At 43.2% G+C, this 72,089-nt stretch overlaps 3 protein-coding genes and 2 long non-coding RNA genes across 5 annotated transcripts; 2 read left to right on the top strand and 3 right to left on the bottom strand.

Annotated features, from left to right (window-relative positions):
* Positions 1-9,553: 9,553 nt before the first annotated feature.
* LOC309703637 (nuclear factor 7, ovary-like) lies at positions 9,554-11,248 on the bottom strand. Its single transcript, XM_082528565.1, has one exon. It carries the CDS (start codon positions 11,229-11,231, stop codon positions 9,846-9,848), a length of 1,386 nt encoding a protein of 461 aa, XP_082384691.1. The 5' UTR covers positions 11,232-11,248; the 3' UTR covers positions 9,554-9,845.
* Positions 11,249-29,755: 18,507 nt separating this feature from the next.
* On the bottom strand, positions 29,756-32,198 carry LOC309703553 (nuclear factor 7, brain-like). The gene is made up of 2 exons (XM_082528461.1): positions 32,103-32,198; positions 29,756-32,001 (listed from the first exon to the last, which is right to left on the bottom strand). Exon 2 carries the CDS (start codon positions 31,982-31,984, stop codon positions 30,563-30,565), a length of 1,422 nt encoding a protein of 473 aa, XP_082384587.1. The 5' UTR covers positions 31,985-32,001; positions 32,103-32,198; the 3' UTR covers positions 29,756-30,562.
* Positions 32,199-34,377: 2,179 nt separating this feature from the next.
* LOC309703727 lies at positions 34,378-46,221 on the top strand. Its single transcript, XR_014275992.1, has 3 exons — positions 34,378-34,818; positions 36,285-36,388; positions 45,547-46,221. It is a non-coding gene; the product is annotated as an uncharacterized lncRNA (long non-coding RNA).
* Positions 46,222-50,950: 4,729 nt separating this feature from the next.
* On the top strand, positions 50,951-55,674 carry LOC309703730. Its single transcript, XR_014275995.1, has 3 exons — positions 50,951-51,098; positions 51,181-51,750; positions 55,509-55,674. It is a non-coding gene; the product is annotated as an uncharacterized lncRNA (long non-coding RNA).
* Positions 55,675-68,421: 12,747 nt separating this feature from the next.
* Positions 68,422-71,345, bottom strand: LOC309703563 (nuclear factor 7, ovary-like). The gene has a single exon (XM_082528476.1). It carries the CDS (start codon positions 70,361-70,363, stop codon positions 68,975-68,977), a length of 1,389 nt encoding a protein of 462 aa, XP_082384602.1. The 5' UTR covers positions 70,364-71,345; the 3' UTR covers positions 68,422-68,974.
* Positions 71,346-72,089: the final 744 nt, after the last annotated feature.

A 72,089-nucleotide genomic window follows, 5' to 3' on the forward strand; every position in this document is an offset into this window, starting at 1 on the left:
ACTTTGCACTAAGATTTGTAGCACTGCCATATGCCAATGAGAAACACACCAATACCATTGATGTAAAAATACTGAAATTGTTACTTTACAGAATTGCTAGATGACCAGATGCTGGGGCAGAGGAAGCATGTTCACTGCAGACCAAGTAACCCATATAGTCATTATGGCGATTGCAAATAATCCTATACTTGGAAATAAACACTTGTGTTTGTTTTGATGTGTTTGAATAAACACCAGTACTTGAAGTTTGGATCCCTCTATGCTTATGGATCTATGACAGAAGTATGAGCTCAAACTGACATAGCCTACCTTGTGCACAGAGAAAGCAAAAGCCAGATGTGTTTTGTATTCATACCATCAGTGTGCAGTTGGTGCATTGTGTGCTTAGTAGATGATGGCTTGTGTGTACTGTTTGATACGGAAACACCATTTTTACGAAGGTGTGAAGAGTTAATCTAGCTGTGTTTGCTTTTGCAAGAGAACTACAATGTTTTGATGATTGGGTGACAGGTTTTCTTATTTGTGTGAAGAGTTTTGCAAAATTAGCCAATAGTTACAAAAAATGTGCTTAAGCAATCAGAAAAAACTGTAAATACACAGAGGGAGCAATTGGGGAATGGGTAACAGGAGGGAAATACAGCTGGGACAAATCAGAACTGACGAGACCAAAGAAGCGTAAACTGAACACACTGAGATAAGACACAGACCTTCAAAGTAAAATAGGAAACGCATAACACAGACTGAACAAAGACACAGGCTCATAAGCAGGCACTACAAAGGGAACAGAGACGTGGGAACAGGGCAGACACAAACACTGACTGAACACGGGGATATAGGAACTTAAGATACACATAGACGCGAACTAGACAAGGGGATGCAGGTGATAGGGGAGACAGAGCAACTAAAGAAGACAGAGACCTAAGCCATAAGACAGAACTCAAAGAAACCAAAAACTAGACAGTATAAATAATATCATAAACTCAAAAAACCCTGGGTCGACGACCCAGGCATCCTAACAATTTGATCACGAACCATAGAATCTTTCAGCTCTCCAAAATCACATGACTGTGCCTTTAGCTTCAAATCAGTCACAAAGCAATCAAAAGTCTATTCTGGTTGCTGCATCCGAGATCGGAAAACATACCTTTCATATACTGTGTTCTTCTGTGGTGAACAGTGTGCATCAAACTTTTCAATCACTCTGTCATACGTACTCCTGTCACCAACTTCCTCAAACTCAAACGTGTTGAAGACTTCAATGGCCTGAGGACCAGTTACCGTGAGCAGCAATGCAATCTTCCTGGCATCGGGTTTAGAGTCCAGTCCCATGGCAGCCATGTACAGCTCAAACTGCTGCTTAAAACACCGCCAGTTGCTGTCCACATTCCCCACCAATTTTAGTCCATCCAGAGGCTTCAAACTTTCCATCTCAAACAGAACTTTGAGCTGCTATTGCTTCCGCTCTCCCACTTTTACTCCTGGTACCATGTGTTGTCTTCGTATAGCTTTGAATAATTACACAGCATCCACTTGTGTTTTGCGAGCGTCTGCTCCAAACATTTTATTATCATTCACAAGTCAGTCTTCTTTTATAGAGGCATTCATGAGCCCTCTCAAATACAGCGCCCCCTACTGGCAAAACCCCATTAGCACATGAACACCCACACATTACCGCCACCACTTTGCAGTTTGCCAAATTTTGCCAAGTGATGACACATTAGACTTCAAGAACCTTAAAGCATGGACATTTAACAGATTTGCCTGTGCTTTAAGGTCTTAAATCTCTTGATTAAGCATAATATTCAACTACTGCCTAGCCCTAATATCTGCTCCTTTCAATACAAACTTTCAACTTCGATCTCATCCAGTGATTTCCTCTGGATCTGGGAAAGATGTCCTTTCTCCAGTGATAAAAGCAGTTTGGAAATCTTGGCCAGCTGTGTTGCGGGAACTGGTAATCTGTAGAACTTGATATCATGGATATCATAACCCAGGAAATCTGCAGCCTGATCAAGTTCATTGTTTTTCTAATAAAGGACTTGTGAGAGTGTGGCAACATGTTTACTGAGCTGTGTCGATCTGAGATGTTCAGGGTGCTTTACTCCACACTGGTTTGCATGAACACGCAAAGAATCCATTACTCTGTAATGACCAGTCTTGGGAGTAACGCGTTATTAAGTAACACGTTACAGTAACTACGTTATTATTGTGGTAACGAGCACGGTAACTAGTTATTATGCCAAAATCAGGAACGCGTTAGTCATTACTGGCATTTAGATAGGGTCGTTATTCGTTACTTCGTGTGGTGGCTATCTCGGAGCTTCCACAGATTCAGTAACATTAGCAAGTGGTGGAGGCCACCAGGTGTATGAGGGAAAGGGGACGCAGGAGGAGGAGAGACCTGAGGCGGCCGCCGATCCGAGTATCAGGTGAACTGAAACCAGGTAAGAAGTTATGACCTGCAGTCTATCTGGGTCAGATATAAACAGTGGTGGTCCTAGCCTGTTTGGTGCCCTGTGTGAACACCCCCACGCAAGATAAGAACAATCATGGACAATACCTCCCACCCACTCCATGACGTACTGGCCAGTCACATGACCATGTTCAGTGAGAGACTGAGATCACCAAAAAGCACCACCGAATGACACAGGAAATCATTCATGCCTGTGTCCATCTCCCAGTGCAAAATCTCCATCTAACACACTGTGAACCCTGCAATAGTTACACCCTTTTTACACACACTCTTTTCTACTCTACTACTCTACTAAATATTCTACTACTAATATTTTTGTCAGTTTTCTTGATATTTACTTATAATCACCTCTGTTAATCCTTGATATTTATAATTGAGTGATCTGTATATATTAGTGCCATTTCTTAAATGTGTAAAATCTGTAACATAATGTACAGTGGGGCAAAAAAGTATTTAGTCAGCCACCGATTGTGCAAGTTCCCCCACCTAAAATGATGATAGAGGTCAGTAATTTGCACCAGAGGTACACTTCAACTGTGAGAGACAGAATGTGAAAAAAAATCCATGAATTCACATGGTAGGATTTGTAAAGAATTTATTCGTAAATCAGGGTGGAAAATAAGTATTTGGTCCATAACAAAAATACAACTCAATACTTTGTAACATAACCTTTGTTGGCAATAACAGAGGTCAAACATTTACTATAGGTCTTTACCAGGTTTGCACACACAGTAGCTGGTATTTTGGCCCATTCCTCTGGAGGTTCCTCTGGAGATCTGCTTAACGAAAAGAAATTCACAAACAGAAAATCAGTGCACTGTTCTAATCGTGCAGATCTGCTCAACAGAGATTATCAAACAAAACTTTCAGTGCACTGTGAAAGTATTAAAATAAAAAGGCCTTGTTAAGTCATGACACAAGCTCCTCATCTCAGGAGGGTAAATCATACCATTAGCATGGTTTATCATACCATCATACTAATTGGCAGGCTCAACTTCACAACAAAAGAAAAATCATCAGCTAGATTAACTCCAAAACAACCATCAGCTGCACAACACACAACATAACCCTAATATGTCTTATTAGCTATGAGTTTAATCACCAGGTCTGTGCTTCTCACTCATTTAGGCCACAGATTTATTTAGTTTTCCTTTTTCCCTTTATCATAAAACGTGTGACATGTTGTCATGCACTTCACAAAAGAAGTTTGTTCTGACATATTCAGAGTTGTGTATCTAGGTACAGGATTCACTCGCACATCAAAACAGGAAACTCAGTGTTTTAGAGTCTCCACTCAACACACAACAAACTCCAACACATCCCATTCACTCGTGCTAGAATTCAGTCACCTTTCATTAATCTAAGAACGATCAACTAATTTGCATATCAGCTATTAACCCACTAAGTTGACAGGACGACAGAAAAGCATGTTCAAAATAGTATCACAAAAATAGAATTTCCCTCATACAGTAAATTACTTGTGCTGCATCAATCAAGCAGGAAGCTTCTCCCAATTTACTATATTAACAACTAAATTTATTGTCTGATCACTGGTTGGTCAAACCAGATTTTTTTTTTCCACAAAAATTAAACTGTTGTCCTGCAACCTAGAGAGTTAATTGTCAACATTGGACAAATTCAGCATTTGATAACAAGTGTCTGTTAAATTGACACTATTTTAACACTGATGAAAGATAACAAGCTGATCTTCATTGCATGTGTGTTTGTTATTAGGCAGGTTTAATGCATGTCTGTGGAGCTGCATCTCCAGCAGGGCATGTTCTTAAAGCTGCCTTTCCTACACACTTCTCTGCTATTATTTGATCATTTCTTAACTAATGTGCTATGAGTCCACTGGTCTTTGCATCACTTCTCATCACACTAAGTGACTTGGACGAGATGAAAATAAATTTCCTGTTGTTGTAAACTATTTTTTGCAACTTTTTTGTATTTAAAGTTTTGAGGGATAAGCCTCTTAAATTTCTCCAAGTAGAAATATATCTAAAAAAACCAAAAACGATTTTCAATTTTTTCGTAGTTTATTGCACTTTTTTGCAATTAATTTAGTTACTATGGACTTAATGCATACATTATGCATTATGCATAATGCATTATTAAAATATGGGCTATAACAGTTGTATTGATGTATAGCAACTTGAAATGCTCCCAAAAATGACAGTATGTAAAAATATAAAGTAAGCTGTGGCGGACTTGGTTCTATGGTAGGTCTTAAAGGGTTAAACTATAACTTTCTTCCGACCGCTGCATGTGGAAAATTGATTCAGGTCTGATTCAGTTTTTGTGAACAATCCTTTCTTAAAAGCAGAAAATGAGATTGTAGTTGTTTTTGGCTCATAAACACAAAACCTTTTTCCTATTATTATTTTTCATCTACAATGTAAATTTTGTCTCTTTTTTACTCCTTTTTTTCCCTTTACAATAGCTGGTGACCTGCAGAATCACCGCTCTCACAATCAGAGGCAATTACTTTTACACAGCGCACAAAAACACCGTGACGTTAGACACATTCACACTCACTTTTTTCATCTATGTAAATAAATCATTTGGCCAATGGCATGTGCCATGGTGATCCATAAATATGATCACAAGTTTATTTAATTATTTTCAACCCAACAAAACAAATAACAAAAACATGATGCTGATGCTATGAACACTCTACACACATGAGTCAAGATGCAGAAAAACTGCTGCGCATCTGAAAGAAGAAGCTGAACTCACAGAAATGCTGCACACTCCAGTTATCACAGTTATCATAGTTCTGTTTCCCTGTCTTTGAAGAGCTCTCAGACAGCTCTCGATCTGATAATGTGTAGCTTGCTCATCAGCTCAGAAGAGACCGCAATGCAACCTCACACAGTGGTTGCGTGCTTTTCCCCACACAGTGGCAAAGACTTGCACTTTCATATTCAATTCAGCTTCTCCATCATGTAGTTTTCAGCTGCTTCATACAGGGTTCAGCATATTAGTTGTTTTCATAGGTGTGCTCTATATCTCAGCAATGGCTCATAATAAGACGACAGTCTTTCACACAGGTCAAATGCCTCCATGCACATCATTAGTTTAAATATTTACCTATTTTTACTTCATCTCATATGTCATTGTACTGAATTTGAGCAACCCTAAGCTTAATGCAGATTACTTTTGACAACTGACACAGACGTACACAAACAACACAAAATAGGCCTATAACTTTCCCCAGCCTTCGTGAACCCGCACGGCCGTTGAGCTCCTGGACTCGCGTGTACCCGCGCAGTCACTGAGCTGCACCTGCCTGCGTGAAACCGCACGGCATAGGCATCGCTCTCTTTTGATTATAAGACTGCGATTAACCGCACGGCTCAGGTCCGCGTGAAACCCGCGCGACTGTACTCGCGTGAACCCGCGCAGCTAAGGAGCCGTCGCTCTCTTTTATTTAAATACTTTGCGCTGCCCGAGCGAAGTCCAGCATAAACGTCTGTCACCCACTGACGCACTCTTGGTTGCTTAGGAACCCATGATAACAACAACAGCCCGTGTCACAGACCACGTGTTCTGCTCCGCACCCACTCACACAAACACACTCAAACACAACAACAACAACACAAAATAGGCCTACTCCGGACTCACACCGGACCGCTCGGGACACTAACCCAATCTTTCGGGACCCTAACCCACTTGTGGGACACTAACCCAGTTGCGCGACAAAACCCAATGAAGGGACGCTTGGGACACAAACCCCTTGGGCCCTTGGGCGATTTTACCAAAACTTCTTTTCCGGGACCCTAACCCAGTTCTGCGGTTATAGAGTCGCTCTCTCAACTTACTCAGCGTTGCTTAGCGTGTAATATAGCCTCGAATCCCGCCGATCGTCATTCATCGAGGAGAAAAGACAGACAGCTAATCCACCGGCCCGATGACAAATTCTCACGTCTCGGGACTTTACTACAGGAACTTCCTGGCTGACGTCAGTCTTTCAGCGTGTCTCTTCTCCCCTCCGTGAATGTCGACTCCAGGGCTCCGGCTCTCGAAGGACCAATTAATGATAGGTTTGTAGCTTGAACCTATTCGCTGGAATGTTGAAGACAATATAATTACACAGCAAGCAAGACACGAGTAGGCAAAGTTCTTCATGTTTCTCGTGCACGGGAGAGAACCGGACAAACGCCGTTCCTTCGCTTGACCCCAGTTGCTCTCGTCCGCTGCCCTATAACACTGCTCTTTTATTGAGGTTAAATGAATATGCATAGGTTCATTAACATATGACGTCTAAATACAAACAAAGAATACCTTGCCTGTGTGTGTGTGTGTGTGTGTGGGGGGGGGGGGGGGGGGGGGGGGGTCAGAGTATGACCCCATAAATGACTTCCCTAAACCTGCTGGTCTGGAAGTCCAGCAGTTCATCTAAACAAAAGGCTCTTAGACTAAAACAGACATAGATACGTTTATCCTACCATAAAGCAATAAGACAAGGTACGACCTCTCCCATGCTCCCAGAGTGCTCTGGAATGCACACAAAGTTTGCAGACTATCAAGGATCAAACCTCTACCAATCTAAAACTAATTATAAAACTCTAAGCATATATAAGTAGATATTTCTAAGCATAAATGACAATCAACAATACAAAACCTAACAAACAAGTTTGTATTATAATGTATGGTGTTTTCATGTTTGTTGGTTTGTTTTAATTTTGTTTTATTTTGCGGGCTGGTTATTAGATGCTGCTCCAGCCACCCAGAGAATCCCCCGCCGCCCCGCCATCTCTTCCCTGTGCCGCAAGCAGCAGGCGAACCTCGCAAATAAAGGGCGCCCTTATTCCCAGCAAATGGCTGTAAGAACACCGATCGGTGCCTATGCCATCCCCAAAATGCGCTGGCTGTCGGGGCAGCATGAGTACGAGCAACATTTTTCTTTTTGCTGCCGCCCCCGACCACGATGCCACCCCAGGCAACCGCCCGTGTCGTATCAAAAACCGCTACTGGATATAAACCAAGTGTAGGTGTAGTTTATTTTTGGTATGCTGACTTTTTCGTACTGGGAACTAGCTAGCATGAAGGAGTTTTTATACACTTGGGTGGGTGCTATGATGTTACTGATGTTAAATTTTGTTTTGTTCATAAGGTTAATTAGTAGAGTTGTCAACCGTCCCCTAAAAATGGAATTGTCTCATATTCAGAGAAAATATTACGCGTTTCGTATTGAGGTGAAAAGGAAACCGGGATGTCCCGTACTTCAGCTACAATGAAAAAGAAACAAAGCTGGAGTTATTCTGTGTGTTTGCTGCACAGCTGTCTAATCTTATCTCATTCTCTCCCCCTCCCTCTCCTGTTTCTACTTCAATCATGAAACTGATCAATGATCAGCTGATCGGCTTTTCTGTCGCAAGTCCTGTCTCTCTTATTTGTTTATCGCCCACTTTGCGCCAGAAAGAAGAAACCAGTGGATGTCATGCTAAACAACAGCAGCAGGTTTAAACTTGATCAGTTGTTGTTAGAATTTATTTAATATCACTTTTATATTAATATCACAGCAGGGTGAAAAGAAATGAAAATGAGATTGATTTTCTCCTCAGACATTGAATTAAAGCACACAGGAAGTGATTATGAATGCAGGTTCATGTTGGATCATTATGTGAAGTTTACAGGATTCAGACTGGAAATGTAAATTCTCTTTAAGGCTCTAAAACAGCGCTTTGCTCCTTTTAATCCCTTTCCCTCCTTTATTTGTCCTGACAGTGAGCGCTCTGAATCCACACACACACTTTCAGTTCTTCTTCTGCTGTAAATGAAGGACAAATGAGCTGATTAAACAAGCTCAGTCATTACAAATTTCTGCTGATGTTTTCATGTGAAGCAGTCGGAGATATTCCTCTGGTGGACGACACGCACTGCTTTGATAGTAAATAAAGCTCAGAAATTTTTCCTTACCCCTGTCAACACTAATTTATCTCATGACTTTGAATCCCCCTGAAGATCCTGACAGTGAAGCACGTACATAATACTCCAGCCTTTCAACTCTGAGCTTATTTAGTTCTATTAATACACTGAAATCTCATTTGTGTCATGAAGAAAGTCTTTAATCAAACAGAATTCAAAGATCAGAAACATTTCATATATGGAGTTAAACATGAATCATTGTTTCAACAACATATTTATTGTTGTCATAAACAGACAAGAAGACAACAACAAACTGCTCCTCCCATTCAACACATGTCAGTCCATATCCCAGCAAACTAAATCATCTCCATTTACATCAAATAGAAACATGAATCACTTGTAATGATTAGAAACTTGATAGAATTTCAAATCTAGTTTGGGGAGTCATTCAGTGAGAAACAGTGAAATGATTTTCCATGTGAAAAGGTGGACAGCAGAAACAGAAAGAAACAGCTTCAACTCACTGACAGGAAACAACATTAGAAACATCATTGAAGGGAATCTCTGTCCATAGATAGAGCTTTTCCTCCTAAGGCATGGGCACCAATAAGCAGAGTTCATCCTTTAACATATAACAAAATTAAAATATTCTCATGCATGATCAACGGGCAATCACGGTACCGGCCAGAGTACCGGGAGTAGTTTGGAGAAACAAGAAGACGCAGAGACTGTTCTAGGTGTCATTCCAAACTGACTCAAAGTTTATTATTTTTGTGTAACAGTTTTTATAGACAGACAACAAGCTTCAGTTTCAGACCCTGCCCACTGGGTGGGGCGGCGTCCTGACAGTTGAATTCCTTTGTTCAGCAAGGGCAATAAAAAAAGCACTCACAAAAAACAATAAATCTTTACCAAGATCTTCTACATCCTGAGTTCTGACACAAAAACCAGATGGTCTTCACATAAACATTTTAAGCAAGGTAAAAAGTGATTTGTTGGTGTTTTCCCTCCTATTCCAGCATCCACTTTCACAACATAAATTCTGAGTTGACAGGGCAAGAGAAAATAACGGTTAACATAAAGAGCTTTGTTAAGTTACAGAATCTTCAGTCTAATATTATCATACAAGTCCATTAAACACTAGACATTTAGAATCCTTTAATGATATAAGTTTGCACAGGGTAGAATACTGCATGTAGTTATTTGCATTAGAAAATGTTTAACCATATATACCTAAAGGCACATAATCAATGATATGTGATCTTTAGCTTCACTGAGGAATGCACTCAAGGAATGCACTCTGTCCCAGTTTAAGTGCCTTGTTTACATATAGATGAACTGCTGGATTTTCCAAACCAGCAGGCCAAAAAAAAAGGGTTACAGAGAAAGAAAAAGACAACTAGTAAATGGGCCTTATTGAGTAACAGTTTTCCTGTATAACAAAACAATATCCTGTAAATGCTAACCGTAGTGCTAAAATTCCCAACAATCATCATCCTCAACTCATCTGCTGCACTGACACTGACACCTTGAACGGACACACCTTCACTTTACCACCAGTGCTGATATATGGAAACATCCTGTGAGTGAAAGTGTGTGTGAAGGTGTGTATGTGTGTGTTAGTATCAGGATCAGAGAACGACAGCTTTCCTCTGTTCCAGTCCAGATTCACTCTGATCCTCTGGAGCTTCTTCTTTACTGAGAGAGCAGTGGATCCAGTTAATGGTGAACATGCTGAGTATTTACCTTTGTAAAACCCTATTCTCCATAATCCAGACTTTATGTCTCCCTTCCTCACAGACTCTGCTAACACACCCAGTCTCCACCATGTACTGTCTCCAACTTCAACATCCCAGCTGTGAGTCCCTGAGTTAAAGCCCTCAGAGCCCAGGACAGAGCAGAACAAATCCATCCTCTCTGGATTATCAGGAAGCTGCTGCCTCTCTCCTCCTCTCACACTGGTCAGATCTTCAGACAGGAAGAGTTTTGGATGAGCAGTGTTTGGGTCCAGAATGAGAGGAGTGTAGGAGACCATGTCCTTCATGTTGTTCCAGATGTTGAAGGTCAGGTTGCCCAGGTGTTTGGCCTGGTCTATCAGAGCTCCTGAGGGCAGCTGTGGATCATCCAGCAGGGGGCAGCGCTGGACTCTTTCCACTGCAGCCTTGTAGTTGTGCAGGAATGAGACGTCTTCAGCTCTCAGCTCCTCCTCTGTGGCTCTGACTGTGTCTGAAAGAGCTGCTATCTCTCTGCTCAGAGCCTCCATCTTCTCCTTCATCATCCCACTCTTCTGCTCCTCTTCCTCCCTCAGTGCAGCCAGCCTGGCCTCCTCTTCCTCTGCTAGAAACTGGTGAAGCTTCTTAAACTGCTCCTTAATCTGCCTCTCTGTGTGTCGGGCCTGGACCTTAATGTGTTCTGCTGTTTGATCAAACTTCACTTGAACTTCTTCACAAACCTTTAACTTCTTCTTTAAGGGCTCCAGAGTTTCCTGAAGTTCCTTCTTGTGCTGTTGTGCAGCTTCATCGATGGGTCTGAATCTGTGATTGGTGTGATTTTCTGAGTCTCTGCAGATGACACACACTGGCTGCTGATGGTCCAGACAGAAGAGTTTGAGTTTCTCAGAGTGCAGACTGCAGAGAGCCTCTGAAGCTCTCTGATCTCTCTTCTGTAAGAACGACTCACACAGGTTCTTTAAAGCCAGATTTGAAGGTGGATCATCCTTTGAACATCTACTCTTACAAACTGGACACTCACATATCCGTTTTTTTCTCCACCATCTCTTCAGACAGTGTTCACAGAAGCTGTGGCTACATGACAGAATAACAGGATCTCTGAAGACCTCCTGACAGACCGGACAGCAGAGATCCTCCTCTGATCTGGAAGCCATTGAGTCTGTGAGTGGATCTGAAAACAGCAGACAGGAAGTACAGTCAGTCCTGGCTCCCCTCCCTCCTCTACCACCTTCACTGAAACTTCCTTTGAGTCGTGTTTTTGCTCAAACTCACATTCAGTGTGTGGAGCGTCAGCAGCTTGAAGCAGCAGTGTTGGAGTTTTCCACTTTTCTCTCCTGTAGCTGGACTCACTCAGAGGAAGCTGCTAGTTTGGTCTGAGCTCAGTCTGATCGTCTGTGCGTCTCTCTTTACTGAGAAAGAGGAACAGCCTGTTTCCTCATTTCTCTCAGGTGAGTGACGTGAGAAGGCGGAGCTTCATTAAATTTCCACTTATTTCACTTAGCTGGGCCCACATCCTCATTTTAGGTTTGACAGCAATTTTAGCATGAACTGAGCTACGATTTGGGAAAAGCCTTGGAGGGGACTGGCGGGGGGCCTGGTAGATCTCGATGTACTAATTAGAAGTGAAGAAGTGAAAGGATTCAAAAGCAGAAGAAGGGTGGGGCAGGAAAACAAGAACAAACAGCTTGTATAACTGGGGGATCATATATAGATATGTTTGTGTAGATAGTGTTTGGAGTCGTAGGCCTGCACCTAAAAGATATTTTATCTCCAAAAATGTGAGTGTGAAAGCAGAGTGCAGATAGCAAAAAGCCATTGACATGATGCTAAATCAATATCAGGCAATTCCGTTCAATTAACATTGAAATCTGACATTGATTTTACATCACTTTTGCATCCTCAATTTACGGTGGCCCCTAGAGACAAAGCACGTACAAACTCCAAAACACTTGCAAATTCCAAAACACTTGCAAATTCCAAAACACTTGCAAAATCCAAAACACTTGCAAAATCCAAAACACTTGCAAATTCCAAAACACGTACAAACTCCAAAACACTTGCAAAATCCAAAACACTTGCAAACTCCAAAACACTTGCAAAATCCAAAACACTTGCAAACTCCAAAACACGTACAAACTCCAAAACACTTGCAAATTCCAAAACACTTGTAAATTCCAAAACACTTGCAAAATCCAAAACACTTGCAAATTCCAAAACACAACGGAAGTGCTCCAGGACGCTAGGGGCAGTGTTGAGCTCAATTTGCAAAATAAACGGCAAGTTTGTCTGTATGGGACGGTCTAGTCTCCGTCTCGCTTCCCAGGTTGCCTAGCAACCATGATACTAACCGCTGGAAACGTGTCATACAACTTTGTTTGACAGAATTGAAGGAGAACATATTTTGTTAATTTGTTTGTTTGTTTCTACAAGAGCTTTGTGTGATTTGATAAGTATCTGAGGCTGAGACCACAGGACAGTAAAACATGATTTTTGGGCTTCATTTCTGTACTGAACAGTCATTTAAGATTAGTTAGTAAATAACAATTAGCTAATGTTTTCATGAGACTAAAGTCATATCACTTTGGTAATGTAAATATAATATGGCCAATATTATTTTAATCATTATTAGCTATTACAGCAGTGAACATGAACTCTGTGCCAAATATTGAGCCTCAGTACAGATTCAAGTTGCAGTTATTTATATGTCCTATCACCTTAAATCTTCACTCAAGACAAGTATCTTTGACAGTGTATATATAGGTGTATCATATATAAGAGACAAATGTTGTTCCTTCAGTATGTTGGCATTACTAAATTTGGCTCATTGCTTACATATATTTATAAAAAGAAAATGTACAAGCTGTGATAACTGTTTCTGATAAAATGAAGAGTAGACTGATATATTAAATATTCCTTTATTGGGTGAGAAAATCAGACCATGTCATAACTGCTTTAAGTCATACAGAATAGATATCAGAGCCTTAAACAGGCTGACTTCTGCTAAATTGGTCAAACTGGGCAGAAAGTCTACAAACACATAACATCCTCATAGAATATGATGTAACACTATAGATCAACTTACCTCAGAATATATAAAGCATATAAACAATTACAGAAATATGATGCAACAAACACAGCAGTACTACTAATCCAAAATCTGCACTGCACTCTGTCCTCTCACACCTGGACAACAACAACACGTACGCCAGAATGCTGTTTATAGACTTCAGTTCAGCATTCAATACAATCCACCCCTCACAACTCATCAGGAAACTGACAGACCTGGGCATCAGCTCCCTCATCTGCAAATGGTTACTGGACTTCCTGACCAACCGCCCCCAACATGTCCGGCTGGATAACCACTGCTCATCTACCATCACAATGAACACCGGTGTACCACAAGGCTGTGTGATGAGCCCTTTCCTCTACTCCCTCTTCACCCACGACTGCAGACCTGCTGATGGTTCCAACACCATCATTAAGTTTGCAGATGACACCACGGTGATTGGCCTCATCAGTGATAACGATGAGGCCGCCTACAGGGAGGAGGTGGATCGTCTGGCTGAGTGGTGCGACACAAACAACCTGCTGCTTAACACCGAGAAGACCAAGGAGCTCATCGTGGACTACAGGAGGAATGCTGAACCACATCCACCCATCCACATTAAGGGGACGGCTGTGGAGCGTGTGAGCAGCTTCAAGTTCCTGGGAGTCCACATCTCCGAGGATCTCACCTGGACGACCAACTGCTCCAAGCTGGTCAAGAAGGCTCACCAGCGCCTCTTCTTCTTGAGGACCCTGAGGAAGAACCACCTGTCCTCAGACATCCTGGTGAACTTCTATCGTTGCACCATCGAGAGCATCCTGACCAACTGTATAACAGTCTGGTACGGGAACTGCTCTGCCTCGGACCGGAAGGCGTTGCAGAGGGTCGTGAAAACTGCCCAGCGCATCGCCGGAGCACCACTTCCTGCCATAAAAGACATCTACAGGAAGCGGTGTCTGAAAAGGGCTGGGAAAATCATCAAAGACCCCAGTCACCCATCACATGGAGTCTTCACCCTCCTGCCCTCTGGGAGGCGCCACAGGAGCCTCCGGACTAAGACCACCAGGTACCGGAACAGCTCCTTCCCCACAGCTGTCAGACTCCTGAACTCTGCCTCCTGACATCTGACCCACGTTAAACTCATGCACTGAACATACACACACCCACAATGGACAACTGTACCCTCAAACACACAATAATAACATGGACTGAACCACCACTCACAACCACTAGCACTTTATATAGCCTCTGTAGGAATTATATCTCCCTTATCTTAACTGCACTACTGTATAGCTCTGTGTAAATAATCATTCTGTACATTCAATAATCTTTAATCCTACAACTGTTTACAACTTGCACAGTTCCCATTTCTGTATAGCTGTATATCTCAAATTTCTGTAAAGTTATTTATTTCATATTCTGTATAGTTTTTCATATTTATATCCTGTTCATAGCCTGTACATAGCTTGTACTCACTACAGCCTGTACATACTTATAGTTATAGAATATTCACAACATACTTCATACCGTGTACATTATAACATACCATAATAGACCCATTTCTGTAATATACTTACATATCTATACTATTGCTAATATATATTGTAATATATCTATATCACTAAAGCACTTCTGGATGGATGCAAACTGCATTTTGTTGCCCTGTACCTGTGCATGTGCAATGACAATAAAGTTGAATTCTATTCTATTCTATTCTAAAATACTCAAAGCTTCATAGAACTGAAACAAACATTTATTTTTAGCTCCATTCTGCTGCTGATACATACTTTAGGTTTCTGAATGTTAAACTTGTTGCTGCCTTTCATAGTGTGTAACTTGAAGGCCCTGAGTACTTTCTCCCACACTGAAAACACTGGGAGGATAAAATTATTTGAACATTACCTAATAAGACTGATTCAGGACAGACAATTAGTGATTCTAAACTTTTCTAGCAGTCCTTCACAAACAGGGAACAGTCTGTCTATTCTCTCCATCTGTCAGCTGCTGCTGGCTCTTCCTCCTCCTCTTCCTCACACACTGCTGAGTTTGTCCTGGTGGATCATCAGCCTCACAGATGATGTGCAGCAGTGGGTCCCTCAGTCTGTCCTCACTCTGGACACTTGCAGTCGTCACACATGGAAATCAAATGTGTGATAAGCTGCAGGATTCAAACACAAGTGTAACTTATAAATGAATGTTCATACTTTTATTCCACAATCAGAGAGAAAGAAACAGAGAGAGTGCAGGACAGACAGGCAGGTGACAGTCTCAGGTGTACACACTGCTACAAAACAGCACAAAAGAAGGAGGATTTAGTGTTTGTGTTATTACGAAACAAGAAGAGTTTCCAGATGTTACAGTGGACACATGTGTGGCTCCTGTGACTAAAGCATCTTTCTTTCAGCTTAACGAGTGAACCGTCAGCTCGTTCAAACACACGTTAAAGTCTGTTTGGCTGGACACCACCGAACAGAGGCAGCAATATAACATAGCTAACATTAACAGTGCAGTGAATCCTGCTTGTGCCGTGATATTCAGGACTGCAAACCGAGCAGCATCACTGACTTTCAGCTTGTTGTGTTTGTGGATATATGACTGACTTTAATTATCCATAAAATCGTCACATTCTCTCTAAGATTAAAGTCAACTATTGAACGGCGTATATTTTGAAGTAAAGGCTTTAAAACCAAGTTAGTACAAACATCGCTAATGTCACATAACTTTCCCGACATGTGGCCAACAGTAATGTTTTAATGTTCTTCATTATAAAAACATTTGCGCATAAATAAGTGACATAATATTCAGTACTTACTTCTGAAAGTTTACTCTTCGGCGGCTCCACTTCTGCCGTTTTTTTCAGCAAAATTATCCACACCGCCACCGCTCTATGAAATCTGGGATATGTTGGGCCCATCCTTAAAATTCAGGGAAATTAAGGACGCATTTGAGGGCCGCATTTCAAGCAGCCTTTGAATTGGGACAGCCTTTGTTATGTCGCTGTGCTGTAATCGGCCTTAAAATGCGGCCTTTAAGGCTGCAGTCCCTGAATTGGGATACAGCCCAAATCCGGTCATTGGTACTTCCTGGCTTGTGTAGTTACTAGGTAACAAAAGCTCAACACTGCCCCTAGCGCCCTGGAGCACTTCCGTTGTGTTTTGGATTTTGCAAGTATTTTGGAGTTTGCAAGTGTTTTGGGGTTTGCAAGTGTTTTGGAGTTTGCATGTGTTTTGGAATTTGCAAGTGTTTTGGAGTTTGTACGTGCTTTGTCTCTAGGGACCACCGTATCAATTAATATTGAAACAATGTTAGAGTTGGATATCGGATCAATCTTCAAATTTGACATTGATTTGACATCACTTTTGCATCCTCACTTAATAATTCTAGTGAATTCTGAATTCTAGTGTTTATTTTCCACAACATTTGCACCCATGGTTAATATTAAAATAATAATTACATTATGATTAAAAATAAAGAGGACTTAATAGGTATTTCATTCAATACTAAACCACTGCAAATTAATCAATCAATACTTAAACCTGCGTAAAAGACAATTGTGTATTATCTAAAAACAAGATTACCATATATGTTAGACATTTTCTTTCAATTTACCATGTTCATTATAATATCCCTATAACATTAAGCATCAGGCATTATGTAATTAACAAAATAACAATAGATATTTTTGCATCAAGAAAAAAATATTATCCTATGAAGACGTTTTTTGTTAAATGACTTATTTACAACTCATTGTTTTTAGTTTACTCCGGGATCGAGCTGGATATCGGGCATCTGTGCACCCCCCATCCGGAGCATAGCGGAGCCATTTCTGCATTCCTTAGGCGAAGTAAAACTCAGAAACTACGTTTACCCCCACCTGCTGAGTCATATGGAGGACCACAAGAGCCACACGCATTGAAATAAAGATTTCTGTGCTTAAATAATGAATTGTAGAATAAATTCTGCATTTGTAAATTCATTTTTGAATTGCACTTTAATAAACTGCATTTCTGGATGGACCTGGGCTCCCTTGCCTTGGTGGGTACCAGATGACGGGGGTGCCTACAGGGGGTCAGCGGGGGAGCCCTAGGGAGGGGCATCCTCCCCTCCTTCCTTTTCCTCCCCATCCCCGGCTACCTCCCTCTTCCCGCTCCACCACACTCACCCACACAGGTAGGGCCTTGGGGTGCGGGTGTGTCACCAGGGTGCAGGGGAGACATTCCCCCCCCTCGTCCCCTTCTGGCCACCTGTGCCAGCTGCAGGCCCTCGGGCCTCCGGGCTCTGGGCCTGCAGCTCGGTTCACTCTGGCACAGCTGGCTGCCGGCAGAGCCAGCAGGCACGCCGGTGCAGCCCCCTCTAGCTTCTGCTCGGTGGCTACTGGGTGACGCCTCGTCTGGGGATCCTCAGCCCTTCCCATGAGGGTAGCACGGATGCCCCTCCGGTGGTCCTCCTTGGGCTCTCGCACTCTGGGGCTTCTGGATGTCTGGGGCCTGGATCTCCTCCATGCCTGCTTCATGCCCTGGGGGACGGGGCTATGGCTCTCTACATCCTCTTGCAGACCATTACATGTGGAAACCATTTGAATACAAGCGTGCTGATCCACACAGGTATGCACACGGGTGTTCACTGTTCGTAGACTTAAATTACACCTTTCTTGGCTGCTACTTCAAAGCACATTGCGCACTTTCTGTCCTGCGTGCTGCACAACAACATTGAATATTTAGTATTTACTGCTGTTTACACTTAGCTAGATTAATGCGATGGTGTTGTGTTTAGTATGTTGCTTTGTTTTTGTTTTTTTGCTTGTTTTCTATTCTTCTTCTCTCAACAGGTGATCCAGGAGGTTTTTTTTTCCTCCCCCCCTTTCTCACTGTCCCTCTCCCCTTCTGTTTTTCTTTTCCTTCCTCTTTCTCTCTCCCTTTCCTATCCCTCACTCATGTCTGTCCCGTCTGTAACATCTGAAAATAAAATATAATAAATAATAAAAACAAAGGTCGATCAAATGGACCAATACGGCAATGCCACGATGATCCATTTGGCAAAGTAAATCCATTGGGTATCCTTGTTGGTCTTCAGACAACAATTCTGATGGCTAAAGAACCAAATGGGAAAGGCCAAAAAATAAAAATAAACTGCATTTCAAAATCCATTTCCCTTTCCTGTTTGCTCAGGGATTAACTTCTGGATTAGTTGCTGGATTAGGCTTTCTCTCCTGCATGAAGTCCAGGTGCTGGTTTTCTAGTGTGTGCATCTGATGGCCCAAAGCTGACTCTGAGCTGTAACACCATCCATGGCTGCAGTATGGAACAGATGTGGGTGTGTCCTCATCTCCCAGAGTCCAAATCGTCATCAAACAGCCCTACAGACACAAAAACGTGAAAATATAAACAACCAGACTTTCAGCAGTGATTTAAGTACTTTAAGACCTCTGTAAAAATCATTTACAGTATATATCACAGAATTTAAGGCCTTTATAATCACAGAGCATACAGAGAAAAGTACTGAACTGAATCATTTTCAGCTTTTGTTTTTCATGATGTATATTGTATTAATTATTAAATTTCATTATCTGTGTCTTTACCACACATTTGCCACACAGGTGTAGATACTGTAGGTTTAGTGAATGCTTAATTTTCACTGATTAGAATATACTGGACATTCAAAGCTAAGATTCAGCGCACTGTGTTAGAGGCTGGGATTTGATGAATCATCATATATACAACCTTTGATCAGCATTTATGTCCAGTTGAGAATGAATCTGTGCGCTCACATATTAAATGAACTGGAATCAGTAGTGTGATCTCCAGTCTTGATATAAGGAATGAGAGAACTGACAGCTGTTATTTTAATCTGCCTGTCTCAGTTGTTTTAACTCTAAGTATCATAAAGTAATGTGGTAACATCTGGACTGACGAGTTTACGGTCAGCATTTATCATCGCTAGTTTAAAGGCTGTAGGTTGCAGCCATTGTTCTAATACTATAAATGTAACAGGCCTCAGTGCTGGTTCTAATAGTCTGAGCTGCTTCCAGCTTTATTTGTGAAGAGCACAGAAGCTTACAAAACACGTAGCCAGCTCGTACAGCTGCGACATAAAACTTTCACAAGGTAAGATGACCTTAAAATAACGGGGCTAGCGTTAACCATGTTAGCACGTTACCTTCAACAGGTGGTCAGACTGCGAAAACAGGCACTCAGTCAGAGGCTTTGCTCTCCGTTTCGCTGCAGGGTCTTTGCAATCGTGCGAACTATGTATAGAGAGCGACAGCACTGATCTGTGAGTGATGATAATTTGTGCACCAATTCCTCTGACATCATCTTATTAATCGTTAGCTTACTATGCAAACATGACAAGTGAAATCTCCCGCAGCTTAAACACGTGAGAGGTTGATCGCGCAGAGAATCGCTGAGCTTATGTGAGTGCGTGTGTAAAAGCAGCAGGATATATATTTTAGTTCTGCTGAGCCAAATAAGACAGGTCAGGGTGAAGAAGTGACAGCCAAAGAAAAGCTTACCACAAAAAGGAGAAGTTATGACAAATCAGACTATAAGGCAAAAAGAAAGTGCAGCTTTATGGTTTCATGGACAAAAGAATTTCTGTGGCTGCAATATGACGAGCTAAATAACCAGGGCTGCACACAAGTGGTCCGCAGGTGCACATTCGCTGTCAAAATAAAAAACACGCACAAGGGTTAGGGTTAGGGTTAAATTTAAAAACTGTACTTTTGAGTTAAAATATATATTTATAATTTTAATAAATGACAAATTAAAAAGGCATGAACATTTTTTTTGTATCGAAAAAATATCGAACCGTGACACCAAAGTATCGAACCGAACCGAACCGTGAATTTTGTGTATCATTGCACCCCTAATATATATATATATATACACATAAGTCACTCAATAATAAATAGTTGGAAAACAAACGTGTAGTTGTAGCAGTAACCAGTGTGTTAAGTGGATTGACTATGTGCACGTTAGCATATGCTACTTCTGGTGCAGAAACTCCTGTGGGGAGCATTGTTTCCGGTGTCCTTTTCACGCCGAAAAATGATCTATGAACTATGAAACATGAGCTATGTAGCAGACACATGGGCTATGGAGACAACTCTGGGAGCAGATTGTGGCCCACGCAGGGGAGGACAGTGGCACTGGAACACAGAGAGAGAAATTGAATTGATGGTGGCAATTTGGTCAGATAATGTCACGGTCGGACGGTCCTCCCCGGACGACCTGCTTTTTTATTTGTGATGTGTGTGCGCCTTCCTCTCTTTCTCTCTTCCTCCCTATTCTGTGGGTCGGGCTATGCCTAGGGGCGGCGTCTCCGAGAGAGCGAGAAAGGCTGACCTCTGACCCGGAAGAGTAACCTTCACCTCCAGCTGCCGCTAATCATTCCTCACTACACAGAGGTACGGAGGTATGTCCAGACGGCAGTCGACGCTGGATTGTACTCGGAGCTCGGTAGATAAGTGTGCTCGTGATCTTATGACCCGCATAGCAAGGCAAGCCTTCTTATCCGCTGTTGTGTTTGCTCGTCTCTCAGGTAGAGAAGTACGGGACGGAGGAGTGGAGAAAAGGGATTCACTGGTGTTTTCGGGAGGAGGAATTCACATGGAAGAAGTGCACACCGACCTCACGGGGAAACTCACCTTCACCACTTTTGGGATTTAGAGAAAGGACAATGTTGGATATCTCACTGTTTGAAGACTGTATTTCAAGCACTGTAAATAAATGCACTGTCGGGCTTCAACCCAGAGCTCCGCACCTGAATCCATACCACTCATTAGCCCTGACAGATAAGAAGACTAAATAACAGCAAGTGTCTTACAGGTTTTTCAGGTGGAGGCTGAAGGGAAGACAGTCAAAGTGGTCCGGGTAAGTGTCCAGAAGCCAAGGTCCAGAGGGAGTGTTTTCTGTGAATCCTTTGAGCAGTGGCAGGGAGGCACGCAGGGGAATTACCAAACAGACCAGCGCCTGGTAGTGGTATCACCAAGACTAAAATATTGGACCAGAGGATTCCTGAAAACCACAGAAAGAAAACACCAGGTAAGCATACGTTGAACTTTATGATGGAGCAACTTGGCGGACTCACACTAACGCAGGTTAGCAGAAGATCTGGCAAAGCATTATATAGAGCACTAGTCTTAAATGCAGGCAGCCCAAATTGCAAATAGTGATTGAAATGAGGTAGCTCCACCCAGGGTTGGAAACTCCAGCTCTATGGAAGAATACAGCCACTCATTCAGACCATCAGTCAACTAGAAACTACTGACCCCTGCCGTGCCACCGCACATCTAAGATACACCAGACTGAGTATGCCGGGGGTCCGTTGATGAGCTGGGGTGGAGGCAAGAGTTCGGATGGTGGGCACAGAGCACTTAAAAGCACCACTTTGATTTGGAACACGCGGAATGTGAGATGGACCCACATGGATGAAAGAAAGCTTGAGCATGACAGCTGCAGGACTTAGCACTGTGTCAATATCAAAGGGCCGAGGATACTAGGTGAAAGTTTGCGAGAAGATGTCCGGAGCGGAATGTCTTTTGCAGCCAGCCACACCTCTTGTGACAGGGAGTATGTAGGAGCCCCTGTATGCTGTTGGTTGGCATAATGAAGCTGCCGTGTCACTGAACGAAGCAGGGCCTGCCGTGTCCATGACCGAGCCTGGCAGCAGCACTGAAGGTGATGCTGTACTGACGGCACAGCAAATTCAGTTTCCTGCTCTGGGAACAGCAGGGGTTAATAACCTAAAGATGCCTCAAATGGAGAGAGACCTGTAGCAGAAGAAGTGAGTTTGTTGTGAGCATATTCGACCCATGGAAGGTAAGTGTACCAGGAGACCCGGGATATGGGTAGTGATGCGGCAGAGCGTGGCTTCTAGCTCCTGATTGAAGCGCTCAATCTGACCATTAGCCTGAGGGAGATATCCCAAACTGAGATATGGCTTTGGCCCCTAGGGACGTACAAAACCTCTTCCAGACCTGTGGAACAAACTGTAGTCTCTTGTCTGACACTATTTCCATAGGTATCCCATGTAACCTGAATACCTGTTCAACCAGTGTTTTTGCGGTTTAGGAAGCAGTGGGGAGCTTTTCTGGGATTATGACGGTAAGCATGGTTGTTTTCCCAGAGGAAACTGGGTGACCAGTGACAAAGTCTAATGTTATATTTGACCATGGCCTGTGAGGTGTGGAATAAAGGCTACAAAAGTCACGCAGGATGCAGAGTCTGTACCTTATTTCTGGCACGCCATGAACAGAATGGTATGCGTTTCAGAGGTGGAGTTTGGTGAATATTGTGCAGCTGAAATGCGGAGCTGATGAGTGGAAGGGGGTATTTTTTTATGTTTTTTTTTCTTAGAGGCCCTGAAAGTCAGGGGCACAGCAAGTCATCCTTTTCCCCTACAAAAACAAACCCTGCACCCATTGAAGTTTTCCATGGCAACTCATTCTAGTTTTGACAGATTGTACTGGTGACTGGTGGGTAGATTGGCACTGAGAAGGAGTTCTATGGTGCAGTCGTGGAATGGTGGAAGTGACAGGGCTTTACTGTTATTGAAAATCTCTTGGATGGAGGTCATGATAAATAGCGGCCACCCCTGAACCCTGAACCATGAACAGATGATGAAGAAAGGCAGTTTCTCTCTATGGTTACCGTTAGCACTGGCCAGAAAAGGGCAATCCAGGGGCAGGAGAGGTATATTTAACTGACTAGCCAGATACAAATCAAGGGGTTATGTTCACAGCCTGAATCAACAAGAGCCTGAAATAAGTGAGTGACCTGGTTTATGATTAATGACACAGAGAGAAGAAGACAGGGCTTGTGAATCACATGCGAACGTTGGTAACTATAACTCTTTTCTCCCTCTCTCTCCTTCAGACAATTATCAATACAAAGGGAGAGAGAGGCTAACGCCTCAAAGGTGGCTGGCTTGTCAGGTGAGGCCATTTGATCTTTCATAGCTTCATTCAGGGAACAGAGGTAAACTCCCTGAAGGGCTTGACCCGGCCAGCCTGCCTCTGCAGCTGCGGTCCGAAAGTCCATTACATAATCTGCGATTGTACGCCGGCCCTGGCGGAGATTTAATAATCTCTGAGCCGAACAACATATGAAACAATCTTTACCTCAATGATTCATCCTTTCTTTCAAGTTGGGTAGTTTTAGGGATGATGTTTTGAAGTCTTTATCTTCTAGAAATTCAGATACAAATACAGAGAATACAAACTGTTGGCCCTGGTCTGAGAGAATATAGGTTGATGAGTATTTATGGGTTTAGTACATGGGATACAGTTTCTGTCATGGCCTACCAAAGAGGGAACAGTTCTATCTAAATTGTGCAGTAATGCACAAAAGACTATTAAATATAGGTTTCTACTTTCAGTGAGGCCTAATCACACCCCCATCATCTGACTGGAAATGGTCAGTGTAAATGTTTTAACAGGACTTTGCACAATTTATTGCACATTCTAGATACCTGGTTTGCACTTAATATTTTCTTTCAGCGGAGCCACTACTGCTACTCTGGGCTGTGTTACAGAAGAGCTGCTGCTTTGCCCTTCCCTTTTTTTCCACTTTGTTTATTCTGCTTTGCGTGTGGTTAAGGGAGTGCCCAGCTCTATAACGTGATGGGTACTAGTTAGCATGTGTGTTTCAACAGTGACTACAGAGGGTGAAGAGGACGGCTGTTTTCATGTTTTGGATATATTCAAAACTTTTGTTTCCCTTATTCAGAAGCTGAAAGCCTAAAGTGGGCGTGACTGAATAGAATAGAATAGAATAGAATAGAATAGAATAGAATGCCTTTATTGTCACTATACAGTTGTACAATGAGTTACAGAGCATCTCCTACTCAGTGTAAACATGCTGGGGGGGGGGGGGGGGGGTACACTTCTGCAGCGCTATGTACATATGGACAGTATTAACATAGGGAAAAACATATATATATATAATGTACAATATACAAGCCGTAAGTAACATGGGTGGTGCTTTCAGGTTTTTCCTTGTAACAGTAAAGCTTTTGAGCTTGCAGTCACCACACCACCACCCTAGTGTGCGTGCATCATGATTGCTTTCCCTTTTTACCCTCTCATCATCACTCCCTTGCGTTGCCACACATACACACATGTTGAATTGGAATTATACACTTTTTGATCTAGAGGCATTGAGTGATAGCAGTCCCGACCCAACCCTTCCAAAATATCAAATCAAATCAAATCAAATACAGAAATGGTAAAATCATTAGTCATAGATTAGGAAAAGTTGTTCTGTCCACTCATGGTAAATGGCCTGCATTTGTATAGTGCTTTTCTAGTCCATAGGACCCCAAAGCGCTTCACACTACATTCAGTCATTCACCCATTCACACACACATTCACACACTGGCGATAGCAAAATACATTGTAGCCACAGCTGCCCTGGGGCGCACTGACAGAGGCGAGGCTGCCGGACACAAGCGCCACCGGGCCCTCTGACCACCACCAGTAGGCAAACATGGGGTTAGTATCTTGCCCAAGGATATTTGGCATGCAGTCAGGATGCAGCCTGGGATCAAACCACCGACCTTCTGATTAGTGGCTGACCTGCTCTGCCACCTGAGCTACAGCCACCATGTCCTCTGATTCTTGCTGGAAGACAGAATCATCCATTTCTGTGCTCACATTCTGCTGTAACATGTCTCCTCATGTTATAGGTGAACTCTCCTATGTCTCTTTCACTCTCACTCATGTGTTTGCACAGCTGTGGACATCAGCTACCTTCATCTTTTCGGTGCCACATAGCGTCAAAATGAGTGGATGGTGTTACATTAAAGTTGTAAAACATTGCACTCTCTTTAAAGCAGTAAAAACAATGAAAAATGAATAATGAGCACTACAAAATATAAATGAATAGAGGTGTTATGATCATAGTGAACAGGTCAGTATGTGAAGGTCAGAGAAGCTGAAAGTAAATGCTCTGTTGCCCACTATGTGTCATGGTCCTGGGTCAGTGACCCATTGCTTTGAGTTTATTGTTATTATTTTCTAGTTTCTTCTGATTTTGTATTAGTTCTCATGGTTTGATTCTGGTGTTCAGTGTTTTATTACTCCAACCTGTATTCTCCCCCCTCATGTTCTATTCGTGTCCCTGAGTTTGTGTTTGTAAAACAGTTTGTGAGTTTCCTGTTTTACTTTGAAGCTAGCTTCTGCTGAGCGTTGTCTCCACCTCCAACCAAAACTTAATCTACACGGTTAACAAAGGTCTGAGCTTTATCCTGTGTATCATTCTGGCTTGAACTACCATTATTCTCCTGACAGGAAGTGCACTCACTCATCTCATCACACCTGTTAGTCGATGTTATATGTTATATATATATATATTTAGATTCCTGAACCCCTTCACCTTGTCTCAGTGACCTTTATGATGTAGTCACCTGAAATGGTTTTCCCTACACAGGTGGGCCTTGTCAGGCTTTATTTGTGGAATTTCTTGCCTTCTTAATGGGGTTGGAACCATGAGTTGTATTGCACAGAAATCAGGTTGGTACACAGCTAACAGGCCTATTTGACAAGTCTTAGGATTCATATTATGGCAAGAACCAATCAGCTAAGTAAAGAGATAATAATGTGTATGTGATAGTCCCCGTAGGGAAATTGCTCCCTTGCATTTAACCCATTCGCCTAGTGAAGCAGTGGGCAGCCACCAATGCAGCGCCCGGGGAGCAGTGTGTAGGGATGGTACCTTGCTCAGGGGTACCTCAGGATAGCTGTTCAGTAGAGTTGAACCCATAACCTTCCAATCATGAGGCAGCTACTCTACCTATTGAGCTATCCCTGCCCCAAGCGAGAGAGAAACTACAGTCCATCATTACTTTAAGAACTGAAGGTCAGTCAGTCCGGAATATTGTTAAACTTTGAATGTGTCTCCAAATTCAGTCACAAAAACCATGCTACCAAGTGCTACCACAAAAACTGGCTCACATGAGGACCGCCCCAGGAAAGAAAGACCAAGAGTCAACTCTGCTGCTGAGGATAATTTCAACCAAGTGACGAGGCTCAGAAATCACAAGGTAAGAGCACCTCTTATTAGAGCCCAGGTAAATGGCACACAGAGTTCCAGTAGCAGACACATCTCTACATCAATTGTTCAGAGGAGACTGTGAATCAGGCCTTTATGGTCAAACAACTGCTAAGAAACCACTACTAAGAAAAAGCAACAAGCAGACGCATAGCTCTAGACTAACGTTTTTCCATGGTTGCACTGGTGCACCTAACTTTTTTTCTTAGGCGCGCCATCACAAAAGTTAGGCGCACTCAAACTTTTCAACCACATCACTTAACACCAAAGTTCCCACTGTGAAGCATGGAGGAGGAGGTGTGATGGTGTGGAGGTGCATTGCTGGTGACACTGTTGGGGATTGTGATTGATACTTCTTTATTTTCTCCAGTGCCTTCAACACTATTCTTCCCTCGGTTCTGAAGGACAAGCTGGTGAACTCTGGAGTGGACCATCACCTCACTACCTGGATCCTGGACTACCTCACCGACCGACCACAGTATGTGAGGACTCAGGGCTGTGTGTCGGACAGGGTCGTCTGCAGTACGGGGGCCCCACAGGGAACGGTTCTGGCTCCGTTCCTCTTCACCATCTACACTGCAGACTTCTCCCACAATTCCACCCAGTGCTTCCTGCAGAAGTTCTCTGATGACTCTGCAATAGTCGGCCTCATCACTGATGGGGACGACAAGGAGTACAGAGGACTGACTCAAGACTTTGTGGACTGGTGCCAGCTGAACTACCTCCAGATCAACGCCAGTAAAACCAAGGAGCTGGTGGTAGACTTCCGCAGGCACAAGCATTCTCCACTGCAACCACTGAACATCCAGGGTATGGACATTGAGGCTGTGGACAGCTACAGGTACCTTGGTGTTCATCTGAACAACAGACTGGACTGGACTCATAACTCAGACGCCCTCTACAGGAAAGGGCAGAGCAGGTTGTACCTGCTGCGGAGACTCAGGTCGTTTGGGGTGGAGGGCCCACTCCTGAAGACCTTCTATGACTCTGTGGTGGCTTCTGCTATCTTTTATGGTGTGGTCTGCTGGGGCGGCAGCATCTCTGCTGGGGACAGGAAGAGACTGAACAGGGTGATCCGAAGGGCCAGCTCTGTTCTAGGATGCCCTCTGGACCCAGTGGAGGTGGTGAGTGACAGGAGAATGGCGGCTAAGCTGTCATCCCTGTTGGACAACGTCTCCCACCCCATGCAGCAGACTGTGACAGCACTGAGCAGCTCCTTCAGTGGGAGACTGCGGCACCCACGGTGTGGGACGGAGAGATTTCACAGGCCTTTCCTCCCCACTGCTGTCAGACTCCACAACAAAGACTTTAACTGAACAAACACACACATCCACACATGTGCAATAACACTAAGTGCAATAATCCTTTCTGGCATCGTTGTATTTTTACTCAGTTGTATATAGCATTCGTATTCTATTTTTATCTTATTGTATATTTTTATTCTATTTTATTCTACTGTATATAGTATATTATTTTATTCTATTCTGTACAGCTGTGTACTGTATTTATTCTTATTGTATTCTAATTTTTGCGTCATAACTTTTGCACTGTCCACTTCCTGCTGTGACAAAACAAATTTCCCACGTGTGGGACTAATAAAGGTTATCTTATCTTATCTTATCTTATTTTATGTATTGATAACATGTTTTAGTAATGTCACTTTTGTGTCATAATAATAATAATAACAATAATGATGGATTCCATTTATATAGCGCTTTTCGAGACCCTCAATGCACTTCACATATACACATATATACATAAAGGATAGCATCACAAATATGTTCTACACACATACAAATACAAACAGTGGGGAATTGTAACTTCATAACCTATCTGTTAAACAGATAGTGAGACTTATTGTCTAGATGGCCTGACGTCCACAATCACCTGACCTAAATCCAGTTGAGATGGTTTGGGATGCGATGTACCGCAGAGTGAAGGCAAAAGGACCAACAAGTGCTCAGCATCTCTGGGAACTCCTTCAAGACTTTTGGAAAACTATTTCAGGTCATGACCTCATGTTGGTGGCTAGTAAATGGTTTAAATAAGCTGCTGATTCTAAACATTGTCATAAGGTGTCCCTGTGGATCCTCTACAGTGGGTATAAGTAATCTTTTTTACAGCTACATGTGGTCTATCTCTATCTGACACTTTGATGTTCATCTACATTCACACAGGAGTTGTCAGGACAAACAAGGTTGTCTCTGCAATGCAGAAGTGTTCCTCAATGAAAAAAAACTACAGATAATTGTGCTCAGAACCAAATGTTTTTTTCTTATTACAGCAGCTTTTTCCTTTAGAAATATAATCTTGTCATCATATATTATTCATCCATGATTGTTTATATTTTTTCTTTTCAAACATTTCTTTTATTATTCTCAAAAATAATTTCTGAAGTTGGCAAATAAAAACAGAAGTAATAATGTGGAAAAACGCAGTTCTTTCTGATGTATAGTAAACCAGTATTCACAGATATTATCAGAAACACAAATACAGTATTTCAAATATTTAAACTTCAACAGAAGAACATCTTCCTGCATTAATCCAGACACAAAACTGCCAAGTTTGAAGCTGGCTCATGTGCACACATGCAGCTTCAGTTTAGAGACAAACGGCAGCCGCACAACCGACAGTGTGTGCGTTCAGAAGAGACCAAATCACACACACTCACACCCCACACTCTCGCCCACCCATGGGGCCCATTCTTGAAATATAAAGAATGACAACTTTATTCCTGGACTCTGGCAGTTTGTTCCTCTTGCATCTGAAAAGTTGCAAGTGTTCTGACCTGACACTCTGAAGCGATTGCTGCCAGCTCAGATTTGCTGAACCCTTCTAAACAATGCCTGTTCACTCTACTCTCCCCTCTCTCCATTCCTGCTGAAATCAGTCTTGACACACACGACTCCAGTAGCACCATGCTTACTTCCTATTTTTCACTATTTGACTGTTGTTGTGTTCAAATATTTAAGAAGCAATATTTGTGGTTTAGAAAGATTTAATTTGCTTTGGCAGTTCCTGTTCCTTTTCCTGAAATAAGAGAAACATGGACACAAAAACACACCCTGTGTAGCCTTGACTATCGAATGTTATCTTTCAGTTGATTCTAAGGCCCAGTTCAGGACATCTTGTTTGGACTCTGTGACCCAGAGACTTATAAAAAGCCATCACTGGTGTATGTGTAAGCGTGCTGAAAAACCCTCTGCACTCTATGTCTACCGGCAATATTTCAAATCCAAACATTAACACTGAATGAAGCTCTTGACTCTGAAAACATGAAGCGCCAACCCATTTATGAGCAAATTTGCATCGTGTATATATTAAAACAATAACACACAGCTTTATTTATTTTATAAACATCCATCCATCCATTGGCTTTCGCTTATCCTTTTCAGGGTTGTGGGGGGCGCTGGAGCCTATCCCAGCTGTCATAGGGCGAGAGGCGGGGTACACCCTGGACAGGTCGCCAGTCTGTCGCAGGGCAATTTGATGAACAATTTATAATTTTTACATAATACTCCAGCCTTTCAACTCTGAGCTTATTTAGTTCTATTAATACACTGAAATCTCATTTGTGTCATGAAGAAAGTCTTTAATCAAACAGAATTCAAAGATCAGAAACATTTCATATATGGAGTTAAACATGAATCATTGTTTCAACAACATATTTATTGTTGTCATAAACAGACAAGAAGACAACAACAAACTGCTCCTCCCATTCAACACATGTCAGTCCATATCCCAGCAAACTAAATCATCTCCATTTACACATCAAATAGAAACATGAATCACTTGTAATGATTAGAAACTTGATAGAATTTCAAATCTAGTTTGGGGAGTCATTCAGTGAGAAACAGTGAAATGATTTTCCATGTGAAAAGGTGGACAGCACTATTAGGGACCAATAAGCCAAAAACACAGAGGTCCAAACTATTAAAAAAGTGTGTGTGTGTGTGTGTGTGTGTGTGTGTGTGTGTGTGTGTGTGTGTGTGTGTGTGTGTGTGTGTGTGTGTGTTTAAGAAGAACACCATCCCCCCCTGTGTGATCGCAAGACATGGTTCAGTCCATTTTATTGGCTTCTTCTTGTAAACCAGCTCAACCTCCTCTTTCACTCAAACCCAGAAAGACTGGAGCGGAGGCCAAGGAACTCAAAAAGAACAAAAAAATAATTAATACAGCATGTACCCATATAAGATAACAAACAATCCAAAACAGATTTTACCATTTGTGCTGTAGCTTACTGCTGTCATGCATTACAAATAAACTTAAAATTTTGAACTGAATAAGCTATAGTCACAGAAGCTTTAGAGCACAATGTTAAAAAGGACAAAAAGAATATCTTTGAAATATTTGGGGTTTTGGCTACATGCAGCACTGACAGGAAAGCACATTAGAAAAAAAACCATCCTGAACTGACCTGATCTGCTAATGGTGCCGCTGACACTGACACCGTCAGCGTCACCGGCAACACCTTCACTTCATCACCAGTTTGAATGAATGGAAACATCCTGTGAGTGAAAGTGTGTGTGAAGGTGTGTATGTGTGTGTTAGTATCAGGATCAGAGAACGACAGCTTTCCTCTGTTCCAGTCCAGATTCACTCTGATCCTCTGGAGCTTCTTCTTTACTGAGAGAGCAGTGAAAGGAGCTGATGGTGAGCGTGTTGAGTATTTACCTAAACTGAAAATCACACCCCAAAATCCAAACTCTTTGTTTCCCTTCCTCTGAATAGACTCTTCTACCACACCAAGCATCCAGCTTGTATTATTTCCAACCTCGACATCCCAGCTGTGAGTCCCTGAGTTAAAACCCTTAGAACCCAGGACAGAAATGTAATAGTCAATCCTCTCTGGATTATCAGGAAGCTGCTGCCTCTCTCCTCCTCTCACACTGGTCAGATCTTCAGACAGGATGAGTTCTGGTTGAGCAGTGTTTGGGTCCAGAATAAGAGGAGTGTAGGAGACCATGTCCTTCATGTTGTTCCAGATGTTGAAGGTCAGGTTGCCCAGGTGTTTGGCCTGGTCTATCACAGCTCCTGAGGGCAGCTGTGGATCATCCAGCAGGGGGCAGCGCTGGACTCTTTCCACTGCAGCCTTGTAGTTGTGCAGGAATGAGACGTCTTCAGCTCTCAGCTCCTCCTCTGTGGCTCTGACTGTGTCTGAAAGAGCTGCTATCTCTCTGCTCAGAGCCTCCATCTTCTCCTTCATCATCCCACTCTTCTGCTCCTCTTCCTCCCTCAGTGCAGCCAGCCTGGCCTCCTCTTCCTCTGCTAGAAACTGGTGAAGCTTCTTAAACTGCTCCTTAATCTGCCTCTCTGTGTGTCGGGCCTGGACCTTAATGTGTTCTGCTGTTTGATCAAACTTCACTTGAACTTCTTCACAAACCTTTAACTTCTTCTTTAAGGGCTCCAGAGTTTCCTGAAGTTCCTTCTTGTGTTGTTGTGCAGCTTCATCGATGGGTCTGAATCTGTGATTGGTGTGTTTTTCTGAGTCTCTGCAGATGTGACACACTGGCTGCTGATGGTCCAGACAGAAGAGTCTGAGTTTCTCAGAGTGCAGACTGCAGAGAGCCTCTGAAGCTCTCTGATCTCTCTCCTGTAAGAACGACTCACACAGGTTCTTTAAAGCTCGGTTTAAAGGTGGATCATCCACTGATATTTCCTTACAAACTGGACACTCGTGTGTTGGTCTCTCTCTCCACCGTCTCTTCAGACAGTCTTTACAGAAGCTGTGGCTACATGACAGAATAACAGGATCTCTGAAGACCTGCTGACAGACCGGACAGCAGAGATCCTCCTCTGATCTGGAAGCCATTGAGTCTGTGAGTGAAGCTGAAAACAGCAGACAGGCAGTACAGTCAGTCCTGGCTCCCCTCCCTCCTCTACCACCTTCACTGAAACTTCCTTTGAGTCGTGTTTTTGCTCAAACTCACATTCAGTGTGTGGAGCGTCAGCAGCTTGAAGCAGCAGTGTTGGAGTTTTACACTGTCGCTGCACTCACTCGTGCAGCTACAGCTACTCACTGATCGTCTGTGTGTCTCCCTTTACTGAGAAAGAGGAACAGCTTATTTCCTGGTTTGTCGCAGCACTTGTGTAAGGTCAGAGGCGGAGTCTCATCCACCTCCTCCCATACATGCTGTTGCTTCATCCTGAACAGCGGTGTATTTTCTTGTCTTAACTAAATAATAACTATGAATCCAAATTTGTGTGTGTCCTCTGTGCATTCCTGGTGTTATTAGATCGGGGACATTACATACATACAACAAGGCTCCCCTATCAGTATGCTTGGGAAGACCATACCTTTTGCTAGCATTCAAATGACACTATTTTCAGGAAACTGAGATCAAGTATCATTCATAGACAGGTGACACTAACAGGAAAACCCTACCCAAGTCATTGTTTCAGGTATTCACTGATCACATGAACTTTGTGGACCAACACATCAGGTTTACCAAGGAGAATGTGGAAAACATGACAGGTTAGCCTTCCTAAACTGTGAGATTTCCATCACCAATAGGGGACAAAAGTTGATGTGTACAGTAAACCAACACATACACTTATCAAACACTCAAGCACAAACTGGATGTCATCAGGACACTCCAACACAGAGTGAACACCATCCCCACAGATATAGCGGCCAGAGACACACACAGTGATATTTGAGAAGTGAAATGAAGTTTTTTGGATTTACAGAAAGTGTGCAATAATTGTTTAAACAAAATCAGGCAGGTGCATCAATTTGGGCAGCACAAAAAAAGACATGAAATCAATATTTAGTAGATCTGCCTTTTGCATAAATTACAGCCTCTAAATGCTTCCTGTAGGTTCCAATGAGAGTCTGAATTGTGGTTGAATGTTTTGGAACATTCCTCTTACAAAACATCTCTAGTTCATTCAGGTTTGATGGCTTCTGAGCATGAACAGCTCTCTTTAATTCACACCACAGATTTTCAATAATATTCAGGTCTGGGGACTGAGATGGCCACTCCAGAACATTGTACTTGTTCCTGTGCATGAATGTCTTAGTGGATTTTGAGCAGTGTTTCGGGTCGTTGTCTTGTTGAAAGATCCAGCCCTGGCGCAGCTTCAGCTTTGTCACTGATTCCTGGACATTGGTCTCCAGAATCTGCTGATACTAAGTGGAATCCATGTGTCCCTCAACTTTGACAAGATTCCCAGTCCCTGCACTGTCCACACAGCCCCACAGCATATTTTACTGTAGAATAGAATACAATAAGAATAAAATAATCTACACAACTATACAGAATAGAATAAAATAAAATACTATATACAGTAGAATAAAATAGAATAAAATATACAATAGGATAAAAATAGAATACACATGCTGTATACAACTGAGTAAAAATACAACTTTGTCAGAAAAGAGTATTGCACTTAGTGTTATTGCTATTGCACACGTGTGGATGTGTGTGTTTGATCAGTTAAAGTCTTTGTTGTGGAGTCTGACAGCAGTGGGGAGGAAAGACCTGTGAAATCACTCCGTCCCACACCGTGGGTGCCGCAGTCACTGAAGGAGCTGCTCAGTGCTGTCAGAGTCTCCTGCATGGGGTGGGAGACGTTGTCCAACAGGGATGACAGCTTAGCCGCCATTCTCCTGTCACTCACCACCTCCACTGCACTCAGAAAAATTATGGTTCTTAAATGGTTCTTCAGATGTCTTCATGGTTCTTTAAAGAACCATCATACATCAAAGAACCTTTTTATTTTGTGGATGGTTCTTCAGCTATTACAAACGGTTCTTTAAAGAACAAAAGGTTCTTCATTCTTAGCAATCTAAGTTTGGTGGTGTAAATGGCATAAATATTTATTCACTATAATGAGGCTGTGAATTATACTGTGTGTTTTCTTTTTGTGCATGTGTGTGCGAAGGGGGAGGGCGGGATACCTGGCAATTACCCTTTAAGAGAAGATAGGAAACTGAATATTCAAATAAAAGTTAGAAATATTTGCTTAAAAATATACTGGTGGCAGGGGTGGGGGCCAAAGCCTAAAGACCCTAACCCCCCCCCCCCCCCCCCCCCCACACACACACCCCTAACCCCGCAAACCCATTATGAATGTGGTGAGTTAACAAACAGTAGACACAATACACACATTCAAATACTGTACTTTAGTTTTGAATTTTAATAAAGCATTACTATTTTCTACTCCACGGCATTACTTTTGAGATTATTATATATTTTTGAAAATATAGCATAATGATAATACTAGTTATTGTAAACTTTACAAACCACCCAGCAGTATGTAAAGTCAAATTATAAAATACAAGTAAATAACAATTGCAGAACAGAATGTCAGTGTAATGAACACACACTTCGTTTTGACAAAGCACACTGCTTAGGTAAATGATCTGAGTAGTTGTTCATCACTGAGCAATTTGTTAATATGTGTTTCGAGCCAAATAAATGACAGGGAGAGAGAGAGTGACGTCAGAACACGTCATACTATAACCTCCCGGGAGCGGACGGAGGGGGTCAGTCGTTGGGATGCGCATGCGCAGACAGAGTGTGCGAGCGGCGGGCCTTGACCTTCGGGAAAAAAAACTCACGGACGGTGACAGCGAAACGGATAACAGTCTTCAGTACCTGCTGGACTTTGAAGCTCTGGATTCTGGGACTGTTGGAAAAGGTAAACCATTTTCATTGAAACCTTATTACTGTTTTGTTTTTGTTACTCGTCATTGTAGCTTGCTGTTAATGTTGTGCTAACAGTAGCGATTAGCTAGATACGATAGCCGTTGAGGTCAGCGCAATTTAGTATCCAACTGTTTTCCTAACAAAACCACTGTTATAATTAAGTGAAGGTGCTCCCAGCTAATTTGAACCTTTGGCTTCTAAAATATGTGGTTCAATTGCGTGCTGCGTACATAACCTAATGTCAGCTAGACCGAAATTAAAATTTAATATATTGTTAAAGTCACTAAAATGGCGCCTGAAGCCTGTTGTGACGTGAGCTCTGTGTCTGCTCTAGAAACTCTGAAATTCTGTAGATCTGAGCCGTACATTAAATACTCACATGAACCTGTACTTTGAATTCTGTATGAGCTGTATAAAATACAGCTATGCATAAGAGTTTTGAATGAATAATTAGATTAGATAACTCTTTATTGTCCAATCTAATTATATAGAAATGAATAGAAATGTGACATGAGAAGGTGTGTCTTTGACTGTTCCTGCATAACTTATTTTCGGACTAGTTGACAAGTTACCCTCCGGTCATTTGATGTTTCCAAGATAGATGTTCTGTCAGGGCTCTGTGTGTGGGCAGGCGGAGAGGAGGATCCAAACGCAGGACTCAGACACTAACGTGAAACTCAAAAACCTCAGCTTTATTGCTGGTACGAAAACAAAACATGAAGTGACCACTGAAACCAGAGAACAGGAACACACAGGCATAATCTGAAGGTACGACACCAAGCATGGGAAAACACAGGGCTTAAATACACAGGGTAGTAATGAGGGAATGGGCCACAGAAGGGAGACGCAGCTGGGTGAGATCAGGGCTAACGAGACGGGGGAGCTAAGCTGCACACACTAACATAAGACAAAGACTTTCACAATAAGACAGGAAACAAGAAGTACTAAACCAGATGCAGACATGACACTGAACAGAAACTGCAATACACATGAGAACCCAAAACCTAAGAACTGATCCCTCACCAAGAATAACAGAAACAGATCCATAATGATAATAATAAACAAAGGACCAGAACATCAGAAAACAATCCATAATGCAAAAATAAACCAAAACATAATAAACTCAAAATACTGGGTCCAACGGGCCCAGAACCGTGACATGTTCTTTTGTAATATAGTTATTTTTTTGTATATTTCATTTATCCACCATCATACATCATACATACAAGCTAAGAAGAGGTCGTTATACTAACAAGAGGTATCAACGGTGGGCCAAAGTTCAGCACATGGTTAAAGTTTGTAATCCAGCCAGGGTGTAAATATCACTCAGCAGCCAGAGCTGAAGCAGGTAGCATCAACAGATAAATCTACTCTACCCGGCTTAAATCACAAGAGCACCTCTGACCAAAAAGCTGTAGATTTTGCACAAATTAATCCAGATTCACATTAATTTCACAGCTCCAACAAAATGAGGAAGAGGAGGGGGAGAAACACAATTAAGTTGAATGAGGAGGAAGAGAAGCAGCAGGAGCATCTTTAGGGATCCTTATGATGTCATTGAGGTTTGTTTCATTAATATGGTCCTCTCACAAAGAAAGATGACTTGTTTCACCTAGTTCACCTACTTCCTGTATTAAATAGTGATGTGCAAAATGTTGTGAAAAACCATGGAGCAGGTGTTAGGTTTTGTATTGCTGATTGCCATTTATGCTTAGAAATATCTACTTATATATGTTTAGAGTTTTGTAATTAGTTGTAGATTGGTAGAGGTTTTGATCCTTGATAGTCTGCAAACTTTGTGTGCATTAATGCTCAGGAACTCCAGATGTGGCGAGCAGCCGCTGGAGAGAGTAGAAATGCTCCTGGCATCACACCACTTTCTGTTTACCATGAAACACACTCCTCCACCTTTGGTTTTGTTCGACTCTGCCGTTCTGTCTGCGCGGAGCACAAAGAATGAATCCCTTTTTTTTTTTTTTTTTGTGCCTGTCCCATTTGGTTCTTTAGCCATCAGAATTGTTGTCTGAAGACCAACAAGGATACCCAATGGATTTACTTTGCCAAATGGATCATCGTGGCATTGCCGTATTGGTCCATTTGGTCGATCTTTGTTTTTATTATTTATTATATTTTATTTTCAGATGTTACAGACGGGACAGACATGAGTGAGGGATAGGAAAGGGAGAAAGAAAGAGGAAGGAAAGGAAAAACAGAAGGGGAGAGGGACAGTGAGAAAGGGGGGGAGAAAAAAAAATAAAAATCTCCTGGATCACCTGTTGAGAGAAGAATAGAAAACAAGCAAAAAAAAACAAAGCAACATACTAAACACAATACCATCGCATTAATCTAGCTAAGTGTAAACAGCAGTAAATACTAAATATTCAATGTTGTTGTGCAGCACGCAGGACAGATGTGCTTCGAAGTAGCAGCCAAGAAAGGTGTAATTTGGGTCTACGAGCAGTGAACACCCGTGTGCATACCTGTGTGGATCAGCGCGCTTGTATTCCAAAGGTTTCTCCATGTAACGATCTGCTAGGGAGTGTGGGGGGGCCACAGCCCTGTCCTCCGGGGTGTGAAGCGGGTATGGAGGAGATCAAAACTCCAGACATCCAGAGGCCCCCAGAACACAAGAGACCATGGAAGACCAACAGAGGGGCAGCCGCGCCACTGTTCCAGTAAGAGCTGAGGAGAGTCCCAGGGTTCACTCAGCAGCCGCGGAGCAGAAGCCAGGGGGAGTTGCAGTGACGCGCCCATGAGCTCCGCCGGCCCCCAGCTGTGCCTGAGTGACCGAGCCCCAGGCCGAGAGGCCGGGGGCACCCCACCTCCGAAGGGGCCCAAGCGAGCCCCAGGCTCCAGGCCCCGATAACCGGCCACCAAGGAGTGAGCCGGTGTGTACCTGGACGCCCACCCCCAGACACAAAGAACCACCAACGCACAGACACCTGAGGGGGTCCGCCACTGGCAGGGGAAGTGGTGGTGGGTGGAGATAGGCCTCCAAACCTTGGAGGGCCTGAGGTGTCCCCAGAGAGGTGGCGTCTGATACCCAACCTGACATATAGACACAGACATACAGGCACACACAGACACAAACATCCATCCCCCCCCCCCATGCTCTCATATGCACTCACTCCACACTCAACCAACGTGGAGACAGACATAAAGAGACGCTGTACACACGATCACACTCCCCAAGCGTACTCTACAGACCGGGTCTAGGTACCCTTGCCCCTGGAGGGGGGAACTGCACCCAGACCCAGGTGGTGTTACCCTTTTCCCTGCGGTGGGGAGAGGCAGACCACCCCGACTCCGTAGCAGCAGGGAGGCCCCACACCCCAGACCGCAGTCGGACGGCCAACTCCTCCTAGCCCTCCCGCTCCAGCAGGCCGCAGAGAACGGGGGTGGGAGAAGACTCCAAACCTCACTCCACCCGCTCATTGTAGTGTTGATGCATGTGTGTTCTAAGGTGCAATTAAAACCCAGGAGGGCATGGAGCTACCTGCCAAGGAGCAGCAGGTAAGCGCATAGTCCCTCCTGATAGCCCTCAATGTCTAAGTGTATTTAAAATTGAGAGGTGGGCAACGACGCCAGGGGTGAGGTGTACACCCTGATGGTAATTTGGACTCCGTGATTGTGCCCACCCCCAAGATCCTATATGTATGTGTAATGAGAGTGTGAATAATGTGAATGTCTAAGTTGTGGGATAAAATTGAGGCAGAGGCAGCCAGAAGGGGACAGAGGGGGGGGGGGGGGGGGGGGTAGCCTCCTCTGCACCCTGGTGACATACCCCTACTCCAAGGCCCTGCATGTGTGGGTGGTTGTGGTGGAGCGGGAAGAGGGAGGCAGCTGGAGATGGGGAGGGAAGGAAGGGAGGGGCAGGTAACCCCTCCCTGGGGCCAGCTCCCCCGCTGACCCCAGTAGGCACTCCCATACTCCGCGACCCGCCAGGGAAAGGGGGCCCAGGCCCATCCAGACCGGGGCCCAGTGCAGCAGCGCCCCCCGGCCCCACAGAGCCCGGGACAGTCCACCCAACCCCACCACAGAGAAAACTGCACCCACCCCACCATCCACTCATCTTCCAGACTACATAAGACAGTAAACGCCCAGGCTGAGATCTTCCTCCACCTCTCCTGTATCTCCCCCTCCTGCAGAGAGAGTTCCTGAAGAGAGGAAAGCTCCTGCAAGATGTGACCATCTCCCCCACCAGTTGAAGAGCCCCCAGGTGGCTCGACACACCGGCGGCACCCTGCTCCAGGGCTGGGCCCCCATGCACCCACCCGCCCACCCACAACCCCGGCAACACACCAACCAGGACCCAAGCCCCCAAGGCCCGGCCCGGGCCCCAGCCCAGAGACGGAGCACCCCCAGAACCTCACGCCCATCCCAGACCCACCCAGGGCCAGCCAGGCTACCAGGTCAGTAACCCACGTCCGTCAGCACAGACCCTCCCCTAGCCCCGCTGCACGCAGCCGCGAGGAAACAGTCACCTGAGAGCCAACAGAGCCCCCAACCGGACATGACCGCTACCCCGGGTTGAGCCCCCCAAGGAAGATGCCTCCGGGGAACCCCCCGACGCCCTAAGCCTGTCCCTACCCCCACACCAATCACAACAGTGAAGGCGGGACCAAACTATGACCCCCCACCCCCACTAGGTGATGGAGCTGATAAAAGGAGCCCAGAGCAATTGATCTGATGTGGTGGCAGAGGCTGTGTCAAGACTAATGTAATCTAATAGATAATTTCTATATTGGTTAGAATTAAGATTATTTTTATTTTTCCAGTTCATGAGGACTGTTTTCTTGGCTATGCATAGGGCAGTGAAAACCATATGGGCTATATTCTTTTCTGAAGTGACATTATCTAAGCTGCCCAGTAAACACACTAAGGGGGAAGTTGGAATGTTACATTTCAGACACTTTGATAAGTCTTCACATATCTCGCGCCAAAACGTCTGCACTGGTGGACAGAACCAAAGAGCGTGGATGTAATTGTCTGGTGTATTGCCTTGACAGTCTGAGCAGTTGTTGGAAGATGTAAAGCCCATCTTGAACATCCGATGACCTGTATAGTGCACTCTATGTAGTATTTTGTAATGTATTAATTGCAGACTGGGTTTTTTTAATTAATTTAAAGGTTTTTAAGCAAATCTGAGACCAGAAGTTTTGGTCTAAGCTGACTGATAAATCTGCTTCCCACTTTGCAATAGGAAGGGATATTGATTCATCTAATTTAGAAAGTGTTCTGTATATTTTAGATAATAATTTGGGGGATTTAAGAGTAAGAAAATGTGCCGCACTTAGTGGTGTTTGTAATTCAACTTGACTGAGGTTACATTTTTTTTTTTACTATGGATTTAATTTGTTGATATTCTAAAAATCTTGTCTTGTTGATCCCATATTGTGCAACTAGTCTGTCAAATGGAATAAATTCTGTTCCCTCTAATATATGTTCTAAGTATTTAATTCCTTTACAACTCCATTCTGGGAAATTAATCATATTATTGTTTTGTAATATGTCAGGGTTATTCCAGATAGGTGTACGTTTGCATGGGATTAATGAAGACTCCGTTATTTTTAGAAACTCCCACCATGCTGTCAGAGAGAAGCTGATGTTGATACTTTTAAAGCATTCATGTCTTTTGATGTTTGAGCTAATAAATGGTAGGTCTGAAATCTCTAGATCCTTGCATAGTGCCTGTTCAACATCTAGCCAGGGCTCAACTAAGAAGGTATGTTTTAACCATTCTGAGATGAACTGAAGCCTGTTGGCTAAGAAGTATTGGTGAAAATTAGGCAGATCTAATCCTCCTCTATCCTTGGTTCTTTGTAGCGTTTTTAAGCTGATACGCGGGGGTTTATCTTTCCAAAGGAATTTGGAAATATATGAATCCAGAGATCTGAACCAATCTTGTGATGGTTTGTTAGGGATCATCAAAAATAAGTAATTTATTTTTGGCAAGATCATCATTTTTATAGTGGCGACCCTTCCCATGAGTGATATGGGTAAAGATTTCCATCTAGTCAGATCGCCTTCTACTTTCTTTAGAAGTGGGATGTGGTTTAATTTAGTTAAGTCTGAAAGCTTAGGAGAGACATTAATACCTAAATATTTAATATTTCCGGATTGCAGTGGGGCAGAGGAAGAATTATGGAAGGAGCAGTTAATGGGGAGAACTGTAGATTTTGGCCAGTTAATTGAATAATCTGAAACTCTTGAAAACCAGTTTATTAAAGTAATTACCTCAGAGAGGTTGGTTTGTGTGTTTTGCAGAAAAAGCAACACATCATCCGCATAGAGACTGATTTTATGTTCTATGTTCTTACATTTTATGCCCTTAATTGTTGTAGCCTGTCTAAATGCTGCTGCTAGAGGTTCGATAAAAATTGCAAAAAGTGAAGGGGAGAGTGGGCATCCCTGTCTGGTGCCCCTCAGGAGACAGAAGCTGGAGGATGTCTGGTCATTTGTTCTGATACGAGCTGTTGGGGAATTGTATAATATTCTTATCCAGTTTATAAAAGAGTTTCCAAAACCAAATTTGTGTAAAGTTGCGAATAAAAATTTCCAGTTAACTCTGTCAAATGCTTTTTCTGCATCTAGAGATAATATTATGGTTTCGATGTTTTTATCGTATGAGTAGTCTATTAAATTAAGTAATCTACGAGTGTTTGTTGAGGAGTGCCGACCTTTTATGAAACTAGTTTAGTCAGGATGAATTAAGAGGGGGGTCATTTTCTCTAATCTCTTTGAAAGAGCTTTGCAGATTATTTTAAGGTCTACATTTAAAAGAGAAATTGGACGATAGCTTGAGGGAAATAAAGGGTCTTTGCCTGGTTTTAGCAGGAGACTAATGTTGGCAGAATTCATATTTGGTGGTAGTCTGCCATTTTCCTCGATTTCCTGCAACATGCCGTGGAATACTGGTGCCAAAATTGTCCAGAATTCTTTGTAGAATTCTGCAGGGAAGCCGTCTAGACCTGGAGCCTTATTATTGGGCATACTTATCAGGGCTTCCTGGAGTTCACTTGGCGTCAGTGGCGAATCCAGTTCCATTGCTTGACTGTCTAGTAATTTTGGAAGAGTTACGTTGTCAAGAAACAGATCAATTTCATTTTTAGATGGGTTTATTTGTGGTGAGTATAAAGTTTCATAGAAATCCCTAAAAATATTGTTTATTCTTCCAGGATCATATGTTGTGTTCCCCGATAAATCTTTAACAGCACATATAGTTGTTTTTTCTTTATTTATTTTTAGCTGGTTTGCTAGAAATCGACCTGATTTGTTACTGTGTTCAAAATTCTGCAAGCGTAGTCTTTGTATAAGGAATTGTGTTTTTTTTGTTAATAATTTCATTTAATTCTAGTTTTGTTTTGCATATTTTGTTCAATGTTTCCTGATCTTGGTTGCACGCGTAGGCTTCTTCTAGTGATTTGATGTTTTTTTCTAATTCCTGAATATTTTTGTTTTCTTCTTTCTTTTTGTGTGATGAGAAAGAAATTATTTTACCTCTCATCACAGCTTCCCCTGCTTCCCATAGAACAGAAGCAGATATTCCGGGAGTGTCATTAAAGTCTAAATATGAAGTCCATTCCTTTTTAAAATATTTAATAAAGTCTTCATCTTTAAGTAGTGATATATTAAATCTCCAGTTTTTTCTTGGCGTAGTGTTATTCTTGTGCATTAGTGTTAAAGATACAGGAGCATGATCGCTGACAGCTATAGGATGAATCTCAGTGTCTGAAATGTCACACAGCAGTGAGCTGCTGACCAAAAAAAAATCCAGACGAGAGTAGGAGTGATGAACATGCGAGAAAAAAGTATATTCCTTACTGTTGGGGTGAAGAGAGCGCCATGCATCGCAAAGACCAAAGTCGCTCATATACTGTTTGATTATATTTGTGGACTGCCAATTGCGCTGAGTTCCTGTTGTGTTGAGCCTATCCATGTCTTCATTTAGTCCAAGGTTGAGGTCACCGCCAAGAATGAGTGTGCAATCAAGGTGTTCAGAGAGTGCACTAAAAAATCCGTGGAAGAATGAGGGTTCATCAACATTTGGACCGTATATACTTACAATACATAGTTTTTTGTTCAATATTGATAGTTTAATAATTAGAAATCTACCCTCTGGATCTATAACTGTATCGAGTACTGTAAAATTAACATTTTTATGTATTAAAATTGCTACTCCCCGTTGTCTAGAATTATAACAGGCTGCAAACACGTTAGGAAACTCAGGTGTTTTAAGTTCGTTTAAACCTGTGACAGGTTTATGAGTTTCTTGTAATAAAACATCTGCCTGTAGTTTTTTAAGCTGGTTAAATATCTTTAACCTCTTTCCTCTGGTGCCAGCTCCATTTACATTCCATGTTACAAACCTCAGCATGCCCATAATTGTGTGTGTATGTCTAATGATGTACGCTGGGTGTTTCGTTTAGACAGGTGGAGAGAATGTGGAAACATCCCTTGTTTGTAAATAGAAAGAGAAAAAGAAGTGTGGTGAGAGGCTCCATAAGTCTGACTATGTGTGTGAATATTCACTAATATGAACAAGCGTGGCTTGCTTATGTGTCCTGCAAGTCTGTGCGTGCTGTGAGGCTGTTGTGAATGTGCTGCCGTTGAGCTGATGTGTTTGCGTGATCGTGGTGTGAAAATATGGAGAAATAGAGGGTGTTGTTTGTAGGTGAGTGGGGAAGTAGGTGACCACAGCAGTGAAAGACAAGAGAAAGAAAGAAACCACATGAACTGTGAGCAACAACAACAAAAAAGAAACGAAACGGAAACATTCCAATTAAAGCAATGACGGAGGGTGACGATGTTATATCTGCTATGACATCATATTGATATTACTAGGTTAAACCCATGTTAAAAGAGAAAGTGTGAATGAATAAGAAAAGAGTGTAGCGGGTTCTTATCTGGAGTGCAGTCAATATAACCACGGTGTGGTGCCGGGGTCGCGGTAGAGCTGTCCGTCCACGTAGAGCCGGTCCACGGCGATGACAGCACGGGAGCCTTTCTGGATGAAGCTACGTCGAACTGGGAACAGGACCTTGCGTCGTTCCAGGATCTCTTTGGGGAACTGGTCGTTCACGCTGAAGTCCGTTCCTTTCAGCTCTCTGCCGCGACTCTTCACCTGTTCCTTCTGTTTGAATTGACCGAATTTGGCCACAATAGGCCGTGGTCTCCCGGTCCGCGACCGCGCGCCCCCCAAGCGATGTACTCTATCGAAGTTGATGTTCTTTACGGTGTCCTCCGGCAGCTTCAGGTGGATTTTAATGAAGCTTTTCACCGTTGCCTCTGCGTCCTCTCCGGCAGTTTCTGGAATACCAGAAAACACAAGATTATCTCTCATGCTACGGGCTTGTAGATCGATAACGGACTCTTTTATTTTTTTATTTTCAATGTTTAGCTGGGTCACATTATCGGTGAGAGATTTGACCGACTCCCGTAGCGTGGCATTTTCAGCGGCAAGCGTTTCCACCTGCTGCTGGCTGAATTCCAGGGATTCTCTCAGAGATTTAAATTCCCGGTGTAAAATCTCCACCAGGGACAGCCTCGCATCGAAACTGGACAATCGCTTGTCGATTGACTCCAGGATGTCTGCGATGTCTTTGCCGGCAGGCGATGTTGTACCGGGGGAGTCTGCCGGGCGACATCTCTTCGATGACGGCGTCTCAATTTTGGCCGGGGAAGATGCACTCTGGGCCTTCTTCATTACTAAATCTTGAAAACAGCGGTCGATGTAATCTTGGAGAGCGTCTAAACTCTCCCCGTTGTCCTCCAGGGTGTTAGAGATGATAAAACAGATGTTGTTAGTTATATGACAATTGATTAGTATATTTGGTAATACTGAAGCTTGAAAAACCTTTGTTAAACTCTATGCTACCATTTGCTTTTTCTCCGCCAAAATCTCCGGCGTCTGACGTCACCTACAACATGGGTCGCTTACCTTGTCCGTCACTCTGAATCCGAATGAATGAATGAATGAATCCGACGGAGTTACGGCCTGGTCCGGCACGGTGGGGGTCAGCCATGTCTCCGTGAAGCACAGAATGTTGCAGTCCCTCATGTCACGTTGGAAGGTGACCCTTGCTCTTAGGTCATCGAGCTTGTTCTCCATGGATTGTACATTGGCCAGTGGGATACTGGGCAGTGGTGCGCGATGCGCCTGCTGTCTCAGTCTGTTCCTAATACCAGCGCGTTTTCCCCGGCGCTTCTTTGTTCTGCGCCTCGGATGAGCGGCCCGTCCTTTGTTGTTCTCCGCGCCGCGTAGAATCTCTGGCGGCCAGGAAGGGTCAGGTTTAAAAGTGTCCAAGATTAGATGTGCAACCTTGGCACCGATGTTTACAAGTGATCCGCTGTCGTATACTATAAGACTAGACGATTTTGGGATGTAAACCAGGGCAAAAAATAAGTAAAAAACAAGAAAAGTGGATAGTCGGAGCGGAGCGGTCAGGAAGGCGTCTGGACGTAGCCGCGCCATCTTACATCTTACTTTGGAAATAAAATATAATAAATAATAAAAACAAAGGTCGATCAAATGGACCAATACGGCAATGCCACGATGATCCATTTGGCAAAGTAAATCCATTGGCTATCCTTGTTGGTCTTCAGACAACAATTCTGATGGCTAAAGAACCAAATGGGACAGGCAAAAAAATAAATAAATAAAAATAAATAAATAAATAAACTGCATTTCAAAATCTATTTCCCTTTCCTGTTTGCTCAGGGATTAACTTCTGGATTAGTTCCTGGATTAGGCTTTCTCTCCTGCATGAAGTCCAGGTGCTGGTTTTCTAGTGTGCATCTGATGGCCCAAAGCTGACTCTGAGCTGTAACACCATCCATGGCTGCAGTATGGAACAGATGTGGGTGTGTCCTCATCTCCCAGAGTCCAAATCGTCATCAAACAGCCCTACAGACACAAAAACGTGAAAATATAAACAACCAGACTATCAGCAGTGATTTAAGTACTTTAAGACCTCTGTAAAAATCATTTACAGTATATATCACAGAATTTAAGGCCTTTATAATCACAGAGCATACAGAGAAAAGTACTGAACTGAATCATTTTCAGCTTTTGTTTTTCATGATGTATATTGTATTAATAATTAAATTTCATTATCTGTGTCTTTACCACACATTTGCCACACAGGTTTAGATACTGTAGGTTCAGTGAATGCTTAAATTGCACTGATTAGAATATACTGGACATTCAAAGCTAAGATTCAGCGCACTGTGTTAGAGGCTGGGATTTGATGAATCATCATATATACAACCTTTGATCATCATTTATGTCCAGTTGAGAATGAATCTGTGCGCTCACATATTAAATGAACTGAAATAAGTAGTGTGATCTCCTGTCTTGATATAAGGAATGAGAGAACTGACAGCTATTATTTTAATCAGCCTGTCTCAGTTGTTTTAACTCTAAGTATCATAAAGTAATGTGGTAACATCTGGACTGACGAGTTTACGGTCAGCATTTATCATCGCTAGTTTAAAGGCTGTAGGTTGCAGCCATTGTTCTAACACTATAAATGTAACAGGCCTCAGTGCTGGTTCTAACAGTCTGAGCTGCTTCCAGCTTTATTTGTGAAGAGCACAGCAGCTTATAAAACACGTAGCCAGCTCGTACAGCTGTGACATAAAACTTTCACAAGGTAAGATGACCTTAAAATAACTAGCGTTAGCCATGTTAGCACGTTACCTTCAACAAGTGGTCAGACTGCGAAAACAGGCATTCAATCAGAGGCTGGGCTCTCCGTTTCGCTGCAGGGTCCCTTCATTCCTCACATATCCATGTCAGGCCGAGTGTAAATCCCGAGCCTGAACGGCCTTTGTACAAGCACACACGCTTCATAGCAGGGCGAAGCTATGAGCTAGAAAAATCCAAGCAGACAGCCTGTGTCTGTCCAACCAATCAGAGAGCTCCTTACATCACCCGGTTTGGCTAATTTGAATAGCCGCACGATTTTTAAAATGAAGTTGTTAATTGAATCAGAATCAGAATACTTTATTGATCCCTGGGGGAAATTTATTTATTTTTTTGTTACAGTACTCCATTATAAACCAACATAAACCAACATTAAGACAAGACAGACAATACGCTAACTAAGAATAGTACAATATATACATACACACACACATATATATATCCATCCATTCGCTTCCGCTTATCCTTTTCAGGGTCGCGGGGGGCGCTGGAGCCTATCCCAGCTGTCATAGAGCGAGAGGCAGGGTACACCCTGGACAGGTCGCCAGTCTGTCGCAGGGCCAACACACAGGGACAAACAACCATTTGCACTCACATTCATTCGCACATTCACACCTAGTGACAATTTGGATTATCCAATTAACCTATCCCCACAAGCTGCATGTCTTTGGACCAACTCCAACCAATTCCAACACCAGGCCGGGGTCTTTCTGTGTGGAGTTTGCATGTTCTCCCCATGTTTGCGTGGGTTCTCTCCGGGTACTCCGGCTTCCTCCCACCGTCCAAAGACATATATATATATATATATATATATATATATATATATATATAAACACCCAGCACGCCCCTGCGGGCGGTTTATCCTTCAAGCTCGGGTCCTCTACCAGAGGCCTGGGAGCTTGAGGGTCCTGCGCAGTATCTTAGCTGTTCCCAGGACTGCGCTCTTCTGGACAGAGATCTCCGATGTTATTCCCGGGATCTGCTGGAGCCACTCGCCTAGCTTGGGAGTCACCGCACCTAGTGCTCCGATTACCACGGGGACCACCGTTACCTTCACCCTCCACATCCTCTCGAGCTCTTCTCTGAGCCCTTGGTATTTCTCCAGCTTCTCGTGTTCCTTCTTCCTGATATTGCTGTCATTCGGAACCGCTACATCGATCACTACGGCCGTCTTCTTCTGTTTGTCTACCACCACTATGTCCGGTTGGTTAGCCACCACCATTTTGTCCGTCTGTATCTGGAAGTCCCACAGGATCTTAGCTCGGTCATTCTCCACCACCCTTGGGGGCATCTCCCATTTTGACCTCGGGACTTCTAGGTTATACTCGGCACAGATGTTCCTGTACACTATGCCGGCCACTTGGTTATGGCGTTCCATGTATGCCTTGCCTGCTAGCATCTTGCACCCTGCTGTTATGTGCTGGATTGTCTCTGGGGCATCTTTACACAGCCTGCACCTGGGGTCTTGCCTGGTGTGATAGACCCCAGCCTCTATGGATCTTGTACTCAGAGCTTGTTCTTGTGCTGCCATGATTAGTGCCTCTGTGCTGTCTTTCAGTCCAGCTTTGTCCAGCCACTGGTAGGATTTCTGGATATCAGCCACCTCCTCTATCTGCCGGTGGTACATACCGTGCAGGGGCCTGTCCTTCCATGATGGTTCCTCGTTTCCCTCCTCTTTCTTGGGTTTCTGCTGCCTGAGGTATTCACTGAGCACTCGGTCAGTTGGGGCCATCTTCCCAATGTATTCTTGGATGTTCCTTGTCTCATCCTGGACTGTGGTGCTGACACTCACCAGTCCCCGGCCCCCTTCCTTCCACTTAGCGTATAGCCTCAGGGTGCTGGACTTGGGGTGAAACCCTCCATGCATGGTAAGGAGCTTTCTTGTCTTTATGTCAGTGGCTTCTATCTCCTCCTTTGGCCAGCCTATTACCCCAGCAGGGTACCTGATCACGGGCAGGGCGTATGTGTTGATGGCCCGGATCTTGTTGTTACCATTCAGCTGACTCCTCAGGACTTGCCTGACCCTCTGCAGGTACTTGGTGGTTGCAGCCTTTCTAGCGGCCTCTTCATGGTTCCCATTTGCCTGCGGGATCCCCAGGTACTTGTAACTGTCCTCTATGTCTGCAATGTTGCCTTCTGGTAGTTCAATCCCCTCAGTTCTGACTACCTTCCCTCTCTTTGTTACCATCCGACTACACTTCTCCAGTCCGAACGACATTCCAATGTCATTGCTGTATAGCCTGGTAGTGTGGATCAGTGAATCGATGTCTCGTTCACTCTTGGCATACAGCTTGATGTCATCCATGTACAGGAGGTGGCTGACAACTGCTCCGTTCCGTAGTCGGTATCCGTAGCCAGTCTTGTTAATGATCTCACTGAGGGGGTTCAGGCCTATGCAGAACAGCAGTGGGGACAGAGCATCTCCTTGGTAGATCCCGCACTTGATGGTAACTTGTGCTATGGGCTTGGAGTTGGCCTCTAGTGTTGTACGCCACATCCCCATTGAGTTCCTGATGAAGGCTCTTAGGGTCCCATTGATCTTGTACAATTCTAGGCATTCCAGTATCCAGCTGTGGGGCATTGAGTCATAGGCCTTCTTGTAATCAATCCAGGCAGTGCACAGGTTGGTCAGTCTGGTCTTGCAGTCTCGGCTGATTGTTCTGTCTACCAGTAGCTGGTGTTTTGCACCTCTGGTATTCTTGCCAATTCCTTTCTGTGTCCCGCTCATGTATTGACCCATGTGCCTGTTCATCTTAGCCGATATGATGCCTGACAGGAGCTTCCATGTAGTACTGAGGCAGGTTATTGGTCGGTAGTTGGAGGGGACCGGTCCCTTCTTGGGGTCCTTGGGGATCAGGACCGTCCGGCCTTCAGTTAGCCATTCCGGGTGTCTCTCGTTAACTAGCAGCTGGTTCATTTGTGCAGTCAGCTTCTTCAGCCAGTAGGCGTGAACCATGTCGGGCCCTGGTGCTGTCCAACTCTTCATACTGGAGACCCTTTCTTGGATATCTGCCACTGTGATGGTTACTGGACCCTGTTCAGGGAGGTCGCTGTGGTCTGCCCTCAGATCCACTAGCCACTGAGCATTGCCGTTATGGGTTGCATCCTTCTCCCATATGCTCTTCCAGTATTGCTCCGTCTCCAGCCTTGGTGGTGCTGTTCTCTTATTGTTCCCTTGCCACTGAGAGTACACCTTTGCTGGTTCTGTGGAGAACAGCTGGTTTATTCTCCTGCCTTCTATCTCTCTGGTGTACCTCCTCAAGCGGCTGGCCAAGGCTGTGAGTCTTTGCTTGGCAGTTTCCAAGGCCTCAGGTATGGACAGCTTGCTGTATTTCTTAGGCACCTTATTTGTCGCACCTTTCTGCAACTCTGTTAGTTGGCTAACCTCCCTCTGTGCTACTTTGATCTTGCCCTCTAGCCTCCTTCTCCATGGAGGGTACTGCCCCTTGTGGCTGTTCAACTTGTAGCCAAGCATCTCACTGATCACTGCTGCCGTATTGTAGATCAGCTTGTTAGTGTCGGTAATCGTGGTTGTAGGTATTGCCCGTAGTGCTGCATTAACATCATCTAGCAGACCTTCTGAGGGTACTTCACGTAATCTTGGTAACCGGCTACGGGGGATCCAGGTTTCAAGCTTGGCCATGATCCTATTTTTCAGGTCAGTTCCTCTCGCACTCAACGATCCTCAACGATATTCATGTAGCCCCTTCCGCCGGGGTTACTTGCGTAGTAGCATTCCAACAACGCCCTGTTTTTGTCCCTTGCCCACCGATGCCTTCTTGTTCCAGTAGCCCACTTTTCGTCAGGGTGCCCTGGTTCCTCAACACCTGACGCGGACCTTGTTGATCCGGGCGACGTCCGAGCCGGCATGCCTTCATATTTATCTGTCTCGCTCATGTCTGCGGTAGGCTTGCTTAGCATAGGGGGTCTAGCCTTAGGACCCTTACTGGATACAGACGCCCCAGGCAGGAATCGAACTTGCGATCCTCTGTTCCAAAGGCGTGTAGTTTAACCACTACGCTATCCAGCTGCCCACTACGCTATCCAGCTGCATATATATATATATACATATATATATATATATATGCTACTTCCGGTGCGGAAAAACTCCTGTGGGGAGTATTGTTTCCGGTGTCCTTTTCACGCCCATAAATGATCTATGAACTATGAAACATGAGCTATGTAGCAGACACATGGGCTATGGAGACAACTCTGGGAGCAGATTGTGGCCCACGCAGGGGAGGACAGTGGCACTGGAACACAGAGAGAGAAATTGAATTGATGGTGGCAATTTGGTCAGATAATGTCACGGTCGGACGGTCCTCCCCGGACGACCTGCTTGTTTATTTGTGATGTGTGTGCGCCTTCCTCTCTTTCTCTCTTCCTCCCTATTCTGCGGATCGGGCTATGCCTAGGGGCGGCGTCTCCGAGAGAGCGAGAAAGACCGACCTCTGACCCGGAAGAGTAACCTTCAGCTCCAGCTGCCGCTAATCATTCCTCACTACACGGAGGTATTTAACGGTGTGTCCAGACGGCAGTCGACGCTGGATTGTACTCGGAGCTCGGTAGATAAGTGTGCTCGTGATCTTATGACCCGCATAGCAAGGCAAGCCTTCTTATCCGCTGTTGTGTTTGCTCGTCTCTCAGGTGGAGAAGTACGGGACGGAGGAGTGGAGAAAAGGGATTCACTGGTGTTTTCGGGGGGAGGAATTCACACGGAAGGAGTGCACACTCGCCTTCACCACTTTTGAGATTTAGAGAAAGGACATTGTTGGATATCTCACTGTTTGAAGACTGTATTTCAAGCACTGTAAATAAATGCACTGTCGGCTTCAACCCAGAGCTCCGCACCTGAATCCATACCGCTCATTAGCCCTGACAGATAAGAAGACTAAATAACAGCAAGTGTCTTACAGGTTTTTCAGGTGGAGGCTGAAGGGAAGACAGTCAAAGTGGTCCGGGTAAGTGTCCAGAAGCCAAGGTCCAGAGGGAGTGTTTTCTGTGAATCCTTTGAGCAGTGGCAGGGAGGCACGCAGGGGAATTACCAAACAGATGAGCAGGGGAATTACCAAACATGTCACATGAAGATGTGACATGAGTGCTTTCACATAACTTATTTGATCCACAACTACAGGATCACAGAGCACCTGTTTAAACATCACATCAACGGGGAGCCTCGGGATGCGGCCAAACATGAGCTGAAATGGGGCAAAACCCGTGGTCTCATGCACAGTTGCATTATAGGCAAATGTCAGACTCTGTATTTGTTGAGGCCACTTGTTCTTTTCTCTGAGGGGCAAGGACCTAAGCATGTGTCCTATTAAACCTCTCAGTCCCTCCATTGCCCATGGGATGGTATGCCGTAGTATGGGATTTGGAGACCCCTGAGAACTTGAGCAGTTCTGCCAAGAGCTCACTTTCAAAATTTGCCCCCTGATCGGAGTGAATCCGCTCAGGAAACCCATACACACAGAAAACGTGGTCCCATAGTTTCTTAGCCACCTGCTTTGCAGTCTGGTTTGTGCAAGGGAAGGCATGGGCTAGCTTAGTGAAATGATCTGTAAGGACAAGAACATCTACTGAGCGTTGCTTACTATCCTCCGCACTCCAAAAATCCAAACACACCAACTCCATAGGGGCGGAGGTTCTGATGCTCTCAAGTGGGGCTCGAGCAGAGGGTTCTGATGTTTTGGCCAGGATGCATCTTTGACAGCATTTGACATACTCTTTTATATCAGACTCCATCTTCGGACAAAAGAACCGTTGTCTTGCCAGATATAAAGTCTTCGCTTGCCCCTGATGACCTGCAATATCATGGACACCATTCAATGCCTTTGCTCTGAGACTGTCAGGCAAAACAAACTGATGTCTCCTTTGTTTACTCAGGGGGTCCTTTGTGATCCGATAGAGAACTCCATTTTGGATCCTAAGCCTTTCCCACTGTTTAAATAACACCATGGCTTTCGCATCAAATCCTGCTCTTTCACGCCTGGAAGGTTGCCTTCTCCTTGTGACAAATGGTAAGATCTTTGAAATACTGGGATCAAGTTCCTGGCTATGCTGGAGTTCCTCTAGTGTGGACACAGGAAATGACTCCTGTCCTGGTAACACTAGGTCCTGAACAGACTGGAACAGTTCCACAGCCCTTGTTTCAGCAGCCAGATCCCACTCACTGTGAAAATCCAGGATTGCCTTAACATCCATAGCATCACACCCAGGCTGAGACGAGGGCGGCCACAGTCCTGTGGTGTGGAAAGGTGGTGTGGAAAGGTGGTGTGGAAAGGTGGTGTGGAAAGGTGGTGTGTCCACGCGTTGACCTTGGACCTTCAACCGGAATGCATTTTGTATTCCCTCAGAACTGACACTCTCAGATTCAGCAAGGAGGTGACTGTACTGCTCTGTGATCAGCCTATGGCTGACTGTTGTTGCAAAGGGGTCTCTGCTGAGGGCATCAGCTACGACGTTTTTGGTGCCAGGTATGTGCTTCAGATCAAATGTGTAAGGAGCAAGCTTGGACACCCAACGCTGCTCACAAGCATCAAGCTTTGGTTTTGTCATGATGTAGGTGAGAGGGTTGTTATCTGTCCACACTGTAAAGGGATGACCTCTTAGCCAGTGACTGAACTTCTCACACACACTCCATTTCAATGCCAAAAACTCTAGCCTGTGGGCTGGGTACTTTTTCTGTGAATTGCTCAGGGTCTTACTTGCAAAAGCAATTGGACGAACTTTCTGCTGTCCAGCTGGTATTTGTGACAATACAGCACCGAGCCCATCTAATGACGCATCAATGGACAATATCAAAGGCAAAGAAAAGTCTGGATGTGTAAGGACTACACAATTCAACAGCTTCTCTTTCAGATTAGACAGAGCTGCGTCACATTCATCTGTCCAGTCAGAGGGCTTCAGCTTTCTGTATACACCAGCATTGGTGCCTGTTTTAACTCTCCCTCTCCTCTTTTGTCCAGCAGTGAGGGCAAACAAAGGCTTGGCCATAGAGGAGCAGCTAGGGATGAAATGCTGATAGTAGAATATCATCCCCAGGAATGACTTAATCCTCTTAACTGACGGGGTGCAGCCATCATCCTCCATCAATTCAGCCTTTGTCATCTTTGCTATGACCTCAACCTTTGCTGGGTCCACAGCCACTCCATTGCCATCTATAATGTGGCCTAAAAACTTGACTGATGACCTCATTAAGTGGCATTTCTTAGGACTTCGTTTGAGGTTATGGATGCGCAAGCGCTGAAACACAGTCTCTAGCTGCTCCAAGGCCTCCTCTTCTGTCCGAGCAAATACAAGCAGATCGTCGAGATAGCACAGCAGACTACTGAAGTTCAGATCCCCAAAAATACTGAGCATCATTCGCATGAATGAGGCGGGGCTGTTACAGAGTCCTTGGGGCATTCTGTTGTACTCGAACAATCCCATTGGGGTTGTAAATGCTGTGTATTTCTTGTCTTCCTCTGCCATAGGGATGTTATAAAATCCCGAGGTCAGATCCATGGTGCTGAAGTAGGTATTTCCACCCAATTCAGCAAGGCAGTCAGATTGGTGTGGCAGTGGGTGTGCATTTTTGAGGGTCCTTGCATTCAGCCATCTGAAATCAGTGCAGATTCTCAAACTACCATCCTTTTTCCACACTAACACCAGTGGAGAGGCATACTCGCTCACGGACCTTCTGATGATTTCCTGTTCTTCCATTTCAGACAAAACTTGTCGCAGCTTTTGATAATGTGCTGGAGGGACTCGGCGGTAAGGAAGGCGGAATGGCCTCTCATCAGTGAGCCTGATGCGGTGTACAAAGCCTTCGGCCTTGCCACAGTCATATGCATGCTTGGAGAAAATGTCATTGTACTTCTCAAGCATTTTAACCAATTTCTCCTTCCCCCCTTTACCAACATGGCACAGGCCAATATCAATTTCACTGCATCTTTGCACCTGTTTTAGTCTCTGTTTAAGATCAGCGAGGTGGGAATCACCCTTCTCTTCCTCCTGCACAGATTTCTGGGGTTGACAGGTGCCCTGGAAAACTTCAAAATCCTCAACAGCAACACAAGGGGACACGTCAGCCAACTTACTGTTTCTTTTCAGGGTGACTGGTTTATCCAACAGGTTAGTGACCTTCATGGGAACCCACCTATCACCCCATAATGGCGTTATGATGCGGCCAACCATGATGTTACGTGGCATGGACTTTGATGAAGTGGCTTCAACAATCACTGTGCTGCCTGGTGACATAGAAACATTACTCGGCAGCTTGCCCCAGACTAGATGCTCTTGTCTTGCTAACAAGGTGACTGACTGCTGAAGCTTGACTGTACCGATCTTGTCTGGGAGTTCTTCACCTCTCCATCGGGATGAATTAGCCATGAGGTCAAGAAACTGCTCACACTCTGGGGGACAACCGCCACCTGACACAAGGCGCCAATAGTCATCGGTTATTTTCAACTGGTGCATGAGAAACCGGATGACATTTGTGCCAATGATTATATCATCACGTTGACCTGGCACTACAAGGATGGGAACAATACAGGTCTCTCCAATACAGTTTCATTTCAACTTCATACATGCATTTGGGCTTGGTAAGTGTGCCACCACAGCCTACTAGCACTATTTCTTGAGGCAGGGGAGTGGGTTCTGGCAGTGTATTCTCACTCAGTATACTCTGTTCTGCTTGCTCACTGAGTGTGCACGCCATGGAACCAGAGTCAAGCATACCCTGCGTGTGGTGTCTGTTATTAATGCTGACAGAAGTGTAAAACAGTTTGTCAAACGGGCCAACTCTCTGTGTGTTTTGTACTACCACCTTAACACCATCTGGTGCGGCTGCACATGCTTTAATGTAATGCTTTTCAACATCATCACTGCCGAGGGTTTCAACATCTGTGCCCACACATCCCCTCACCAAATGCGGGCCAGCTAGTTTAAAGACTGGGTGTCATGAGGTTGGGAGGTAGGGTGCCTTTGAATAGATGAGCGACGAGGGCAGTTTCTCTTAATATGGTTTGGCTCAAAGCATGCAAGGCATAGGTGTTTCTGCCTACAATGCACAAGGGTAGAATGTTCAGGGGACTGGCATGCTCGACAACATCTGTGTCGGGCCTGACCTGGAGGAAGCTGCTTGTCTGCAACCTGGTTATTCTGCGACAAAGCATGGTCAAAAAGGCTGATTAGTAATTTTAGGCAACTGTCATTAGGGGCCTTTACTGTCTCATTTGATCCCGCCTGCACCTGTGTTTTTCCCGGGTGCATTGATGTCGCTGGACCATCAGCTGCAGGGGTCTGGGTGTTAGCTTTAACTGGTGTGAGACACTTAGACCTGGGGAGCATACGCTCTTTCATCTCAAGCTGGTACCGATTCACATGCTCCTGAATCTCACTGGCCGTCCACTTATCTGGTGCTTTGAACTTGAAAACAGCAGCAAGGGTGGGATCAGGGCAGTACTTCACAAACATCATGGCTGCCTCCTGGCAGGGATCCTCCATGTGCCGTCCGAGCCTCTTCAGGCTTTCCTCGGCTGCATCAACTGCCTTATTCAGTCTGACCCAATATTCTACAGGAGTTTCTCCTGGCACTGGAACTGTGCTGTAGAAATCGGCCATAGGGATACACGAATATGTCATGTCACTGAAATGTTGCCTCAGTATGTCATATATAACATTTGGATTCTCACAAGGTTTTAACGATGGGTTAAGAGTTAGAGTTATTAGAGTTATTCTTACAATGTCCTTAGCTTTGCCCATCAACTTGAACATTATTTCTTGGTACTGTTCCTGAAGGGGTGTTGCTCGCTTCTTGACATACATTCTCATCAGCTCCTCCCACTCACAGACTGTATGTTTATCCGACCCATCTCCTCTGAAGACTGGAGGCTCTCTCACATCTGACTGCAGGACTAGCTTTGCCCCAGTCAGGTTAAGGTAAGTGGGCTCGCTGGGTGGCTGGCTTACACTGCTCTGAGCTTGTGCTGCCCCGTCATCCCTTTCCCCACATTCCTTTTTCAACTGATCCCTAATGGTCTGCCCCACCTGTTGAGCTATATGTGTTATCAGGTCATTTAATGCTGGGTCTGCTGTGGCTGAAGGGTCTGAGAATGAGTTACCTTTACCACTACTGGAAGATGTGCAACCAAGTATGCGAGTGGAACAGAAAGCTGGGGAGCCTGCACTACGAACAGGTGTACTAGGCAACCCCTCAATTACCCTCCCTCTTCCCATGGCAAAGCTGAACCCATCACTTGAAACTTTTTCATCATCCATTGTTATAACATATGTACAATGCAAACAGCAGAATTAAATTTACCTTGTAAACAACAGTCCAAAAACAAAGGTGCAAGTGTTTCCTCGAACGCTTGGGATTTGTGTTCAAAGCTTACATTACATTGTCCATTACAGCAACCTCTGGTGACCAAACTGATGTTGATCGCGTCTCCACGAACCACGAGCAAGTCTGAAGTGGTGTGGATCCGCGTCACGGCACCACTGTAGCCGGTCTGGCCTTAAACTCTTATTGCCGTCAGTTCTCTGCGTTGTGTTGTGCGAATGACCAGAGGAGTCAGCTCTCACTTTGCCAGCTGGGTGGATTTATTCTCCCAGAACTCTCCTCAGCAGGGCCTCTACGCGACTGAGGTGCAACATCACAACAAATCAAATTACCAAATAATACTGCTAAAATGTATTTATATTCATATATAACAAACAAAAATGCACTGCATCGTGAACATATAGTGACAATTACCTCATCAACAAAATTATACTTTAGGGAGACTTCATTTACCAGTGGCAATTTTACATATTTACAGTAAGTTGAAACAGTGAACATGTATCACAAACAAACAGAAGATATAACCAGTTCACATGACACAAAAATAAAAGAGGGAGCTCACATACCTGTTTAAAATAAAACAAAACAGTACAGCAACTTCACTTTACTGGACATCTTCATGAACACCTTCAAGGGAGAGAGAAGGATAGCGGACCACATGAGAAGCCACGTGCATGCTCCTATGCTCTCATCTGAGATTGGCTAACTAGCATGTTACAATAAAGTGCTGTACTTGGCAGAGAAACAATAATTCACACTAGAATATCAAACAGAACTGTGAGACAAAATGCACAAAGGGAACGAGCAGTGTTTGAATTACTTTTTAGTTACTTTAACTGTGTTTATTTGCTCTGTAACTGAGAACACTAGCTTACGCTCACCTCTCCTCAGTGGGGCCTCTACGCGACTGAGGAAACTGGCGCGCAGCTACAGGAAGTGACTTCGTGGGAAGTCAAAGGTCACACAAACAAAATAAAAGCTCCCAAAATATAAATGCAGAAAATAAACATATATAAATAAACACATATGCATAACCAATACTGACAAAGCAAGATAACACTGCAGGATGGATCTTTGGTGAAATATAAATTATTTTTTAATACACCCGTTACAAGTGGAAGGGGGTCTTTTTTTATGTTATTTTTCTTTGAGGCCCTGGAAGTCAGGGGCAATGCAAGTCATCCTTTCCCCTACAAAAACAAACCCTGCACCCATTGAAGTTTTCCATGGCAACTCATTCTAGTTTTGACAGATTGTACTGGTGACTGGTGGGTAGACTGGCACTGAGAAGGAGTTCTATGGTGCAGTCATGGAATGGTGGAAGTGACAGGGCTTTACTGTTATTGAAAACCTCTTGGATGGAGGTCATGATAAATAGCGGCCACCCCTGAACCCTGAACCATGAACAGATGATGAAGAAAGGCAGTGTCTCTCTATGGTTACCGTTAGCACTGGCCAGAAAAGGGCAATCCAGGGGCAGGAGAGGTATATTTAACTGACTAGCCAGATACAAATCAAGGGGTTATGTTTACAGCCTGAATCAATTCAATTCAATTCAATTCAATTCAATTTTATTTATATAGCGCCAAATCACAACAAAAGTCGCCTCAAGGCGCTTCATAGATACAGAGAAAAACCCAACAATCATATGACCCCCTATGAGCAAGCACTTTGGCGACAGTGGGAAGGAAAAACTCCCTTTTAACAGGAAGAAACCTCCGGCAGAACCAGGCTCAGGGAGGGGCGGCCATCTGCTGCGACCGGTTGGGGTGAGAGAAGGAAGACAGGATAAAGACATGCTGTGGAAGAGAGACAGAGGTTAATAACAGATATGATTCAATGCAGAGAGGTCTATTAATACATAGTGAGTGAGAAAGGTGACTGGAAAGGAAAAACTCAATGCATCATGGGAATCCCCCGGCAGCCTACATCTATTGCAGCATAACAAAGGGAGGATTCAGGGTCACCTGGTCCAGCCCTAACTATATGCTTTAGAAAAAAGGAAAGTTTTAAGCCTAATCTTAAAAGTAGAGATAGTGTCTGTCTCCCGAATCCAAACTGGAAGCTGGTTCCACAGAAGAGGGGCCTGAAAACTGAAGGCTCTCCCTCCCATTCTACTTTTAAATACTCTAGGAACAACAAGTAGGCCTGCAGAGCGAGAGCGGAGCGCTCTAATAGGGTGATATGGTACTACAAGGTCATTAAGATAAGATGGGGCCTGATTATTTAAGACCTTGTATGTGAGGAGCAGGATTTTGAATTCAATTCTGGATTTAACAGGAAGCCAATGAAGGGAAGCCAAAACAGGAGAAATATGCTCTCTCTTTCTAGTCCCTGTCAGGACTCTTGCTGCAGCATTTTGGATTAGCTGAAGGCTTTTCAGTGAGTTTTTTGGACATCCTGATAATAATGAATTACAGTAGTCCAGCCTGGAAGTAATAAATGCATGAACTAGTTTTTCAGCGTCACTCTGAGACAGGATATTTCTAATTTTAGAGATGTTGCGCAAATGGAAGAAAGCAGTCTTACATATTTGTTTAATATGTGCGTTGAAGGACATGTCCTGGTCAAAAATGACTCCAAGGTTCCTCACCGCGTTACTGGAGGCCAAGGTAATGCCATCCAGAGTAAGAATCTGATTAGATACCATATTTCTAAGATTTTCAGGGCCGAGTACAATAACCTCAGTTTTATCTGAATTAAGAAGCAGAAAGTTAGCGGCCATCCAGGTCTTTATGTCTTTAAGACATTCCTGCAGTTTAACTAATTGGTGTGTGTTATCTGGCTTCATGGACAGATAGAGCTGGGTGTCATCTGCATAGCAGTGAAAATGTATGCTATGTCTTCTAATGATACTGCCTAAGGGAAGCATGTATAATGTAAACAGAATTGGTCCTAGCACTGAACCCTGTGGAACTCCATAATTAACCTCAGTGTGTGAAGAGGACTCTCCATTTACATGCACGAATTGGAGTCTATTAGATAGATATGATACAAACCACTGCAGCGCAGTACTTGTAATACCTACAGCATGTTCTAATCGCTCTAATAGGATATTATGATCAACAGTATCGAACGCTGCACTGAGGTCTAGCAGGACAAGCACAGAGATGAGTCCACTGTCAGAGGCCATAAGAAGATCATTTGTAACCTTCACTAAAGCTGTTTCTGTGCTGTGCTGAGCTCTGAAACCTGACTGAAACTCTTCAAATAAACCATTCCTCTGCAGATGATCTGTTAGCTGTTTGACAACTACTCTTTCAAGGATTTTTGATATGAAAGGAAGGTTGGAGATTGGCCTATAATTAGCTAAGACTGCTGGGTCTAGAGATGGCTTTTTGAGTAAAGGTTTAACTACAGCCAGCTTGAAGGCCTGTGGTACATAGCCGATTATTAGAGATAGGTTGATCATATTTAAGATCGAAGAATTAATTAATGGCAGGACTTCTTTGAGCAGTTTTGTAGGAATGGGGTCTAAAAGACACGTTGATGGTTTGGAGGAAGTAATTATTGAAGTTAACTCAGAAAGATCAATTGGAGAAAAAGAGTCTAACTTAACATCAATGGTACTAAGAGTAGCTGTAGATAATATTACATTTGTGGGATGATTATTGGTAATTTTTTCTCTAATGATAAAAATTTATTTGTGAAGAAGTTCATGAAGTCATTACTAGTTAACGTTAAAGGGATGGTTGGCTCAAAAGAGCTCTGACTTTTTGTCAGCCTGGCTACAGTGCTGAAGAGAAACCTGGGGTTGTTCTTATTTTCTTCAATCAGTGATGAATAGTAAGATGTTCTGGCTTTGCGGAGGGCTTTCTTATAAAGCAGCAAACTATTTCTCCAGGCTAAATGATGATCCTCTAGATTTGTGACACGCCATTTCCTCTCCAGATTACGAGTCATCTGCTTTAGGGTACGTGTTTCAGAATTATACCACGGAGTCAGGTACTTCTGATTTGAGGCCTTAGTTTTCACAGGAGCTACAGTATCCAGAGTCGTACGTAGTGAGGAGGTGAAATTATTAACAAGATAATCGACCTCTGTTGGGGTAGCGTTCAGATAGCTGCTTTGCTCTGTGTTGGTACAGGGCATTGGAGATGATAACAGTGGGTGGATTATATTCTTAAACTTAGTTACAGTGCTTTCAGAAAGACATCTACTTTGATAAAGTCTACTCTTCACCGCTGTGTAATCAATTATTGTAAAAGTAAATGTTATCAGGAAATGATCAGACAGGAGAGGGTTTTCAGGAAACACTGTTAAATGTTCAGGTTCGATGCCATATGTTAAAACAAGATCTAGAGTGTGATTAAAGTGGTGGGTGGGTTCTTTTACATTTTGAGAGAAACCAATTGAGTCTAATAACAGATTAAATGCCATGTTGAGGCTGTCATTTTTAGCATCTACATGGATGTTAAAATCACCCACAATAATTATTTTATCTGAGCTCAGAACTAAATCAGATAAAAACTCTGAGAAATCAGACAGAAACTCTGTGTAAGGCCCAGGTGGACGATAGATGATAACAAGTAAGACTGGTTTCTGAGTTTCACAGCTGGGGTGGACAATGTTAAGCATCAGGCTTTCAAATGAATTAAAAGTCTGTCTTGGTCTTTCATTAATTAATAGGCTGGTGTGAAAAATTGCTGCCACACCGCCCCCTCGGCCTGTGCTTCGAGATTTCTGGTAGTTAGAATGGCTCGGGGATGTTGATTCATTTAAACTAACATAATCATCCTGCTGCAACCAGGTTTCTGTAAGGCAGAGTAAATCAATTTGTTGATCAATTATTAAGTCATGTACTAACAGAGACTTGGAGGAGAGAGACCTAATATTTAATAATCCACATTTCACTGTTTTACTCTTTGGTTCAGATGTGGATACTGTATTGTTCTTTCTTTGTGATTGTTTATGTTTAAGTTGTTTGTTGCTGGTTTTTAGTTTGTTTTTTGTCTGTTTGGGAGCTGACACAGTCTCTATGGAGATGGGTTTTTGGGGGGGTAGCAGGAGGAGAGAAGCTGCAGAGAAGCGTGTAAGACTGCAACTCTGCTTCCTGGTCCCAACTCTGGATAGTCATATTTTGGGGGGTTTAATAAATTTGTCCATATTTCTAGAAATGAGAGCTGCTCCATCCAAAGTGGGATGGATGCCGTCTCTCCTAACAAGACCAGGTTTCCTCCAGAAGGTTTGCCAATTATCTATGAAGCCCACATCGTTTCTGGGACACCACTCAGACAGCCAGCAATTTAAGGAGAACATGCGGCTAAACATGTCACTCCTGGTCTGATTGGGGAGGGGACCAGAGAAAACTACAGAGTCCGACATTGTTTTGGCAAAGTTGCACACCGATTCAATATTGATTTTAGTGACCTCCAATTGGCGTAACCGGGTGTCATTACTGCCGACGTGAATTATGATTTTACTGAATTTACGTTTACCCTTAGCCAGCAGTTTTAAATTTCCTTCAATGTCGCCTGCTCTGGCCCCTGGAAGACAATTGACTATGGTTGCCGGTGTCTCTAGCTTCACATGTCTGAGAACAGAATCGCCAATTACCAGAGTTTGACCCCCGGCGGGTGTGTCGCCGAGTGGGGAAAAACGGTTAGACACATGAACGGGTTGGTGGTGTACCTGGGGCTTCTGTTTAGGACTATGCTTCCTCCTCACCGTGACCCAGCCGCCCTGATTCCCCAGCTGCAACAAGAGCCTGAAATAAGTGAGTGACCTGGTTTATGATTAATGACACAGAGAGAAGAAGACAGGGCTTGTGAATCACATGCGAACGTTGGTAACTATAACTCTTTTCTCCCTCTCTCTCCCTCAGACAATTATCAATACAAAGGGAGAGAGAGGCTAATGCCTCAAAGGTGGCTGGCTTGTCAGGTGAGGCCATTTGATCTTTCATAGCTGCATTCAATGCACAAGTTGTGTAAAGCGCTTTGAGTGCTCAGAAGAGTGGAAAAGCGCTATATAAGAACCAGTCCATTTACCATAAACTTCCTGAAAGGCTTGACCCGGCCAAGCCTGCCTCTGCAGCTGCGGTCCGAAGGTCTATTACATAATCTGCGATTGTACGCCGGTACTGACGGAGATTTAATAATCTCTGAGCCGAACAACATATGAAACAATCTTTACCTCAATGATTCATCCTTTCTTTCAAGTTGGGTAGTTTTAGGGATGATGTTTTGAAGTCTTTATCTTCTAGAAATTCAGATACAAATACAGAGAATACAAACTGTTGGCCCTGGTCTGAGAGAATATAGGTTGATGAGTATTTATGGGTTTAGTACATGGGATACAGTTTCTGTCATGGCCTTCCAAAGAGGGAACAGTTCTATCTAAATTGTGCAGTAATGCACAAAAGACTATTAAATATAGGTTTCTACTTTCAGTGAGGCCTAATCACACCCCCATCATCTGACTGGAAATGGTCAGTGTAAATGTTTTAACAGGCCTTTGCACAATTTATTGCACATTCTAGATACCTGGTTTGCACTTAATATTTTCTTTCAGCGGAGCCACTACTGCTACTCTGGGCTGTGTTACAGAAGAGCTGCTGCTTTGCCCTTCCCTTTTTTTCCACTTTGTTTATTCTGCTTTGCGTGTGGTTAAGGGAGTGCCCAACTCTACACTCTAAAAACTATTGTTTAAGCTCAACAAAAAAAATTAACGCAACAGTTTCCATTACTCTTTTTGAGTTATGATAACTTATGTTGAAATTAGATTGAACCAACAAACTATATTGAGTTACGGGAATTAAATCGTCCTCCATAATCAAAGGTGATTTTAATTACCATTTACGTAATATTTGGTAGCTTAAAAACATATTTTTAAGTTGTTTACTCATAAAAATTATGTTCCTCCAATTACTTTTTCCACATTATTTGAAATGATTTTTAAGTGTTATGTAATTAATTACAGCAATTACAAAAACAATTTTTTAAAGTTCATTATTTAAAATATTAAGTTGCTGATTTTCATCATTATTATCATCATTTTATCAAACTCTTATTTTTTTTATTGTAATAGCTTTTAAGAAAGGAATTCATTCAACTTTTTTTTTTATCAAATAACTTTTTTTATTTTGAACTGTAGGCATTTCAACACTTTGTATTTAAAAAGTGAAAATAAACCATAAATTTAGATTTATACCATCACAGCCAAGTTATAGAATATGCCTTTATGTATTTAACACCACAGAAACAAATGTGTTCAATTGGTAAAAAATCTACTTAGAAAACATTTTGTTGCAGTAATACTTCCATGCAAGTGTTCAGTAAATGTTAACTTTCAATGCCTACCAAACTTTACAAGATCTTGCATCTTTCTATTACACAATGCAGCAAACACCTTTAAGATCAATGTTACACATACAGGATTCAAAACAGTTAACAATTTTTGAAACAGAGTCAACATCTTTAACATAATGATGGTTCCATCAAGGTCAAGGAACAGCTTCTGAACAACTTCAAAAGTATATTTGAGATCCTTGCATTAGCTCAGATTGAGAGCATATATTATGCCCATGAGCAAAACACAGCACCTTGGGAAATTCTGGCCCTCCATGATTTTTGTTTCCTCCACCACAATGGTTGCAGTCTTATGGTTAGATCCAGGGGTGTACCGGTCACTGATGATGGCAGTTTTCATCACCTGGCTTAAGTTCTTTGATGTCCTTGTAAAGCAAATTTTAAAAAATAGGTTAGTGAATTATAGATTAGACTTTTATACTTACTGAATCTTAATGAATTCAGATGATCAATGGAACACACACACACACACACACACACACACACACACACACACACACACACACACACACAAACAATGCTGAATTACTTACACCAAACTCCATGAAAAGGTCCTCGTCCTTCTCTCCAAGGAAAGTGATAAGGCAGCAGATGGCTACTTCTCTGCGTGTTTCAATTGTATTGTGCTATTTAAGAAAAAATAAAGTATGAGTATAAAATACATGGGTGACTGACAACAAAGTGCATTTCAAAGCTACCCAAAGTCTAAATAGTTGTCCTACCTCAAGAAGCATGTCCTTGATCTGCCTGATTCTCACTCCCTTAGCTCCTCCCCTTGATAAAATGACATCCATCAGTTTTGGGGTGCAATGGTCAAGTGTAGCCATTCAAGGCTTACAGTGGTTATTCTCTTGAACTCCTCCTTTATCTGTAGACCACACAAACAGAAGAATTAAACCTTGCAGACTATTAGCTATACTGCATTAATGAATGCTGTAATACATTATTTAAAGAGGATAGAAGTGATCTAAGGCTACCCCAAGTTTTGAGGGAACAAAAACAATCTTGGTGAAGACAAGGGAGACTTCCCCACCATAACCGTGGTGTAATCTCTAATGTTTTAGCAACCCTGTTTTTGCAGAGGTTTCGAATTTACACATTGTTCACTCCCAGCCCATTTTGTAAAAAATGTGTCCCAAATTAACAAAGCACTAATGACCCTAGATTATCACACTATACTAACTGCTTACATAAAGTCTTAATATTAAGTAGATTCACATAGCCTATGCCAGCATAATGCTATTGGAATGACATTAACAATATTTCACACAATCTGATTTTTTTTAAAAAACAAAAAAAACAAAACAAAAAAGATGTGACATGAGTGCTGGAAAAAAGAAGCCTCTAGGTTATCCCTCTGACAAAACTATTCACAGTTTAAGGCTTCTAATTTTGGTAAAAAGAAAAACAAAATCAGCTTAAGATCGAAATTAGATTGCACTGTGTAGCAAAACTTTAACCACGCTTTTCCTAGCCACAGTTGCACTCTCTAGCTGAAGACTTTTGTCAAATGAAACTTTATAAGTCTTATCCTCTGCTGTGCTAAAGTTTAGAATGGCTAGCATTAGCTACATGTGGTAGTGCAAAGTATTTCCTTATCTGTATGAGCATCACATCATACACAAATCCACTACAGGTGTCCAGCACAAATGCTTTGCTTTGGTAGAACTGTTATTTGTTAATGAAATGTTACTTACCTTGAAATGTCTTTTACAAAAGCTTGCACCTTGCAACCCAACATGTGTGAATTTCCCCGGGCTAGTTAAGTCGGTAGGGGAGGGAATTTGAAATCAGAAGTTACAGTGGAAAAAAAAATAAGTTATCTATTCAATTTCTTTAAGTAATTACAACTTGGATTTTATTTTGAACCCACTAACATTGGGATTTAATTTCAAATTACATATAAAATTAATTTAATGTAATTACCAACATTATTATTTCAACACAACCCAAAAAAATAAAGTTTGCAACTTAGAAGGTCTATCTTAATCCTTAATTCCTATAATCCAAATATTCCTATAATTTATAATCCTTATCTTTATAACCTCTTCTGCTATTTGCACATTCTTTACTTCAAATTCCTAAGTTAATTTGTAAATTTTTGTAGTAAATTGTAAATATTGTAAAACTTTTCTTCTGTCATTTAATGGTCGGGCATTGTACAGCTACAAGCATTTCACCCCCATGTCATACTGTGTATGGTTGTGTGTGTGTGACAAATAAAATTTGAATTTGAATTTGAAAATTTGAAATTTTTAATCAATAAATTAGAATTTTTATGTTGCAGCCATGGATTTAATCAAGTGGTGGTAAAAGGCCTGATGAATTACTTTTTAGAGTGTATAATGTGATGGGTACTAGTTAGCATTAATCTTTGTTTATAAGTTCCCTTGAAAAATAATGTTTTTAAGAAGATTTCTCCTGTTTTGGCTTCCCTTCATTGGCTTCCTGTTAAATCCAGAATTGAATTCAAAATTCTGCTCCTCACATACAAGGTCTTAAATAATCAGGCCCCATCTTATCTTAATGACCTTGTAGTACCATATCACCCTATTAGAGCACTTCGCTCTCGCTCTGCAGGCCTACTTGTTGCTCCTAGAGTATTTAAAAGTAGAATGGGAGGGAGAGCCTTCAGTTTTCAGGCCCCTCTTCTGTGGAACCAGCTTCCAGTTTGGATTCGGGAGACAGACACTATCTCTACTTTTAAGATTAGGCTTAAAACTTTCCTTTTTGCTAAAGCATATAGTTAGGGCTGGACCAGGTGACCCTGAATCCTCCCTTAGTTATGCTGCAATAGACGTAGGCTGCCGGGGGATTCCCATGATGCATTGAGTTTTTCCTTTCCAGTCACCTTTCTCACTCACTATGTGTTAATAGACCTCTCTGCATTGAATCATATCTGTTATTAACCTCTGTCTCTCTTCCACAGCATGTCTTTTATCCTGTCTTCCTTCTCTCACCCCAACCGGTCGCAGCAGATGGCCCCGCCCCTCCCTGAGCCTGGTTCTGCTGGAGGTTTCTTCCTGTTAAAAGGGAGTTTTTCCTTCCCACTGTCGCCAAAGTGCTTGCTCATAGGGGGTCATATGTTTGTTGGGTTTTTCTCTGTATCTTTGAAGCGCCTTGAGGCGACTTTTGTTGTGATTTGGCGCTATATAAATACAATTGAATTTAATTGAATTATTCTCAAAAATAATTTCTGAAAGTGGAAAAAAAAACCCAGAAGTAATAATGTGGAAAAACGCAGTTCTTTCTGATCTTTAGTAATCCAGTATTCACAGATATTATCAGAAACACAAATACAGTATTTCAAATATTTAACATCTTCCTGCATTAATCCAGACACAAAACTGCCAAGTTTGAAGCTGGCTCATGTGCACACATGCAGCTTCAGTTCAGAGACAAATGGCAGCCGCACAACCGACAGTGTGTGCGTTCATAAGACCAAACCACACACACTCACACCCCACACTCTCGCCCACGTGTGGGCCATTCTTGAAATATAAAGAATGACAACTTTATTCCTGGACTCTGGCAGTTTGTTCCTCTTGCATCTGAAAAGTTGCAAGTGTTCTGATCTGACACTCTGAAGCGATTGCTGCCAGCTCAGATTTGCTGAACCCTTCTAAACAATACCTGTTCACTCTACTCTCCCCTCTCTCCATTCCTGCTGAAATCAGTCTTGACACACACGACTCCAGTCGCACCATGCTTACTTCCTATTTTTCACTATTTGACTGTTGTTGTGTTCAAATATTTAAGAAGAAATATTTGTGGTTTAGAAAGATTTAATTTGCTTTGGCAGTTCCTGTTCCTTTTCCTGAAATAAGAGAAACATGGACACAAAAACACACTCTGTGTAGCCTTGACTATCGAATGTTATCCTTCAGTTGATTCTAAGGCCCAGTTCAGGACATCTTGTTTGGACTCTGTGACCCAGAGACGTATAAAAAGCCATCACTGGTGTATGTGTAAGCGTGCTGAAAAACCCTCTGCACTCTATGTCTACCGGCAATATTTCAAATCCAAACATTAACACTGAATGAAGCTCTTGACTCTGAAAACATGAAGCGCCAACCCATTTATGAGCAAATTTGCATCGTGTATATATTAAAACAATAACACACAGCTTTATTTATTTTATAAACATCCATCCATTCGCTTTCGCTTATCCTTTTCAGGGTTGTGGGGGGCGCTGGAGCTTATCCCAGCTGTCATAGGGCGAGAGGCGGGGTACACCCTGGACAGGTCGCCAGTCTCTCGCCGGGCAATTTGATGAACAATTTATAATTTTTACATAATACTCCAGCCTTTCAACTCTGAGCTTATTTAGTTCTATTAATACACTGAAAACATCATTTGTGTCATGAAGAAAGTCTTTAATCAAACAGAATTCAAAGATCAGAAACATTTCATATATGGAGTTAAACATGGATCATTGTTTCAACAACATATTTATTGTTGTCATAAACAGACAAGAAGACAACAACAAACTGCTCCTCCCATTCAACACATGTCAGTCCATATCCCAGCAAACTAAATCATCTCCATTTACACATCAAATAGAAACATGAATCACTTGTAATGATTAGAAACTTGATAGAATTTCAAATCTAGTTTGGGGAGTCATTCAGTGAGAAACAGTGAAATGATTTTCCATATGAAAAGGTGGACAGCAGAAACAGAAAGAAACAGTGAAACTAAAAGAGAAACAAAGAGCTTTGGAACAACGAGGCAGCAGGAGGACAGCTGCAGTTTAACAGCGTCAACTCACTGACAGGAAACAACATTAGAAACATCATCATCCTCAACTCATCTGCTGCACTGACACTGACACCTTCAACGGACACACCTTCACTTTACCATCAGTTTCAATGTATGGAAACATCCTGTGAGTGAAAGTGTGTGTGAAGGTGTGTATGTGTGTGTTAGTATCAGGATCAGAGAACGACAGCTTTCCTCTGTTCCAGTCCAGATTCACTCTGATCCTCTGGAACTTCTTCTGAACTGAGAGAGCAGTGAGAGGAGCTGATGGTGAGTGTTTGTAGTATTTACTTCCATCAAACAATATCTCCCATAATCCAGATTGTATGTTTCCTTTCCTCTCCACAGACTCTGCTAACACACCCAGTAACCACCGTGTACTGTCTCCAACTTCAACATACCAGCTGTGAGTCCCTGAGTTAAAGCCCTCAGAGCCCAGGACAGAGCAGAACAAATCAAACCTATCTGGATTATCAGGAAGCTGCTGCCTCTCTCCTCCTCTCACACTGGTCAGATCTTCAGACAGGATGAGTTGTGGATGAGCAGTGTTTGGGTCCAGAATGAGAGGAGTGTAGGAGACCATGTCCTTCATGTTGTTCCAGATGTTGAAGGTCAGGTTGCCCAGGTGTTTGGCCTGGTCTATCAGAGCTCCTGAGGGCAGCTGTGGATCATCCAGCAGGGGGCAGCGCTGGACTCTTTCCACTGCAGCCTTGTAGTTGTGCAGGAATGAGACGTCTTCAGCTCTCAGCTCCTCCTCTGTGGCTCTGACTGTCTCTGAAAGAGCTGCTATCTCTCTGCTCAGAGCCTCCATCTTCTCCTTCATCATCCCACTCTTCTGCTCCTCTTCCTCCCTTAGTGCAGCCAGCCTGGCCTCCTCTTCATCTGCTAGAAACTGGTGAAGCTTCTTAAACTGCTCCTTAATCTGCCTCTCTGTGTGTCGGGCCTGGACCTTAATGTGTTCTGCTGTTTGATCAAACTTTACTTGAACTTCTTCACAAACCTTTAACTTCTTATTTAAGGGCTCCAGAGTTTCCTGAAGTTTCTTCTTGTGTTGTTGTGCAACTTCATCGATGGGTCTGAATCTGTGATTGGTGTGTTTTTCTGAGTCTCTGCAGACGACACACACTGGCTGCTGATGGTCCAGACAGAAGAGTTTGAGTTTCTCAGAGTGCAGACTGCAGAGAGCCTCTGAAGCTCTCTGATCTCTCTCCTGCAGGAACGACTCACACAGGTTCTTTAAAGCTTGGTTTAAAGGTGGATCATCCTTTGAAGATATGTTCTTACAAACTGGACACTCACATATCTGTTTTTTTCTCCACCATCTCTTCAGACAGTCTTTACAGAAGCTGTGGCTACATGACAGAATAACAGGATCTCTGAAGACCTGCTGACAGACCGGACAGCAGAGATCCTCTTCTGATCTGGAAGCCATTGAGTCTGCGAGTGAAGCTGAAAACAGGAGAGAGGCAGTACAGTCAGTCCTGGCTCCCCTCCCTCCTCTACCACCTTCACTGAAAATTCCTTTGAGCCGTGTTTTTGCTCAAACTCACATTCAGTGTGTGGAGCGTCAGCAGCTTGAAGCAGCAGTGTTGGAGTTTTCCACTTTTCTCTCCTGTAGCTGGACTCACTCAGAGGAAGCTGCTAGTTTGGTCTGAGCTCAGTCTGATCGTCTGTGCGTCGCTCTGTACTGAGAAAGAGGAACAGCCTGTTTTCTCATTTCTCTCAGGTGAGTGACGTGAGAAGGCGGAGCTTCATTAAATTTCCACTTATTTCACCTAGCTCGGCCCACATCCTCATTTTAGGTTTGACAACAATTTTAGCAGACAAAAGTGAATCTCTTAGACATGAACTGAGCTACGACTTGGGAAAAGCCTTGGAGGGGACTGGTGGGGGGCCTGGTAGATCTCGATGTACTAATAAGAAGTGAAGAAGTGAAAGGATTCAAAAGCGGAAGAAGGGTGGGGCAGGAAAAAGAGAACAAATAGCTTGTATAACTGGGGGATCATATACAGATATCTTTGTGTAGATAGTGTTTGGAGGCGTAGGCCTGCACCTAAAAGATATTTTATCTCCAAAAATGTGAGTGCGAAAGCAGAGTGCAGATAGCAAAAAGACATTGACATGATGTTAAATCAATATCAGGCAATTCCGTTCAATTAACATTGAAATCTGACATTCATTTTACATCACTTCTACATCCTCAATTAATATTGAAACAATGTTAGAGTTGGATATCAGAATAATCTTCAAATTTGACATCGATTTTACATCACTTTGGCACCCTCACTTAATAATGAAAAAAATCCTGAATTCTAGTGTTTATTTTCCACAACATTTGCACCAATGGTTAAGATTAAAATTATAATTACATCATGATTAAAAATAAAGAGGACTTAATAGGTATTTCATTCAATACTAAACCACTGCAAATTAATCAATCAATACTTTAAACTGCGTAAAAGACATTTGTGTATCATCTAAAAACAGGATTACCGTATATGTTAGACATTGTCTTTCAGCTTACCATGTTCATTATAATATCCCTATAACATTAAGCATCAAGTCATTATATGTCACGGGGTAGAAAGGGACAAGTTATCTAGGTTTTTTACTATGTTTGCTGTGTTTTACCTTTTTAATATTTTAATATTGTACAATGGTTTATTTGTATGAGTTTTACTGCATGTTTTTATGGTATTTATTGGTGACTTGTCCTGGAAAGACTCCGCCCCTACCTGATTATAAACCTGATCACACCTGGGAGGTCCCGGGGGCCAATAAGAGGGCCTGGAAGACCACAGAGGCTTGAGGGGAGGCTTGAGAGACGGGCAGGAGTGAGTGGTGTCAGGCGGCGGCGCCTGCAAGCCCAAGGGTTGGAGCTTGGCGTTCAGGAGGACGATACAACACCAGCGACTAGGGACGCGGAGCGAACAGGCGGACGGCAGTAGCAGCAAGAGCCCAGCTTGTGCACTGCGGGAGAGCAGAGGCGGCGAGACAGCTGGTGCCGATTTGCAGTTTTAAAGAAGCGGCGGGCGGAGTTGAGAGCTCTGCCCACCTGGGGTAAGTCTTCGACTTATCCCCTTCTTACGACTGAATACTGCCTGAAAAGAATAGTGACTGCCGCTTCCTCCCTTTCTCCAGCGTACCGGGACGCGGAA

The sequence above is a fragment of the Aulonocara stuartgranti genome, assembly GCF_965226115.1.
Source record: "Aulonocara stuartgranti genome assembly, chromosome: 3".
NCBI lineage: Eukaryota > Metazoa > Chordata > Actinopteri > Cichliformes > Cichlidae > Aulonocara > Aulonocara stuartgranti.

What these genes read in the sequence shown, in the direction of transcription:
- LOC309703637 (XM_082528565.1), bottom strand. Translation starts at nt 11,231, where the DNA reads ATGGCTTCCAGATCAGAGGAGGATCTCTGCTGTCCGGTCTGTCAGGAG.
- LOC309703553 (XM_082528461.1), bottom strand. Translation starts at nt 31,984, where the DNA reads ATGGCTTCCAGATCAGAGGAGGATCTCTGCTGTCCGGTCTGTCAGCAG.
- LOC309703563 (XM_082528476.1), bottom strand. Translation starts at nt 70,363, where the DNA reads ATGGCTTCCAGATCAGAAGAGGATCTCTGCTGTCCGGTCTGTCAGCAG.